Here is a 72,089-nt window from a genome sequence, read left to right on the forward strand (position 1 = left end):
CTTTCAGATGTGCAGGGTTCTCAAACTGTCACTTGCAGAAGAAGCAACGGGATGCCTATTAAACTTGCTGATTCCTGGGTCTAACCCGAGAGATTCTGATTGAGTAGAATGATGTGGGGATGTGGGCCTGGGAACTTAACAAGCATCCTCAGTGATGAGGAACACTGTTGTGAGGCCACACAGCTTTCCAGGACAGCCTCGGGCTAAGATTTCCACTACCTCTAGCCCTGGCCTCTCCTCATCTGAACTTCTCGCTGCTCCCTCACAAGAGAAAACCCTACTCACCCCGCATGGTCCATGTGGCCACAGCCTGATTTCCTTCCCTCTCAGGGAGAACAAACTTTTCTCAGTGGCAGCTGCTCTTACTGCCCGTGTACAGTTGTCTGGTGCACAGACATTTCAACTCACTTTCCCTACTATCGTCTCTCAAGACATGGCGGCCCGTCCTCTTCCTTAACACGTGGAGATATGATTGGAATTCACTGTTCAGAACACTCAGCACTTTGGTACATGATAGAAGGTTGTTGGTTTACCCGCAATAGGGTGGACACAGAGAATACACCCGCCCCACTCCCGTTCAAGGACGGGCCTGCTGCCCAGCTGGGGAGAAGGTGTGCAGACACCAGCTGTCAGCCACTTCAGGGTCCGCCTCCACGTCAGGTCACAGGTCATGCTCCTGCTGGGGCAGTCTGCTTCCAGTGATTGAGAGAGAGGGGTACCTGGGCCTCGTCAGTCCCTTGTGGGACTCTGATGGGCAACACTGGCTCCAGCCCTCCCTGTGGGGTTGGCCAAGGCTTTGTTAGGCTGGCATCACCGTCCAATTGTCCCTGTGCCCAATCCTGCCTCCCACTGCTGCCTTTCACAGGTATTGATCTCAAAACAGCTTGCATCCCCAGTTCCACCTCACCACCTGCTTCAGGTAAACCCAAGTCGTGACAGCCCACTTTGTGCCCTCACCGTGACTACACTGAAGTACACAAAGCCCAGGGCAGCACGTCAGTGCCAGGTGACATGGTCCAGGTCTCCCACAAGACACTTCCTTGTATCCTGGCCCAGAGCCACAGGAAGGGCCACAGGTGTTGAGTCTGGCGACAGGAAGCGGGAAAAGCTTCATGGAGTGGGCTGAATTTGAGGCTGAACATGTCAAAGTGAGGAGAGAGAAGGGGGAAGAAAACCAATACCCACTGAGTGCCTCTGACAGCTCTGGCTCTCTGCTAGGAACTTTCCTTGCTTTATTTCATTAACGCTCTGCTCACAATACTACGGGGTAGGTTGTTCCACCAGCAATAATTACAAAATAAAAATCAAGATACCATGGACTGAGTGCAGTCCTCACGATGTATCAGGGACTGTTCTGAGCCTTCATATTCATTATTAACTCATTTATTCCTGAAAGGTCTTCAAGACCTGGGACGCTTTCAGATTTTGAAGACATTGATCAGACTCCCACCCTCTGGTGCCAGGGTTCCATGGATTTCACTTAGGATCAACTTTTGTGATAGTCATTCTCCCAGCAATTTGGCCTGAATTTACTCTGAGCCAGCGGTCCAGATTCGAGGCCCCCTAGAGTCAGGGCTCCAGCCGAACAATCCCTCTTTCTGTTCCTCCTCTGCTGACCCTGAGTCCCTCAGGACTCTGCAAGGAACCAGAGGCTCAGAGAAACTAAGGGACTCACTTCTGCTCCCACAGCTGGTGAGTCGCAGAGTTTGATTCAGACCCAAGTCAGCCTGACTCCCTAGCCTGTTCTTGACTCGGGTACTGTTACCTCCTACTGGTCTGGGATGTTTTCTGTTCTTTTTTTTTTCTTTGTTTTTGAGGCAGGATGGCTTTGTGTTTTCTTAGGTGTCACAGCCATTGTAAGCAAAACATTAATGAAATACCCTCATCTAGGAAAACCTTTGCAAATAAAACCACGTGTCTATCTTTACACAAATCTAAGGCTTAACTCACCAAAAAGGGGCAATCCATATTAATCTTTTTCACCACTCAATGACATAGATAAAAGAAATACATTTTTGCCTTTTATCAGTTATAGGCAGACCTCATTTTATTGTGCTTTGAAGATACTGCGTTTTTTATAAATTGAAGATTTGTGGCCACCCTAGGTCAAGGAAGTCTGTCAGGCTCACTTCGTGTTGTTGCCACATTTTGGTAATTCTCACAATAATTTTTTTTTCATTGTTATTATATTCATTACAGTGACCTGTGATCTTTGAACACTTTTTTTATTCTTTATACAATTTTTAAATGTTATTTTCCATTTATGGTTATTATAAAATATTGGCTCCATTCCCCATTTTGTACAATACACCTTTGAGCTTGTCTTACATGCAATAGTTTGTATCTCCCACACCCCAATCCCTATCTTGCCCCTCCCCTACCACTGGTAACCACTGATTTGTTTTCTAGATCTGTGAGTCTTCTTTTCTGTTATATTCACTAGTTTGTAGTATTACTCAGACTCCACATATAAGTGATATCATACAGTATTTGTCTTTCTCTGTCTGACTTATTTCACTTAGCATAATGCCCCCCACATCCATCTATGTTGATGCAAATGACAAAATTTCATTCTTCTTTATGGCTAAGTAGTATTCCATTATATATACACCACATCTTCTTTATCCTTTCATCTGTTGATGGACACTTAAATTGTCTCCATTTCTTGGCAATTATAAATAATGCTACTATGAACATTGGGGTGCATGTATCGTTTCAAATTAGTGTTGTTTTTTTTTTTTTTCAGATATATACCCAGGAGTGGAAGTGCTGGGTCATATGGTAGTTCTATTTTTAGTTTTTTGAGAAACCTCCATACTGTTTTCCACAGTGGCTACACCAATTTACATTCCCACCAACAGTGTACGAGGGTTCCCTTTTCTCCACATCCTCATCAACATTTGTTATTTGTAGACTTTTTGATAATAGCCATTCTGACAGGTGTGAGGTGATAGCTCATTGTGATCAGTGATCTTTAATGTTTCTACTGTAATTGTTTTAAGGCTCCACAAACAGCACCCATATAAGTCAGATAACTTAATGGATTGTTGAAATGAAAACAAAGGATTAAAATATTACATAAACTTATTTGATAAAGCAGCAGAGTTTTAAGAGGATTGACTCTGTGGACAAAGAATGTCCCCTGCCATATCAGTAAACAAAAGATGTTGAGGTCATAAAGCCATCAGCCACTGCAGCCACCCCCAACAGTGCACCATGAGGAGATTCATGATGGAGAAAAACAGGACACTGGCCCTAGAGAGTTAAGATGCATATGAAAGGAATAATTTCAATTGAGACAGGAGGGAAGGGGGCAGGGCACAACCACTGAAAGAATGACACAGCAATTAGCACCAAGATGGTGGAAGATTCAACTCCCAGTAGACCTTGAACTTCAATATACAGTCATTGAAATACAATAGCATGCTAAATGGTACTCCCACAGGTGCCAGCACAGTTTCAAGGCTGACCATAAAATGTCAAAAAGTGGGTGATGGTCCAGTTCCTGGGATCCCAGCCCCTTCCCCAAAGTAGTTGGAATAATCCTCCCACTTGTTAGCATATGAGGTTACTGAGCCCATAAAAACTAACAGCCCCGCACCTCATGGCCAATCTCATTTTTCCTAGGCGACTCCATGCTCTGAGGCCATCACTCTCCCTTCTGAATAAGATGGTCTGCATTCTGCCTATGGAACATGTACCTCCTTGGCCTTGTGGCCTCTCTGACCTTTTGAGACAGCCCACACTCTGTCTATGGAGTGTGCATCCCTGAATAAATCTACCTTTGCTTAAATATGGCTCACTCTTGAATTCTTTCCTGTGTGAAGCCAGGACCTTGACTTGATGGGACATGTCCCAAGGACTCTTGCATCCTCCCATACATAGAAAAGCACTAAAATCATTAACTTGAGATGCCTGTTTTTTGTGATCTTTTACTGTTTGACTACATGGGTTTGTTTTTTTTTCCAGCAAAAACTCATATATGTCCATATCTATCTCTCTCTATCTCCTCCATATCCTCCATTACCTCATTGGAACAGTTCCTCAGAGCTATCTGAAAGGCTGTATCCTGGGCTATAGTTCTCAGTAAGCCTGCCAAATAAAACATAATTCTCAACTTTGAGGTGGTGCATTTTCTTCAGTCAACAACTCCAATTTTGAAAGCAGTTCTACTGTGGGTAAAATGCTATCAAACAGCATTGCATGCTACAGAGAAATCGTTCATGAAAGGAAGAGTCAGTCAATTTAGCAAACTTCATTTCTGTCTTATTTTAAGAAATTGCCTTAGCCACTCCAAACTTCAGCAACCCTAATCAGTCAGCAGCCATCAACATCAAGGCAAGATCCTCCAGCAGCAAAAAGATCATCATTCACTGAAGGCTCAGATGATGGTCAGCATTTTTCAGCAATATTTTAAATTAAGACATGTACATTATTTTTCAGATGTAATGCTGTTGTACTGTTATGGAAATGACAGGCCAGCCAAGAAACAAGCACCACTCGGAGGGTTGGAGTACTCAAATGTATTACGCCGGCGGGCTCAGAGGGGCTTCTGCTCCGAAGCTCTGAGCACCTCCAAGACGTGCGCATGAGGTTTTATAGGGTAAAGTACAAGCTTGAGGTATTTGGCCAATAGGCATGGAGCAGCTTTAGCAGCATCATTATCACAAAAGTGGAGGCAGGGAGGCAGCAAACCAACATTCCAAAGTCAGATATATATCTGAAAATCCAGCTGGCTAACAAAAAAACATGAACAGCAAACCAACACTAATTAACTTAGATTTACAAGTTAGTTCAACAGAACTCAGATCAGTATTCCGATACTTAGATTTGTGAGTTATCTTGTTAGACCAGCCCGGCTTTTCCTTCACAGTACAATTAATAGACTACAATATAGTGTAAACATAACTTTCATATGCACTAGGAAACCAAAAAGTTCACGTGACTTGCTTTATTATGGTGTTCTAGAACTAAACCCACAATATCGCTGAGGTATGCCCATACTTAATCTTGATTACTATTTCTGTTAATCCTCTGAGTGTGTTCCTTTGAAACAGCTTTATTGAGGCATAATTAACATTCAATAAACTACATATATTTATACTGTACAGTTTGATGGACTTTGACACATGCGCAAAACAGTTGTGGTGTCTCTTTGTGTCCAAGTCATCTATAGCCAACCCAGCAGAGGCACCAGGCTTTGGTGCAGGGTTCTTGCGGCTGTAAAGGATACCATGTGACTAAGAACCTGGCGAAAGACTTTAAAGCAACTACGGTCAGTGAACTCAGAAGCACCAACTTTAAACATAAAGGACCATACTTTATTTGTTCTTTTCTCCGAGAGGCCATAATTAACTGGTAAGAATTGCAGGCTACTCTTGGCGCCAAAGCCAAGAATAAAGCAACATCACACCGCAAAAAACAAACTGCGTTTAAAGGCTAAGCCTCCAGGGGGAGAAAGCTCCTGGAGGAATGCCTGGAAAGCGGCAAAGCCTCCGGAGTCACTAGCTCAAAGTACAATAGTGGCTTTGCTGAGCAAGGTCGCCTTGACCGCTGGCAGCTAGCACAGTCGCCCACAGCTGCAGCCTGCCCTCCAAAGGTACCAAACGCAGGAGACACAAAAAGCCAATGTTTCCACCCGATCGATGTGTTCCTGTTCCCAAAACGCTGACCCACAAGTCCAAAGGCGCGCCGGTCGGGCCCAGATCCTCCTCCTTCCGTCCCGCTTTGGCTCTGGCCCGCCCGGTCCTCCTGGCCGAGGATCCTAAGGATAGAAACCGCCAGTCCCCGCGCCTTTAACAATACCCAGGGCGGGTGGAGAGGGGAGGGAGAGCTAACCACGTCTAGTTAAGTTTCGTTTTTATTAAAAACTTCACGTGACTGCCCGACTCTTGACTCAGCGATTTCTCTAAACAGCCTCCTTTAATTTGTTGGTTTGTCATCACCGCCTTCACCTTTTTTTGTATAGTCCTCCCTACCAGTTTTGAACTTTAATACGTTCTCCGCATTCGATAAAAGGAACAAACGAATCGCTTGTCAAATTCATCTAACCAATTCATTTCAAGCTTGCAAAATGGTAAGATCGGGGTTTTAGATAATCACTTGACACAGTTTCCTCCCTCATTCCCCGCGGAAGCAACTGCCACACATTTTTTCAAAAGGATCTTAAAAGGGCCCTCCCACCCCACTCTTTTCCCTGAGTTCTGGATTATTAAAGACATATTATTAAGCAAATAGAAGAATTAGACAAAGAGTTGATAAACAGAGGTCCCCCCCACAGGCCCACCCCAGTAGTGACAATTCTGAAACGTTTTGTGCGAATTGAATTTTTAGAACTCAAAACTTGACTTTTGTTTTTAAAAGTTTAATATTTATGATAAAATAATACACCTTTATTAGAGAAAATGTGGACGGTCAGACAATTCAAAAGACAAAAAGGAAACTATTTACAATCTCAACACTCAGAAACAATTCCTGTTAATAATTTGGTGTCTTACCATCCAGTCTTTTTATTATGTATTTTAAAAAACCATTGTCATAATACAATTTTGTTTTCAACTTCTTTTCCCGTTTCAGTGTTAGCACTTTCCCATTTGTATTAAGAACAAAACTTTTAATGACCGTTTGATAGTCCATTGTATGAATGTAACCTGGTTCACTTAATCCTCCATTTTGAGACATTCAGGTTCAACATTTTCTATTGAGCAAACTATTTGAAATAGCCCTCTGGTAAATTCTTTCTGTGAAGTGAGGCATCCTTTGAAATGCAAATAGCCACTCCCAGATCAAATCTACTTTTATAAGCGTACGGGTGGAAAACTTTCCCCTTCTAGGTTCTTTGGCTGATCTAATAATTAAATTGGCATAAGGCAGATTAACAGGAGAAAAACAAATTTAATTACATTTAATTACCTATGTATAGAAGCCCCACAAAGACATGAAGAGTCCCCCACAGTCAGGTCCTTGAGGCTTGTGTACCTTCCTGAGCTCAGGAAAAGGTGGCAGGGGTTTTGGGCTTCAAAAGGGAGGAAGACAATTCACAGGAAGATGAGAAGAGCAGATGTTTAGTAAACAAATGTCTGCCATGCCATGCACATAAGTCTTTCTGATAGAAAACATTCTCTCTGGTAATAGCTCTCTTCCTGGTACAGGCCGCCTGTCTCAATTCTTCTAGAGAGTTAAGGGGGAGGAAAAAAAGCTCTTTCTGAGACTGCTGGGTTTGAATTGCCTTCAGCTCCAAACAATCCACACGCCAAAGTGGCACATTTTGGGGTGATGTGTTCTGCTTCCTCTCAGAAGTTTTTGAACTCTCATTCTTTGGGTTTGCTTAAGGGAAAGCACACCTGCACTATTTTTTTTTTTTTTTTTTTTTTTTTTTTTTTTTTTAGTTTGGGAGTTGTTTGAGGTTTTTCTACAAATGTATGTTTGAAAAACCCCCAAAACTATTTTCTAAGCATCTTTGGTGTTTTTTCCAAAGTGCTTTTCGACACCATATATCCATAAGTACCTGATGGGAGAAGAGTGATTTAACTCTCTTTTCACTCATTCCTTTCCACCCAGTAGAGAAGAGAAGCTTGGAGAGAATGGGCAAGCCCCAGCACAGCAATCTGGGCTGGGGAGGAGGGGCCGCTGGGCTGAGCAGAGGGCACTAGAGGGAAGGAAAAGAGGGTACTTGCCCCCAAGTGTTTATAGGCTGCCTGGTCAAAACAAAATCAAACCTGTGTGCGATATTGGGCAGGCCGATTCTAAGTCACATGGTGTCTTGTTCTTTCATAGCCCTACCCCAGCATCTGGCCTAGCGATTAGCACAGGGAAGAGTATAAATCATTCCTTCAACAACAGTTACTGAGGATCTCTGAATATCAACTATGTACCAGGCACTATTCTTGGTGCTTAGGACATATCAGTGAGCAGGAAAGACACAAATCCTGCACTTCGTGTCTTAGTATTTTGAAGGCAGAAGACAGACCCTCAATAATAAACATAATAATAAATTATATTTTATGTTAGGAGGAGATAAGTGCTGTGAAAAAGTGGACAGGAAAAGGGAGCTTGAAAGTGTGTGTGTGTGTGTGTGTGTAGGGGGGTGTTTCAGTATTAAATAGAGTAGTCTGGTTAGGCTTTGTTAAGAAAGTGACATGTAAGCAAAAACCTGAAAGAAGTGACAGAGTTGGCCAAAAGGACAGCTGAGGGAAGAATGTTCCAGGCAGACGAAACAGCCCGTGTTAAGGCCCTGGGGTGGGACTGGACCTGAAAAACAGCAAAGCAGCTAACACGGTGGAGCGGAGAATTTGAATATTGCTGGAATGATATTTCATAAACAGCCAGACACTCCATTACAAAGCAAGAAGTTAGCAAGTTTGCAAAGATCCCTACCCATATGGCAAATTGAAGGTATGAATGCCTGAGCAGATGCTGAGCTGGAAAGAAGTTATCAGATAAAGATGGTTCTAGGTAAATTTCCTGGAACTTGACTGTGGAAGGGAGGGGCGGCGGAGAGGGCGTGTAAAATAGAACGGGGAAGCCTCCAACTGCCCACAAACCCTGCAACTGCCCGCAAACCGTTGTCCAGACTTGCAGCTTTCTAGAGAGCTGGACAAGAAACTGGCATGTAGTCGTATTCTGGGACTTTTAACTGGGAAAGGAAGCAAACAAACCAACCAAAAACCAAAAACAACATTTTTCCATCAGAATCTTATAAATGCCAACTTTAGGGGCTCTTTTTCCCTGAAACTGGCCAGTCTTTCATACAGGGGCTATTGTATTAGTTTTCTGTTGCTGCTTTAACAGATCACTACAAACTTGGTGGCTTAAAACAACACAAATTTATTATCTTAGAGTTCTGAAAGTCAGAAGTCTGAAAATCAAAGTGTCAGCAGGGCTGTGTTCCTTCCAGAGGCTCTAGGGGAGATTAGTTTCCTTGCCTTTCCTAATTTATATAAGCTGCCTACATCCCTTATCGCGTGGTTCCTTTCCTTTGATAATGTCACTGTCCTTCGTATTTTCTTTCCCTGCAAATTCCCTCCTCTAATCACTACTGAGGCACAAGGGATTTCTGAAAGCTGTGGGGTCCAAGTTGATAGAGCGCCTAGAAGTCACCGTATCTAACTTTTCTTCCAGTGCTGAAACGCGTTCAGCTTCTTTATAAACACTTCCAGTGACTTGAAACAAGTCACTATGGGTTATTACTTTTTAAGGTCTTAGAAATGCTTCCTTTCTACTGAACTGAATCCTGGCTCTGAGGGACTTCAACCTAATCTTCCTCTTTTCTCTCCAGAGCTCCACAAGGTGCTGTCCCCGCCGCTCTTCCCCGTTTCAGGACTTCCATTCTCCAGCCTGAGCTGTCCCCGGAGGGGAGATTTTACAGTTCCTCTCCATCCTGGTCTCCCTTTCCTGGAGGAGCTCTAGTTTAATGTCTCGAAACTGTGGTACCCAGAACTGGAACTGTGATTCCAGTCACCTCCTTTGACTCAAGTTTTCTACCGAAGTGGCCCAAGCTTGAACTTCACACCTTTTTTCTTTTAAGAGTCACACTGTTGACTCATATTGAGTTTGTCAGTAATAAGAAACTGCAGATCTTTTTCATATAAGTTTTCGCCAAGTATGATCTCTTCCATCCTGTTCTTGTGAAATAGACTGAAAAACAAAACTAAATGAAAAGCCGGCTCTATGTTTACCTCTGTTTAGTTTATATCTTACTGGTTGGGGCCCACTATTCCAGTCTGTTGCACATAGTTAGCAGTCTTGATGCACTTCAGTCTGAATCATCAGAACAGTTCAGTCTCCTAGATTTGGATCATTTAAAAAGTTTATGTTCACTTTGTTTTCAGGAAAATCTTCCTATCGTTTAAAACAATTTTCTTTTTTTTCCCCATACTTATACTCACATCTATTGCATCGGAAATTAGCATTGTCCTTTGGTGTGAATCATTAGTTTAACACTAAACAAGTCTTGGGTTTCTTTTTTTTTCTTTCTTTAGAGCAGAGGACCATAATTGCTTTTCCTATGTCTGACTTATAACAACTACAGATTAATTTTCTGCCAAAAGTATATTTTAAGCAAGTAAAAAGTGGACCACAGACTTTTCTAGACATAATTTCATTTACAACAGAGTTTCGCAAAATGTAGCCCACAGACCTCATACATCTGACTCATCTGCCTATTTTCTAAAAATGCAGATCCTTGGACCCCAATCAGACTCTCAGATTTTCTGGTAGTGAGGCTCAGAAATGGTGATTTGACATAAACCACAGGTTATTGCTATGTACATCAGTGTTTAAGAATCCTGCTTTAGGACTTCAACACAGTGATGCAGTGGGTCTCAACCCTAGCTGTACATTAGAACCACTCACAGACCTCTTAAAACCTCTGACGCCCAGACCACACCTCTTATTAAGTCAGAATCTCTGCGGGTGGGATCCTGGCATCTGTACGTTTAAAAAAGTTCCCAGGTGATGCTAATGTGCAGTCGTTATTGAGAAACACTGATTTGTATGTTCCACAGTATAGATTTGAGGGTTAAATAATATTTAACAACTGGTCAATTCTCAAAAAATCCTTTGAGCCCATAAAATGTCACCTGTTTACTTTGGACTTTGAATTACTTGTGCTGGAGTGAAAAACGAACTTGTCATTGTGAGGAGACACGAGGTGCCTCTTACTCAGCACTAAGAATTCCAATAGTTTTCAGACATCATTAGTATTCAGATGAGGAAGGCTGATGAGCACACTCTGGGCAGCCCCAGGTTGGGCACTGTGGCAGCCCTGGAGAAAAATACACTAGTAGGGGGCACCCTCCTCAAGGAACTTAGCCTAGTTGGAGAGTTGAAATGAGCCTGGGAAAAGCTAGAGTGAAAAGCCATACAAAACCTCATGATAATGAAGCACTGAATTGTAGGACACAGGTTAAATGTTAGTTTAGAAGCTCAGCAGAGAAGGAGGTTGATGAGGTCTGCAGGTATGGTTTGAGCTGCATCTTGAAAATATTTCAGGATTTGAACTGGTGGTAGAACAAATGGATAGCTTCTTGGATGAAGGATATTAGTTCAGATGACGTCAAGCGCAAGCAACAAATTTCCCCAACTACCAGTGACTTCAATTTCCAAGGACATTAATTATCCCACTTAACAAGAAGTTCAGAGGTGGGCAGTCCCAGGGTCTCTGTAGCAACTCAGTGATATCATCAATATTTTGGTCTTTTTGCTCTGACATCCTCAGTGCAACAGTGCTCTCTTCCCTCATGGTTTCAAGATGGCTGCCACAGCACCAGACATCACATCCTAACTCCAGTACCTCAAGCAAGAGGTTTATGGAGCCTTTTCCCACGTTCAGCTCATTTCGTGAGAGGAATAATCTCTCCCAAAAGCTCCCACAGAGTAGTCCTCCTCATGTGTCATTAGCCAAAACTAGGTCACTTGGTCATCCCTATATCCATCACTAGTAAAGGCTTGCATGAGTGGCTTAGAGCAATTGTGACTCATCTCTTGGGGCTGAGCACATTGTCACCTGTAAGGTAATCAAGGTTCTGCCACTAAGGAAGTAGGGGTACTCTGTTAGACAACAAACTGTGTCTGCCACAGATGTAATGTAAATGAAAACTTATGCAGCAATAAGTAGACTGCCCATGTTAGAGCAGAGAATGTTAATGTGAAGGTAAAATTGGCTTGATAGAGAGGAACTAGACTGTGGAGGCCTTAAAGGCCAAGCAGAAACATCTAGTTAATAGAGTCAGAAAGAGAGAGCTAGTGAAGGGTTTCGAGAAGGAGAAGGATGTGGTAAAAGCAATATGTGAGGAAGATCACTGTGACATTGGTGTGTAGAATGGATTGGAGTCAAGGAGGCCAGCTAGACAATGAGGGCCTGGTCTAGGAGGGAGTTGAGTGCTGTGGATGGATCCCAGAGAAATAGTCAAAGAAATGTCAGCAGAACTTGGTGAGTGGCTAGTTTGGGGTATGGAGGAGTTGGATTAAATATAATGTTAAGACATTAAAGATAATGTCTAGAAATCTTTGGGGGGACAAAGGAAATGGGGAGGGACACCTGACTTGGAGAACAAGAGAAATGATGAGTTTGGTTTAGGAGAAATGAAGTTTGAGGTGACAGCGAACTCTTTGAGTGGATATGTCCAATGGGCAGATGGATTTTCAGAGATCACAACAGCACCAAGTGCTAGACACTTTGCACAACAGTGTAAAGGTTGGGAACGTGGACACTGGAACTGGATTGCCAGGGCTGGAACTTGACTCTACCACTTACCAGACATGTGACCATGGGCAATGCTATGATTGAATGTTTGTGTCCCCACCCCACCCCCAGTTCATATGTTGAAGCTCCAATGCCCTAAGCAGTGATGTTTGGAGCTGGGGCCTATGGGAGGTGAACAGGTCACAAGGGTGGAGCTCTCATGAATGGGTTTAGTGAGAAGAAACACGAGAGAGATGCTCTCTCTGCCACGTGAGGGCACAGAGCAACAGTCCCTGGCAAATAGGACATGCTAGCTATTACTATTTGGGGGGGGGTGTCACCTGTTAGAGGTGACCCTAGAGGTGCCATGGACATGCTTGTCAAGTGTTCTCATTTCAGCTGCTCTTTTTAGAGCAAAATACATCAGAATCCTTCATTATCAGACAGGCTTATCTTGGAAACCCAGAAAGAACCTAAGATTTTAGACTGTTACGGCTGAAACTGACCATGCAATTTTCTAGCCCAAAGTTTCTTGTCATTTTTTAGCCACAGAGCTCCTTATTCAAACAAAATGTCACACAAAACCCCACAATCTAAAACAGAGAAAACTAGAGCCATTCTGGTTGGTGTGGCATGAAAGGCAGGATGTCCTACCCACGGAATCTCTTCCTCACGTGCTCTGAGAACCCTCCCCTGGGCCCAGGGACCCTACGGGACACACTTTGAGAAAGACTGATGTAGTTCAAAGCCTTCGACAGTAGAGGAAAGTGTGATTAAGTGGCTAAAGAGAGTCTGTGGCCTGAACAGGCCACAGAGTGAGGAGTGGCCAAACTGGGATCAGAAACCAGCTTTCCTGGGTTTTATGCTGAGGAGAGTGAGTGACTGTTAGGTGTGCACCCGGTGCTGGATGCGGCCAAATGCGAGACCCTCAGTGGGCCCCTGGGACATCCATCACCTAGGTTTTATCTGGATGGTTGGTGTCTTCATCCTGGTTCACGGGTCTCCACGTGGGTGTGTCTACCCCTGGAAGCCACCCTGGCTCTCAGAAATCACTGTGTCTGGGGAGCAAGGGTGGGGAAATATGGATGGAAAGGAAGAGGTGGAATCAAGTGAAGTGGGTTTTTTTTTACCTCTATTAAATCCCTCATGGAGGGGTTGGCCAGATAGATGCACTGTCTTCCTTAAAGCCTGCTATAAAGCCAGCAAGGACTTTTGTGAGGAGTCAGCTGGAAAAGGGAATAAACAACATCTGGAAGAGTGACGTTGCTAGGAAACTTACACATTTCAGTTCATAAGAGTGCTAAGGTCTCCATGTAATCAGTTCTGTACCAGAACTGGACCCTGAGTGTTTCCCTGGCTTTTCTCACTGACATGAAGCTTTAATGAACGGGGCCTTTTAGAACACAGGGTTTGAGTCAACTGAGAATAGAGCACCAGGACAGAAATATAGAGGTAAGAGTTCTAGTCCCAGCTCTGATGCCTACTTGGCCAAGTAACTTGGCCTCCCTGGGCAAAATGAAAGGGTTGAATCAGACAAGAGCTCTTTGGATTTTCAGTGTCCCTCACGTCACATCAGGAGTCTGAGGTAGGTGGCTGCCATCTTAAGCCAAAGAGCAGGCTGCAGCCTTCTCAGTGACACTTGAAGCACCAGGTTATTGTTCTCATCAATAGAGTCATTAAGAGGAGGTAAGAATTTCTGAATTTGAACCTGGCCCTCCGAACTCTTACTGCAAATGGAGGGAAGGATGGGACATTTCCTCAGTGACAATCATCTCATGGCTTCATGGGTCCTAATGTCCTGGGATCACTCTCCTTCATAATCTATTGAGTTGAAAGAGGATATGGAGATTCCAGTGAAAAGGTGAGTAAGGCTGGCATGCAAGACTGTGTGTGTGTGTGTGTGTGTGTGTGTGTGTGTGTGAGAGAGAGAGAGAGAGAGAGAGAGAGAGAGAGAGAGAGAGAGAGAGAGAGATTGAGACTCAGAAAGAAAGAGAGTGAAAGAGGGACATGTAGACCGGGAGAAAGTGAGGAAGCCGCAGAAGCGGAAGTTAGACGTTAGGCAGTGGTCAGCTGACTAGTGTCGTGGAGAGAGGCATACATCCTACCACTTTTCCTGATGTGACACAGATGGAAAACACCTGGGGAATAGGCTGCCGGGGAGACCATTCCGCCAGCTCAGCAGTTAGGTCATATGATCTCCAAAAACCAAGAACCTATTCTTAGATCTGCCATTCATTTGTGGATTCAATAAACATTTACTGAGCACTTAACTATGAGTGTAGATTAGTGAAAAAAATGGCCATGTTCTCTGCCCTAAAGAAGCTCACGGGCTACTCTGGGATCTGGGCTGCTGCACAGACAATTACAGAGTGATGAACACCATGAGGAGGAGAGTCCGGGGTACCAGGGGCGCACACTGGTGAAACCCCACTAATTCAGCCTAATTCAGTTAAAGGAGATTTCTTGAGAGGAAGTCATGTCACCTGAAAGAGAATCAGGAGCCAGCCTATTGGAGGAGGTGGGAGGAGAAGGAATGTTCTGGGCAGAAGTAGGACCACAGGTTATTTTATTGTTTTTAATTTTTATTATGTTTAAAAATGCTTTATTTAGTATATTATTTAATTATTTTATTTTGGTGGAGGGGGAGGTAATTAGGCTTATCTATTTTTAGAGGAGGTGCTGGGGATGGAACCCAGGACCTCATGCATGCTAAGCATGCACTCTACCCCTTGAGCTATGCCCTTCCCTTAGACTATAGGTTATTTTAATTTTCCTCTCTGTGTTTAGCCATGTTTTACAATTGTTCTTCATCGGATATATACACATTTATATAGAAAGAATTTTAAAATCTGAAGGTTCTCCGTGGCCCTCCCTTAATCAGTGAGCACCAGTGAAAACCTCTGAGGTCTCTGATGCACTGGCGGGGAGAAGGGAACGCTACAATCACTACTACTACTAACAGTAACGGGAGTGCTTGTCGAGCGCTCACGACACATCAGCGCTTTCCCCATACCTCATTTAATCCTTACAATAATCCTAAGTGATGGGTACTATTCTCATCTCCATCTTATGGATGAGGGGGCTGAGGTCCAGCGGTCACGCAAATGACCAGTAGTGAGCAGCAGGGGCCAGAATCATCTTCATCTGTGTGTGGAGAGGACGCACACAGAGCATGAAATGACTTTCCCCAGGCTGCATGACAATCTGATGGCTGAGTGGGTTCCAGAAATCCACTTCAGCATCACAGCGGCCAGACTCCACTCTGCTCCAGCCACACCAGTGATGCTTTTCTTGTGGCACCGTTCCACTTTTCAAAAGGGCCACATAAATCTAAATGATTTATTAAAATTTGTTTACATAAATGGTGTTGTTTTGTGATGCAGTTCCTGTGTTAACCACAGGGCGATGCTGCAGACAGAGCTAGGGATTTGTTTTGGGCGGAGGGGGTTTAGATCACTGGTATTTTTATAAATTATGCTACATCTACACAATTAAAGGTTATGCAGCTATTCAGAAGGATGAGGTAAAGCTATATGACTTTTAAGGACCATCTTCAAGATACATATCCCGAACAGCAAACCACTAAACCATCTGTAGAGCATGCTTGTATTTCTCTAATTAAAACCAGAATATAAATGTGTCTGCAGGTACATGCATAATTTTTTCATGAGAGTTTAAAAAAAGAGACCTTTACCAGTTATTACTTTGAGGAGTGGGACTGTGGTCCAGGGTAGGGGAAAGTGTATTTCCTTTAGATTTTATACTTTTAAAAATTATTTGATTTTTAAAAACTTGATTTGCATTCATTCATTTAAAAACATTATTACACAAACAATTCACTTGCCGTAAAAGTTGAAATACTGCGGAAGTTAATGAAAGTCCCCTCTCCCCCACCTCTTAGTCCCGTTCTGCAGAGGACGGGTCACCCGGTTTGGGGCCTCTTTACTCAAAACAGCAAAGATCAGGATCATCTGGGAAGTTGCCAGAAATGCAGTGCTCACACCCCACCCCAGACTTGCGCAAACTCCATAGTGGGGCCCAGTCATCTGTGTTTTCAAAAGCCTTTTTGGTGGTTTTCACGCAGGCCCCAAGTTGAGAACTGCTAGCAGGTTCGACCAGGTCCTCTAAGGGGAGGTCCAGAAGACTCCTGCTGGGGAAAACAAGTAACTCCCAAGGGCATGTTTCCATCCACCCAGTGTGCTCTAGCTCAGCCTTTGGGCCCACTGTGACTTCTCTGCTGGGGCTGAGTGATGACCACACTGTCACAGGTTGGAGGCTTACCCGGAAAAGGGGGCCATGCTAGAGGGAGAACGCAAAAAGGAGTGTAGGCAACACTTTTTGCACAACTGTATGATGTGCAGACAAAAAAATGCTGCCTGCCATTTCAGTAAACAAAGGATGTTGCCCACCCCCAACATCAAGCCTTCAGCCACTGCCGCTGCCCCGACAGTGAGCCTGAGGGGACTCAGGATGGAGAAAAACAGGACACTGGCCCTAGGTGGTTAAGATGCATATCTGACGGTAATTTCAACTAGTAGAGCTTCTTGCATCTTTCCATACACAGAAAAACACTAAAATCTTTAACCTGAGATGTCTTTTTTTTTTTTGATTAGCAATTATCTTTTGATGTTCGACTATGTGATTTTTTTTCCAGTGAAAACTCCCATTTATCCTGGCTCGTCCCTGACCTCTTTGGAGGAGTTCCTCAGTAAGGTCCCTGAAAAAAACAGAACTCACAACTTTGAGGTTGTGAGTTTTTCTTCAGTTGAGAGATGGCCGGTAGGTGACACTAATACTTCATTCGCTTATTTGATGTGCATTTATCCTTTTTCCATTCTAAATCTGTATTTTTATTTCCATTTCCTTTCTCTGACCCATATATTTTATTGTCTATCATTTACCAACTCCGAGAGGGTCATTATTTCTCATACCACTCAGCGTATTCACATTTAAGGACGTGTTTGCCAGTGACTCCCGGCTCCCTGGCCAAAAAGTCCTGAGCTCTCCAAGCTCCTCAGAAGGGTCATAACCTACCTAGGGCGGTAGGAGGCTGGGGCGGGGGCTGAGGGGTCTTGCACAGAGGGGAGGTAGGAGGTACTGAAGGACAGGAAGCAGTAAAAGCACTCGGTTTACAGCAAGATCAACAACCCAGTCCACAGATGTGAAGCTCAGATCCCAGGGGATCTTACAGAGTTCCTCACATACGGCACCCAGTCCCACAGCCCCATCTGTGTCTCCTGAAGAAGAGCCTGGGGCAAGTTCCTTGGACTGGGCAGGACGGATGGAGACGGTGCCGACGAAAGGGAGTAGTTCTCGCAGTGTTTGTGGGGGTGGAACATAAAACAATTTTGAATTTGGAAGCTCAGAACAAACTAAGATTTGAAAATTTTTTGCCTATTACTTCTGACAAAATAACCCATTTACTTACCTTGACTGGGACACAGTCCTTTAGAAGACAGAATGAGGTTTTGGAGGTTAAACCAGCCTTTGTTTTTGTCAGAGAAAAAGGCAGTGACAGTGTGGGGGGGTGGCATTTAGCTTATAAGGCTGCTGTTACCTCACTGTGTTCTGTTTTTTCATTTGATGACCTCTGCAAGAACTTAAGGACAACAATTTGTTAAATGGGGTATTTGACTAATTGGAACCACTTTGTTTCCTTCTATTTTAAGCAAATATGCATTTACTTTTATAGAATCCTAGAACTGTAAAGCTGGGGCCACCTTCGAGATCACCTCTGGCCCATTAATATTGCCCTGGGGAGTGCTGAGAAAACTCCAATGCCCAGGCCCCACTCCATCCAACTGAATCAGACTCTCAAGGGGTGGCACCAAGGGGCATCTCTAGTTTCAGTGCCCTACAAGTGATCCCAATGTGCAGCCAGAATTAAGAAACAGCTCTAGTCATACTAGGTGATTTTATAGATAAAGAAACAGAAGCTCAAAGTGACTTGCCCAAGGTCACGCTGCCAGTAAGCAGTATTTTCTGCCCAACTCTTGTGACGGCCCATCTTTCCACTATGCATTTTTGTCTCTTCTTCTAGAACTTAGGGTTTCACTGAACATTAAAGTTATGCAGTTTACAACTGAGGGAGAAGGGACAGAGTCCTTTCAGTAAGAAACGGGGGCGGGGGGGGGCAACTCCTGAGTGCTGAACTCAATCATGGGTTCTCCAGGACATAGCTCCTGTCAAGCCTTATGGATAGTGAGGCAGTCAAATGACCTTGTTTCCTTGTTTTGCTAAAGGCCATGCCTAATCCTGTAGTGTATGTTAGTCCCTCATAGAGCAAGTCACTTGCTCATGACTCAGTTTCACCCGTGACAGAACACATTCATTGCTAAGTGTTCTCACTTTCAGGAATTAATCACACTAAAGCAGATGATAGTGGGGGTAGATCAGTGGGTCTTAATATTTGAGCCAGGGAGGGTGTTAGGGTGAGGAGTCACAGGTCCCATTTAAGAGCTAGTAAAAGCTATATAAATTTCCCCAGAAAAATACAAATACATAAATTTTGCATGTAATTTCTTGGGATTCACAAACTGTACCCCCTCCCCCATCCCAGGCCCCCAGTTCATCTACTGACACCAGGTTAAGATCTCCTGGACTAGATGATTTAGAAGCTCTATTTTAGTGTTTCTCAAAGTGTAGTCCAGGGATCATAAAAATCAGAATCACTTGTGGTGCTTGTTTAAAAAAAACAGATTCCAAGGACTGCCATAGACCTATTGTTTCAGAATCTCTGGGGAATGAGGTTGAGGATTCTATATGTTATTAAAAATCCCCGGATGATTCTATTGGAAACATTTGAGAATCAGTGCTTTATCCCAATTTGAGATTTTTCATTTTTGAATGCTTTCATTTGTTGAGTATTTTAGGTTTCATCTGTTCAACCGTCAACGATACCAAATAGCATATTTAGTATGAACTCTAATTAAAGAATATTTACAAGTGTATAGGGAAAGGAAAAACAACTGAAATGGATACATAGATAACAGTGTTCTCTCTCTCTGGGTAGCAGGAAAAGGGATGATCTTTTGTTTTTTTTTTTCCCCCCCCTCTGTCCTATTTTATTTCTCTCTTCCTCATTTTGTTTCTTTCTGTATTTAAAGAAGACTCTTCCTCTTTCTGAGTTCAATTTCCCCATCTGAAAAATAGGGTGTTGTAACTAGTGAATTTCAAGGCCAAGCCCTGCTCTGGCGTTCAGTAACTCCATATTACCCTCTAGCTCCCTTGTCCATTTAATGGCATGAACTGCACGGCCAACTACAGTGTTTGGAGAATCGAATCATGTTTTATTTCTGTAGGTATTACGTGGTGATGCCTAGCAACCGTTTTTACTCCGGCCAAAGTATTTTCTTCCTCGAGGAGTCGGAACTGAAATGATCTCCACTACCTACCCACCTTCAAAAGTTCATCCTCTCTCTTTTGCTTCAGAAAAGGCCGTCCGCGTACATCTCTTAGGAGCGTAGGAATGATTGTGAACCAAAAAGCCAGGGCGTGGTCGCCCCGCCCACCGGGCCCTGCATCACCACCCCTCTGGCCGCTTTCAAACGCGGAGATTGGCTGAAGGTAAGAAAGAGCCCCGCCCCTGGTCTTATGACCCGTGCTGAAGCGCCGAGTCCTGGCTTTCGCAGCGTTGTGGTTGGTGGTCAGCGGCGTTCTGACTCCGGTTCCCGCGAGCCATTTCCCCGGTGTCGCTGCTCTCGTCGCGGCCGCCGCCTGCTCTGCGGAATCATGGTGTGCTTCCGCCTCTCCCCGGCTCCGGGCTCCGGGCTTTTTCTGCTCTGCCTCGTCCTGGGTGAGTTGTCGGGCCCTCCTGCTTAGTCCCTCCGTTTGGGCCCGGGGCGCACAGTTCAGAGGCCACAACCTGAAAGACTGGTCCAGGGGGAGGGGGTTGAGAGGCTGAACGACTGACACTGGGCGTTGGCGCTTGGCCCGAGGGACGAGCAGTGACCTAGAGAAGGCCTGACCGAGGGATGGCGGGGGGAGAAGGGCCCATGAGAGTAAGAAGGGGCAAGTAAGGGGGGTGGACGCCCAGGGAGTAGGTAAGGAAGAGCGAGGAGTGGAGCAGATCGGGGTAGAAAGTAACTGGGGGGAGATGCTTAGGAGTGATGAGAGTAGAAGGACGGTACGTGCAGATTCCAGGGTGGCACATACAATTAGGAGGGTCCTAGTCCTAGGATCAGGGAAGAGTTTTGAAGATGGTGGAAAACTACGGGGCGGGAGAGAAAACTGGGGAGGGAAGAGACTGCCTGCGTGGAGAAGCTTGGGGGAGGGGATCAGCAGATAGGAGTACAGTCTGAGGGGCAGTGAGAGGGTTGGGTGGGGGTGGTGTGCAGATTTGTGGCTGTGGAGGAAGGGTGAGGAACGATGCTGGATTTGAGCTTGGTACTTGGAATTTTGAGGGGGAAGGGATCTAAGGTGGCTGGGGCAGTTTCCAGGCGAAAGAACTTGGACCCAACCTCTGGAGACTAAAGGGATGAGTAGGAACTTTGGTGGGGTGTGAATATCTGGCTTGGAGGTGCTGAGGACGTCGGTTTTCTATCAGTTTTGTTACTTCCTCCCAGCTCGACACTGACGAAAAAGTCCCCAGAGGTTGAGGTTTCAGGGGTGGTGTATCTGAGACTCGTATACTGCCTCTTGGCTTTTCTTCAGAAGCTCCTTTTCTTCTTTCCTCTCACACGACTAGCCTGTTACCTCCATTACCTCGTTTTCAGGGGAGGAGGGTAGGTAACTTCCTAAGGATTGGGTTGTTACCAGATCCTAAGAATGGCTGGATGAAGGTTGGCTGGTGGTGCTACGTGTGCCCTACCCCCCATCCCCAAGCATTGGATCCCTGAGGCCTTTTATGCCTGAAAGGTGAACTTTGGCCAGAATGTCTCTTCCTGACCTGATAAATCCTGTGCTTGTTGCTACCAGACTCTTTTGTTTGTGACCTAGTAAGAGCACAGGAGGAGGAGACCTAGATGGGAGTGGAGAGGAAATAGATACGTTAGGGGCCTGATGAGAAGGCAATGAGAGGTACACATTGTGTAATTCACATTTCAGTCGAATCAAATCAACACCCTGGAATGGGGGATTCTCAATATTTGGCACTATTTGGACAGAATTTGGGTTGTCACAGTTGGGGATTGCTTTTGGCATCTAGTGGGAAGAGGCCAGGTGTGCCTCTGTAAATGCCCTACTGTTCACAGGACAGCACCCCGCCCCAAATAAAGAATTATCCACCTCAAAATGTCAGTAAGTGCCAAAGTTGAGAAAACCTGCCCCAGAGCCGTAGCATTGGAAGGGATCTTGATGATCTAGTGATTCTTAAGGATCATTTCTGGGCGGGGGTGGGGGGGTGTCTGTCAGATCAAAACTATTTTTGGAATAATATTAAGACATTGTCTTTTTCACTCTCATCCTCTTATCAGTACAGTGGAGTTTTCCAGAGGCTGCAGAAGTGTGTGATGACATCACCACTCTGATGGCTCTGATGTGTTTTATTCATTTCTCAGCTTTAATTTCTGGTACTGCAAATACCAATAGATGTAAATCACATAAACCACAGTTCTTTGAGGTCCTCAGTGGATAAGAGAGTAAATAGGTCCTAACGCCAAAACATTGCGAGTCTCGTTGTGCACACGGTGCAGGGTGCAGGAAACTCTTCCGAAGCCCTTCTGAAAGGGGGCCACGGAGGCTTTGCTTGAACAATTCGAAGCCTTCACTCCCCTGTGAAGCACTCGCTGAGGGCCAAACGACCCTAAGAGAGGATTGTTTACAACGAAAAGCACCTTATCAGTGACTAGAACAGATCTGACCAAGGCATCTGTTAATCAGTAGTTCAGTGCCAATTGGATCTGTACAAACACAACACTTACTGTTTAGAGAAAGTGAAAAAAAATCATTGTCCTACTTGTTGCCTTTCATGTCAATTTTTTTTTGTTTTTTAATGAAAGCTTTGTTTTGTTTTGTTTTGTTTTTACAAAAGCATTGCTTGCTCATTGCAGAAAATAAACAGGCAAAAAGAAGCACATAAAAGAACCCATCATCAGCTCATCTGCTAGTTTGCCATTTATTGATTGGGACTAACTAGATTCATCCTCTTGAAAGAATTCCAAGATTGATTCCCTCCATTTTCAAGTCCAGAACAGGATTTGGAGAAGTAGAAGTTAAAAATGTACCTAGGTCAGCTTTTTCAAAGGTACCAGGATGAAAATGAAACCCCCTTTCCTCTACAGCTGCTTTTTCTGCCAGCTGTTGGTTCAGTGTGGAGCTCAAACTCCTGTGTTTTTTTGTTTCTTAAGATTTTAGCAGTTCTTTGGGGGAGGATATAGCACAGTGGTAGAGTGCCTTAGCATGCAGGAGGTCCTGGGTTCAATCCCCAGTACCTTGATTAAAAAAGAAATGTAGCAATTCTTAAGTTGCTTGCTGGGTTTTGCAGGTTACTTTTATTAAAATGGATACCAAGTGTAGTTTTTTGAAAACAAATATTTGTAAAGTACCTGCTATGAATTTCATGCAAAGGGAACGGGGGAAGGAGGCTCTGTTCCTGAATTTATAGTCTCATTAGGGTTAGTGCTCCAGCTGAGCCAATTTCACTTTGTAGCTTTTTAACTGTCTCAGCTCCAACAGGTAACTTTTAAAGAAGAGCTGCTTTAGAGTAAGTATAGGAAAGAATTCTGAGAGTCTCTGTCTTTTTCACAGAGATTAAATTTTGCTGGTATTTATTTGAATGAATTATAACTGAATAGAGAGCTTTCTGAAGAAACACTATAGGGAGGCAGTGTAAAGAGAGCAGTGGATGAGAAGCATCCTTGCTTATGTTCCCTTTGGGACATCACAGATTTCAGAATTCTGTGGTTGTTGATTCCTGTAACTAGTCTGACTTCTGGTTTTTATAAGGTTGAGGCTTTTCTGGGTGGGAAAAAGGTAAGTGTCCTGAGTGTGTACTTCACTAGTAGGAGTCCCTCCTTCCCACAGTGTTTATGGAAAGACTGTTGTATACCAGCCTCTAGGTGAAAGGAATGGATGGAGCACTAGATGAGACAGATAAGGTCCCTGCTCTCAGGGTGCTTACATTTTAGTGGAGGAAGACTGCCCAGCAGGTAAATGATACAGTTTCAGATAGTGATAAGCACTGGGGAGAGAATGAAGCAGGTAATGAGAAAGAAGCAAAGGGAGATGATAGGAGTGGGAGGGGGCCCTCCTTTACATTTTGTGGTCAGAAGGCCTTCATTGTAGGGTGTTTGAGCAGAGACCTAAGTGTTGGAAGGAGGCCAGCCAGATGACTTATCCGGAGGAATAGGAGTAAATCTTGTCTTTCCCAAACTCAGGTTATTAGGCTAGTGTATATTTCACTCTTTTTTTTTTCCCCAGTACTGGTCAAGTCTCCCCTCTGGTGTTAGTCTCTGGGAGTGAAGACTGTCTTATGTATTATTGTTTCCCATTACCTGCCTAGTCCAGGCCCTGGTAGTACATGGTTAACTCTTAGTAAAAATTTTGAGGGTGGTCATTGGTGGGCGCTGCGGATTTGACAGTGAACCAGACCAACTTGGTCTTTTTATTCTCTGAACCTTAAATTACATTTTACAAGGTTTTTTTTTTTTGTGTGTGTGTGTGTGTTTTTGGATTGAGAACTTCAAGATCAGTGCTACGCAGCACACATAAGTATAAACCAATTTATTAAAGTATAATCCCATATGATAATGCTAGTATCTTACCTGTACCCCTTCACATATACCTACATAGTAGTGAAAGTTCACATGGAGAACTGTGAAGGAGCTCAGAAGGAGAATAAGGTTTTCATTCACAAAGAGCCAGTCTCTCTTCTTTTGGAGGTGATCGAAAAGTAAAAAAGTAATCATTAAGATTTTTCTGTAGCCTTACCACTAATAACTTTGATTTCAAGGTTCTGCTGAAATTATTCTAGTTTTAATAGAGATTCTTGAAAGGACAGGCTTATTTATTATTCATCCATTGGTCGCTGGTAATCATATCTGATAGGATTTATAGATATTCAGATATTTCTCATGAGTGCAGCTTTCTCTCCCTATATCCTTGGGTGGAATTTGTGATCAAGGATTGTTTTACAGCATTATAGCCGACTTCAGTGGTAACTTGGTACAGGAAGACTGCCCTTCTTCCTGGAGTGACTAAAGCATTCCGATCATAATTTCAGATTAAAGTGATCAGAGATCTCCTCAGATCCAAAAATGTACTTTATAAGTACTTGTTGGTATCCTGCTGTGCATTGCAAAAGAATTCTGGAGGTCTGCCAAACTCCACTCAGCAATAAGCACTTTCCATTAGTTGAATGGTGTTGAATCTTCCTTACCCACTCTCTGACCTTAAAAAATTATTTCTAGCTTAAACTCATATTATTTCTTTTTAAAGAGATTTGCCAGAAATTAAGAGTATCAGCAACTGAATGGAGTAATTGTACTTATATTAGGAGTTGTAAATGGGGAACAATTTGACATAACCTATGAATTGAGAAGAAAGTGAATAGGTAATTGTAAGCCTATGTTTTTTTTTTTTTAAGACCCATTCTGAATTGATGAGTTTGAGGACAGGAGTCCATAACTCACTGTGATGAAAGTAGGCATACCTAAAATTTGGGAAGCATCCCTTTAAATGCTATGTTTACTAGAAGGGAAATTTTTAAGCTGGAATCTCTAATTTGTCTGGCAAAGTTCTCTTAGCTCTGAAGGGCTTACATGCTTTTGAAGGATGTATTAGAGAGAAACACTACAGTTCTTAGCAAGGTTAACTTGCCCAGGGTCTCACAGCTGGTAAATTGGACTGCCCAATTTGAATTCTGGTTCTTTAACTCCAGTGATGGGGTTCTTAATCGCCTCATTATATTGCCTCTTAGATCATTGTCTGTTTTTCACTGGTTTTGTTTTACCACTAGTATTATGTTCCCACTCCACCCCCATCTTGTTTACAAATGTATATTTTTCAACTATACTTTGGGTCAAGTAGACTTGTAAAAACCTAGCCACTTTTTTTTTTAAACCTAGTCACTTTTCGTAGTGTCTCATGCTTGGAGTCCTGAGTTCTAAAAGAACCTGTGAATGATCTCTTTGGAAACACTATTAAGAGGATATTTGAATTTGAGAAAGTTGATGTTACCTATTTTCTTTTCTTTGGAGAATAAACCCTCAGCTCAGTAATTACACATTCTAAGATATACTCAGCTGTGGTTTTTTAATGTCATAAAGCCTTTTAAACAAAAATGGTTTGGCTATTCTAAAATCAAACACAGCAATAAGGATGGAAATGATTTGCTGAAGATTTTTTACCAAAGTGTTAATGTTTCAACTATAAACTTACCTTATGTGAGAAGCATTATTCCTAGCTTGAAATCCATGTCAAAATTTACTGAGGAGAAAAACTGACATGGGGATTGAGGGAGTATCCAGAAGACTGATAGGTTAGGTTCATGATTTGGAAGAGCTAAAGGCTGGACTTCCTGTAATTAGATTAAGCTGTGTTCCAGGTCCTTGCATGGTATTTCCACCTTGATATAATCAGTCAGCATTTATTGAGAATCTAATATGTATTCAGCGCTACTAGGAACGATAGGAGATAGATGAAAGTAACAGACCTGGTCTCCCCCCACCATGACATCTGTGATAGATGACATTCATATAAAAGACACACTCCTAGGGCCTGTGGCATAGATAAGATCAGCTGTCTAACAGCATATTGGAATTCAAATGAGTGGCAGAGACCTTATCAAAATGGAATCTTGAATCTATCCATGTATATCATTCATTCACAGGCTTTGGCACTGTTTTTTATTAGTTAACAGATTACTTGCTGTATGCTGTAATTTACCATGGCACATCAGTTTGTTGCGAAGTGACAGTTGAAAACTTGTCTTGGAGCTTCTGATAATAGGGGAGACAGGATTTACAGGCATAAAATAACTGAATAATTCAGGATAGTGGAAAATATGTGGGGATATGCATTATGACTGCTCCTTGAGGGCTTTTATAGTCAAGGAGATCTTTATAGAGAAAATGGCTGCTGAAAAATGGACGACATCTCATTAACTGTAAGCAACAGAAATAAAATCTCATTGATTTTAAGCAGAAAAGAAATTTATTAAAAAGATGCTGGGACATGTGCATACCTGCTCTTCCCCAGTCCTATTCCCAGGAAACAGATGACCCTGTATCTCAAGGCAGCCAGTATTCCCAGTGGCTTCAAATTTGGTGCCAAGAAACCCAGGCATCTGTGTTGACCTATGAGCACATGTAAAGAGACCTTCCCCACTTTTTAATTTTTTTAATAGACATACTAGCTTTCAACAACTCTGCACAGGTGGTCACTTCCACGTTGGCCCATCTTGTGACCTCCTCGTCTTGAGCCTACAATTTCACTCCTAGATACATATCAAACCAGCACACATACACGTGTTCACCAATGAGTCCATCTGTAATAGAACCAAACTGGAAACTATCCAAATGTCCATCAGCAGTAGCATAGACAAGTGGTGCAGTATTTACCCACTGACAGAAGGCTATACAGACAGTGAGAAATGACAAACTGCAACCACACACAGCAACATGGGTGAATCTCACAGATGTAATATTGAGTGAAAGAAGCCAGCTACAAAAGAGCATAGTGAATGATTTCATTTACATCAAGTTGAAAACCAGGCAAAACTGATCTATACTGTTAGAAGTCAGGATGGTGGCTGCCCTTGAAAGGGAATTAGTAACTGGAGGAGGGAACAAGGGGACTTTGGGGAGTTCTTGGAGTGTTCTGTTTCCTGACATAAGTCGGTTCATTTTGTGAAAATTCTTTGATTTGTATACTTTGTGCATTTTCCCTTTTACGTGTATGCTGTGTACTTTTCTGTGTGTATGTTACACATCAATAAAGTTTTACTTTACTAAAGAATGTACGTTAGGTACCTCAGAATTACCGGGGCTCTTAACTATATATTGCAAAGCCTAGTTTGATACCCCAAATCTCACTACTGAACTGCACTACCACTGCCAAGCAGTAAACTGTATCCTGCACCCCTGGCCACTGCTGCTAGCTTGCTGCCCTTGTTGCCTGGGAGCCTGATCCTGCTGTAGCTGCTTCCACCTGAGGGTGATAACTCATCCCTGCCTCCATTTCGCTGCCCTGTTCCAAATCTGGAGTGGATGCCTTTATTAGATGGAGCCTAACACAAGTGCCCATCCTTGCCTCAAGGGAGGCTGGGAAAGCAAATATCCAACATTTTCAACTGTTCTAGCAGGTGCTGATATCTGCCAGAAATTTAAAAAAAAAAAAGGCAGAGTAGGGGGTTCTGTTTTAGATTTGGGGGCAGCCAAAAAGAGTGAAATCCCTCCTGAGGCAAACATTTAGGTCATAGAAGAAAGTCAGTTTCAAGCGTAGGAACAAGAGAAGCCTGGGGTAGAGGTTGATGAGAGCTTGGGAATGGGTCCAGTGGAACAAGTTTAACCAGATTAAAGGGTGTGTTCTGGGAGTGTGGCTTGAGAGAAGTTGAAGGAATAGGGCGGGACAAGATTAAGGATTACTTTGAAAGTCAGGCACAGGAATTTAAATTTAATGTGGGAATTTGGGAGCCAGGAAAAGGTTTTGAACAAGCAAGTGTCCTGAGAGGAAGAGGTATTTGAGGACCATTAACCCCACAGCACCTCTAGGGGCGGCTGGAGGCCTCTGTAGTAAGTTAAGGGTGAGGTGGTGGATTGGGAGTAGAAATAAAAGGCAAAGACTGGGTTTAAGAGGGAATTTGAAGGAACAAAGTCAATAGGACTTCACGAGGAGGATGAAGTAGAAGCTAATTCCCAAAACCTTGTGAGCCTGAGTGGCTGTTCGAGGCCTGCCTGTCCTTCAGAGCTACTGAGGCTGCGGAGGGGACCAGTTTGGAGGAAGTCAAAGAATGAATTTTAGTTTTGGGATTGTCGAGTTTGAGGTGATAGGCATTGAGTAAAAGTGGTCTCTGTGCAATCGCAGATGGAGATGGAGGAGTGGAGGAAGCTCCAAAAGGCCTAACTCTCACAGGGAGAAGGGCTGGGAAGGCTCTAGAACAGAAGGTGCTGGGCCCTCAGGGCATTTCTCAGGCCTCATTTATAGGCTGGCAGGTAGGCTGTGCTGACTTAATGTCCTGGTGACCTTGAACCACAGCCTGTGCCTTCTGCTCTGTGAAGCTGCCCCCCCCCCCACTGATACTCTCCCTGTTTTCCACTGTTTTCTTCCTGTTACTCAGGTATCTTTGGAAGGGAAATGATTAATGCCTGCCAGGCTTCTCTCTGTGTTTTCTAATAGTTTTGAATGCAAGGAGGATATGTTAAAGCCAGGGCCCTTCGACCAGACCAAGAGAGATGGCATACAGAAAGCAGGCCTCCGGTTGATTAGAAAAAATACAAGCTGCAGATCTCAGCACCGCTCCAGGGTAGCCTGGGACCAGTGATGACAGCTCCATTCCACATGGTACTTAGATGTGGGGTAAAATGGCTGGAAAGCCTTCCGAGGCTTCCCAAGGCCCTTTCAAGCCTCGGCCGATACATCCAGGCACTGTCAGTCACCACGAACTCCGTCTAGCATATGAGACTCAGGCCTGGCGAGGCAGCCTGGTCTCCGGAGCATGACAGCGGCTTTTGTGTACGGCTTGAAAGCTGTTGCTGAGGCATGCCTTCTTGGTATTCCTCTTAGGACTTGATTCTCTGTAGTCTGTAGCATGTCCCTGCTTGTAGGTGACGCTGGAGTGCTCAGATATCATTCAGGGACACACAGCTCTCTTAACAGGATACAGCTCACCCCTTGGGTGGGGTGTGAGACGGTGAAGAAAATCCTCAGATGGCTGCTCGTCATTTATGCTGCTGTTGTGTTTGCTGCTGTATCGTATTTTGAGTCCTGGGGCTCTTCCGTGTAATAGGTTATGTCCCTGTGCTTAACCTAGTGTAGAAGATCAGAGTCAAGTTAGCTGAAAAGTCCCAAGACTTTTCTGTCCCTGAAAAGTTTGTCTGCTAAGAGAGAGGGAGCAGGTTGAGAATGTAGGAAGTGACTTTCAGCCCATCTCAAAAGATTAATTAGCCATTCTATCAGTTGGATTTTTAAATGAAACAAAAATGATGAACGTGACATTTATAAAAATCAACCTTTTGCTTATGGCTCTAATAGCCTTCACAACACTTCCTTTGGTCACATGGTACACATGCTTAGAAAGATTTATCTCACATCTAATTCACGTCAGAATAAAATTGTTTGTCAAGACATCTGAGTGTCATAGGTCATGTAGCTTGTGACAGGATTTAAAGCAACAAGACCGCAGAAATAGATTTATCATAATTTTTGCAGAGAAAATGCCACCAGCTGACTTCAGAGAAGCAGGAGTTTAACACCCCTCCCACAACTTCCCCTTAACCTCATTTACCTTAAAAAATGAAAGTCCTAACAAGTAAACTATAATTGCCTAAAACAAAACTAGCAAGGCACAGATGAGTGTGGAAATGATTACTAGGAGGTAGAAGGCAAATGGCACCAGTCCGTGCCCTTACCTAAACATCCTAGGTTGAGTAACCCTTCCTTTGGGGTGGGGTAGGTGACTTTTATCAACAGGATTCTGATAAAAGATCAAACAAATCACCAAGGTAGATACCATATGTGTTAAAAATACTTTTGTTTCATTTGAGAGCCGGTTGAACTTCAGTAGTAGACAGAGCTTGTTTTTATTTTATATTGTAGTCCAATTTAAAAATCTTAATCTTTTCATCTTTTTTTACTGAGTTATAGTCGGTTTACAATGCTTTGTCAATTTCTGGCATATAGCACAATTAAAAACCTTAATCTTTTTACTAAATCTAGGAGCTGTCTCATCTTATGCATTGGAACTTAATTTGACCAATTCGGAAAAAGCCACTTGCCTTTATGCAAAATGGCAGATGAATTTCACAATACGCTATGAGACCACAAACAAAACTTTTGTAAGTATTTTTTTTCTCTGAGTTTTATATAGTAGGAATTGAATTCTACTCTTTTTCATCCTTTTCCATGCATTTATACAAATAAGATTTCATATGTTAACTGACTTAACATGTAAATTCTGTGAAGCTATTTTAACATGTACACCTAAAAGTATTCTATTTAGTGTTGGAATGAGTATTTTAATTCATCAGTTCCTTGGAGTTTATTTGTAGTTGGTTAAGGGCATATGATCTGAAGACTGGTGTTTCAGGTCTAACTACTTCTATAATGTTTTAAACATGTACTAACATCAAAGCTTGCCCTTGTTAAAAATAGCTTACCATTAAAAAATCTCCTTTGAGGGGGCGTGCATAGCTCAGTGGTTGAGCGCATGCTTAGCATGCACGAGGTCCTGGGTTCAATCCTCAGTACCTCCATTAAAAAAAAAATCTCCTTTTTGGGGGGAGTATCTTTCAATCCTTTCACCTTATTTTCTTTTGGTTGAAGTCCTGCCTGCTTAAAGCCTGATTGAAAAGAAATCAGCTTAACAGAAGTTCAGGCCAGTTTTCCTTTTCCTTTTAGATGTGCATAAATTTGTTCAGAGGGACTGGTGTGTGGTTGAAGAATCTGAGACTGGTCAGCGCAGACAGAGGGCAGCCTGGCAGCGTGTGTGTGCGTGTGTGAGTGAAATAGACTTGAAGTGGCGTCCCCTGTGGAAATGCTTGTGCACATTGCTGCCTGTTTGTGCCTGACCCCCGAACTTCTTTTTCTTTTAGAAAACTGTAACCATTTCAGACCATGGTACTGCCACATATAACGGAAGCTTCTGTGGGGATGACCACAACGGTCCCAAAATCGCTGTGCAGTTTGGATCCGGTTTTTCCTGGACTGTGAATTTTACAAAGGAGCTGTCTGCTTATTCAATTGACAGCATCTTCTTTTCCTACAACACTAATGATAGCACAACATTTCCTGATGCTAAAGAAAAAGGTAACTTTAAGAATTGGATTGTGTTGTGTTCTCTTATTCTTTATTAATAATAAAAATGTAAATCATTTAAAGACCATCTTTTTTGCACATCCATCTTCCTAACTAGAATAGAGATGTCATATCTTTGTATCGTCTTGCACAGCACAGTGTTTGACACAGTGATGATATTGGCTGTCACTGCCAGGTGCTTTACTCTGTACCAGATGGTACCCTAAGTATGTTGCCAGCAGAATCTCAATCCTTAACAGCAAGTAGATATTATCTCAACTTTATAGGTAAAGGGAATGAGGCTTGATGAGATTTGATATCTTTCCCAAAAGTCACACAAGCGAGTAAGCGTGTGAGCTGGTGTTTGAACCAGTCTGTTGAGCTTGTAGGGTCCATGCACTTAACGATTATTTATTATCATTTATTTCATCCAGTAGTGGGCAATCAACAAGTGTTGAATGAATGAGAAAATCCTTTACTAATAACTATTTTAAATGTGTACAAGTTTAGTAGCCTGAGACCAGCAGAAATGCTTCATCTTCATATCTTTTTTACCATTTAGATAGGATTTTGACTGAAAAGTTAAAAAAGGTAAGATGGCTAAAGTAGACATTTGCTGCTATTTTGAAACAGTTTTACGTCACAGTGAACTTGGGAAGGCATTGGCAATTATTCCATTCTTTTAACTACTGGAACTGAAATGTGTATTAAAATATTTTGAGATATGGATAATGGAGGTTTCAGTTTTGTTAGGGATGTAATTCTCTCCTTTCTCCCTGCCCCACTGAGATTGGGTTATGAACATGGTGTTTGTAGTAGCTTAGCATTTCTCACAGTTACTATTTCATTCTGACTCCAGACGCACAGGTAGATGGCCTTTAGTTTCCTGAACTGGGGGATGAGTGACTCATTTGGATTTATGGATATCAAAAGATCATATTTTAAGGACCCAGTAGTGAATGAGCTCATGTAAAATTTGGCAGGTGTCACTGAGACTTGAAAAATCAAATCCTAGATCCTCTTACAAATCCTAGTTTTCCTTTTACTGATCTCTTAGTTTGAGAGGATAGCTAAAACAAGTGTGTTATTGGCTATCTTGTATATTTAGCTTTCTGCCCTATATTTTCTTTCAGAACTAGTGTTAAGATTTGCCCCTGGAGGGGGAGGGTATAGCTCTGTGGTAGAGCGCACGCTTAGCATGCACAAGTCCTAGGTTCCATCCCCAGTACCTCCATTAAAAATAAATTAATTAATTAAACCTAATTACCTCCCCCTTGCTGCCCCCAAAAAAGAAAAAAAATGCCCTTTTAACTTTTAAGGAGCTTAAAAACTAGTTGGAGAGACAAAGTGAAGATGTTTCCCCGAGTTATATGGAAAAATTGGAAAGCATTAAGATCAATGTGAAGTTGTTGTTTGTGTTTTGGGGGTGGAGGGTTCATAAGTCTTTTCTGACAATGTGAGGAAAGCTCTAGACCCCCTCTCTCAAAATACAGAGTAAACTTTGCATATGGTACATAGCCCCTGAGCCCGTCTGTGGATGCCTGTAGACAGGTGGTCCTGATGAGGAACAGAGGTCAGCGTGCATCAGAGGAGTGAGAAAGCTTGGTGTGAGGAGGATCTGAGCTGAAAGTAGACCCAATGGTAGAATTTGAGTAAGCGGAGAATTTTGGGCAGAATATTTCCAGCAGGGGGAAGCATAGTATGTGCAGCAGTAATTGGAGAGCTGCCCAATTAAAATAGAGGCTGTGTGCGTAGTAGAAGGAAGATCAAGCTGGCTAGGTGCAGTGGGTCTAAATTATAGGGGGCCTTGGAAGCCAAGGAAAGGCATTTAGCTTGATGGGATAGGCACTGGGGAACCATTTTAGGTTTTAAAGCAGGAGAATGATATCTCAGGAGCAGAGAGTAGTTTATAAAGAATGTTCTGCAGGATTAATTAGTAAGTGAGGAGACTTCAGGCAGAGATGCCAGCGTTAAGAGGCTGTTATAGGAATCCGGGGATGATGAAATGAGTACCTGGACCAAGGGGGGTGGCAGTAAAAGCAGATGAGGTTTAATCTGAATGGTTTGATTGAAAAACTGTGGGCTCTGAAATGGTAACACCTGTATCTCCCTCCTTTTTAACAGGGGAAGATGCAATTTTATTACTAACTTATCTGTAATATTTGAGATTTAAAATGGTTTCCTTAAATGGACTGTTGACAGGTTTTGAAATAATTCAGTGTTTTATTTTTAAGCATCTGATAATTGAAGTGACTTTGAAGCTGCTGTTTTCTATAAAAAACTTTTTTCATGATTAAATTACAGAAAAGGACAGAATAATATAATAGATCCACACATGTACCCATTACCCACAACTAATTAATGCCATTTTTCCCATATTTGCCTCATCTTTTTTTGATATCTGTATATATATATATATTTTTATTGAATGCCTCATCTTTTTATTTAAAGAAATAGAACCTTACAGATGCCCTCAGTTTCCTTTGTACCCACTCCCCAGAGCCATTTTCCTCCCTGCCTCCTGAGAGGAAATCACTCTTGGGAATTTGGGGCATAGCCTTGTATTTGACTATGTATATGTTCATAAATAACACATTGTTTGAAAAATGACATAGCTTTATGTGTAACTCCAGTATGTCTACAACTTGTTTTTGCACTCACTTTAAAAAAATTAATTAATTAATTTTATTTTGTAGGGAGGTAGTTAGGTTTTTTTTTTTTTAATGGAGGTACTGGGGATTAAACCCAGGACCTTGTGCATGCTAGGCACACACTCTACCCCCTGAGCTATACGCGTCCCTTGCAGTCATTTGTTTTTGAGATCTGTCTATATTCAGCCAGTTCCTGTATCTATTTACTTATGTTGACAGTGAGAGACAGTATTGGAGAAAAATATTCCAGTTCACTGGTTAGGAAAAAAATTGTTTTCCCCTTTGGCCAGTAGGGGGTGCCAAGGCAGCAGAAGTTAGCTGCCTTGCTACATGATGGAAAGGCACAGAAGGCAGCTTATATTAAGGACCTTGAATACCTTCCTTCCTTGCTGTTTCTCCAAAAGGAACTAAGCCATTTGGGTGGAAAAGTGTGATCTTACCCTTTTGAAGTTTCACTACATGGATTATTATAATAACTCTGTACAGAATGGCGGCAACTTACTGCTTTCACATTCTGACGATTTCCTGAATTGGAATAGTCTTTAAATTCTATCCAGGAAGAGGTTCCAAAAAGTCATTTTAGTTACTGTAAGTTACATTGGGATAGTAGCACAAAAATAAGGATTTACTATAAAATCCTTGAATGTTCCATCTCTCTTCCTTGCTTCATCAGTATTGATTCTACCTCAGCTATGTGCTTTCACATTTGGCCTCTTTGCTGTCTTTCTGCTGCCCCTCACTGTCTTGATTTAGGCAACCCCTACTCACTTTTCACCTTAACCAAGCCCCTCAGCCTTCTAACTAGTTTTCCTCTTAAGTAACTTTACTTAAAAGTTTTCTACTCTGCCTGTCCTCTACAATTTTGCCATCTTCCTTAAAATAAATGATGTGTTATTTCCAGCTTTAAAAACTGAAGCTAACCTTCCATTGCTAAGAAAATCAAGCCCAGACTGTCCTTAGATCATAGAAGATGCATCAGTGTGTGACCACCTGCGACTCACCTTTCCTTCCTAATCCCCATTACGTCTTTCTTCTTACTATCTATGTTTCAGCCATAGTGAATTTGTCAGTCCCTGAACAGGTCTTGTCCTTTGTCACTTCAGGGATGGGATGGGGTCAGGCAGCAGAAGAAATGAAAGTCCAATGTGTATTTTTATACGATCACATCCCTCCTACCTTCTTGGAAACAGCTATTGTTAATCTTGTTTTACAGAAGTTTTTACTGTTTATGACCGTGTGATGTTCACAATTCCATTGAATGACATCTTTAGATGCAATAGTTTATCAACTATAGAACAGAATAGTGTTGTCCAGCGCTACTGGGATGTTCATGTACAAGCTTTTGTCCAAAATGGCACAGTGAGCACAAAAGGTGAGTACTTAAAGTGGATATTTCGATGCATGGGTCCTAAGTTAAGATTACAGTATACCGGGTAGCTTTAGTTGAAATTGTTATTTCAGAGCATTTGTATGTTAAGATTTACACTGGACTATAAAGTTTTTATAAATAACAGCAATTCTTATTCTTGGAACTTGCAGTTTTAAGTTTCTCATGTACATGTGTTGGGAGAGTCTTTTAAAATGCTCTACCTGTTGAGTTTTCAGCTGATAAAACTTAATCATTGTTTGAGCAAATCCTCAAATAACATTTGATCCTTTTTAGCTTTTGAAGATCCAAGACAAAAGCTTAGAAATTGGATTTCTGTGTTCTAATCTTGACTTTTATAAATTGATTTTATAACTTTTATATGACTTCATGAAAATAAACAATAATTTCTCATTGAGTTCTGAAAAGCTACCAGCACTTCCTAAGAAGAGGTTGAAATGCCTGTGATTTGCTGTAAGGGTAACACAGGTAAAAGGTTTATTTGTGTTTACATCCCTCAATGATTTCTAAACTATTTTCAGGGAAACACTCTCCCTCCTTAGAGTGCTTGTATGTGGGAAAGGAGAGGGCAGGCCTAGGTAGGAGTGAAATGTTTTCAAACTTTAATCTGATTTTCACCTCAAGAGGCGGGTGATTTTTTGAGGAACAAAAGGACTCAAGGGTCTGAAAAGATGCGTGTGTGGCCGTGTGTGAGTAGGTGCAGCATTTGTATGTGTTGGGAGCCTATCGGCCATGTCATAACTCTTCACATTATCTACATATGAAGCAGCGGTTTGAGAACCTCTTCCCTGAATACAACCCTTTTGGTCTTCAATTGTGAGAAATATTTCGCTCTTCCCTGGCTTTATGAATTAAGAAAAAGTTTACTGTAGCTTATTTTGTTCTTTGTCTCAGAGTTTCTGTGTGATAAAGATAAAAGTGCAACCACAGTGGTACCCGTCATTCCCACCACTGCGCCAGCTCCTACCACAACACCCACTCCAAAGGAAAAACCCGAGGTTGGATCCTATGCAGTGAAGAATAGCAATGGTACCTGTCTTCTGGCTACCATGGGGCTGCAACTGAACGTTACTCAAGATAAGGTATAGTTGCCTATTTTTATTGATACATTCTTTTTAATTATGTATTTATTACTTCTTTTATTGAAGTATAGTTGATTTGCAATGTTGTGTTAGCTTCTCGTGTACAGCATAGTGATTCAGTCATACATATGTATATATACATATTCTTTTTCATTGTAGGTTATTACAAGATATTGTATATAGTTCCCTGTGGAATCAGAGATTTTAAAGAATAGATTTGATCTAAGGCTAAGAGGTAGAGTTGGAGCCCAGATATAAAATAAAGGCTTATTTATTGATACATTCTTTTTATATCTCCTTTCAAATGTAGTGGGTCCAACCTTCAGCCCAAGAGTAGTGTTATTAGAATGATGCAGAATTAAATAGAGATTTGATGTTGACTTGTAGAGTTTTGATTAGTTAGGAGTTACTATAACCATGAAGAGTTAATGTTGCTATCAAGGCATTGTCTTGGCCAGCAGGAAACCTAGCAGTTTAAAGGGCTCTTGGGGGCTTAGATTCTGTCTGCCATCAGTAGATCAGAATCTAAGTGGTTGATCTTTATTTCAGTTAGTTTAAAATATAAACTTTTATCTAAACCACACTGTAGGTTGTATGGAACAGCGCCACTGTTTCTCTAGCTATTTGCTGGCTTGAATGGTATGGCTGGATAGATAGGTAATAGATGTGAGTACACGATGGCACTTCTGGTTGCAATGCTTCACTGAGACCACAGAGGTCGTGCTGACCAACCAACCCCATTTCCAGAGTCCTGCGACTTAAGCCAGACAGATGGCTTTTGTGCTCCATTAAAAATGTGTTCTTTTTTGGCTCATTATTTGAGGAAGCTTCCCTCTTGTCTTCTTTTTTTTAAAAAAAAAAAAAGTCTTCTGAGTCATAGCTTGGGGGCCTGTGCCAACTTTGAAAGTAAGACATCATACACTTATATCCGTGTCCAGACACAAGGTGTTTTGTTCACTGTGAAGTTGGTGTTATTAGAATATAAGCTTTTGCTGTAGATTTTTATAGTTCATCCGTATCTTTCTCACCTCTTCTCCTAAAGGTTGCTTCAGTTTTTAACATCAATCCCAATACAACAGACGTGACTGGCAGCTGCCACCCTCAAACTGCTCTACTTAGGCTGAATGGCAGCAACATCAAGTATCTTGACTTTGTCTTTGCTGTGGTGAGTAACATATTTATCTAAAATTTAGGTTCATTCTCTTAGAAACACATCTGAAAGTCTAAAAGGGTGTGTTTATTGATGGGGACATTCACCATTTTCACCATATTTTCCATTTCAACACTACTTAAAAGTGTAGTCCATTGATCCCTGTTAATCCCTCAGGGTCACCTTGATTTCTGTGGGCTGGACTTTTACATTAATGTTCACCAAAAACAGCTATTCTGCTGTTAATATAGACCTTAGGGTAGGAGCAAGAATTAACCTATATCAAAAAATTGTCTAGTCTATCCATGTAGATATATGTGATAAGAAAATATATATATAAAAGATACAAAGTAATTTCCATAATATTTTCTCTATTATTGGTTAGAAAATTCTCATGTTTGTCTATTATAATATTTGAGGCTTTTGGGGAAGCTACACTGCTTGTAATAGTATCAGTCATCATGATAGCTAGCTTTCGTTGAGTACTTGCTATATGTACAGGGCTCTGGGTAAGTAAGGACTTCACAGGCTTTAAGTCAAGGCGGTATATAATGGCAGCATTCAGGTTTTTGTTGCTCATGCTTCTATTAGGGGCTGAACCCTAAATAGAAGTTTCTAGGTTAAGCACGTGTGTTCTACTTCTTACTAGCATAAATTAATCATCAGGGGCCTTTAATTCTACCTTCTCAGAAACAATTGTTATTCCTATAATTTTTGAAGGGTGTGTGTGTGTGTACACGTTATAGCAAATGGGAATGGGAAAGAGGGGCTAGCCATCAATGAGGGAAACGGGTCAACCACCAGTAGTTCTCAAACTAAGAGCTATTGTATATGTGGATAAAACAACTGTTCTGCTTTTAAATCAGATTACTCCATCTAGGGATGGGGAAACATTCTCAACATGTGATACATAAAAAGTTAGGTATGTATTTGTTTCATGTCAAAACTTGGTAAACTTGGTATCATGTTGAAACTTGGAGTCTAAAGCCTTTTTTATTTTGGAATATATGCTGACTAATTGAGGATTATATTTTAGAAAGGTTTACAAAAAACTTCCCTTTTCCAGCACTCAAATAACTCTTCTGTTATAGTATATATATGATCAGTGAATTACTATTTTTTAAATGACCACTGAATTACTATTAAAAAAATGGTTAAGCTTGTCATCTTGAGTGTGGTAAGAGGAGGCTTCCCGTGTTATCACACACAGATTATATTATAGTCAATAAGAATGAAGAAAGTAACATTTTAGATTCATTCCCTTTTGAGTGGTTGAGTTTGATCTTTCTAGCTGAAATAGGATCCTAAAATGAACATGGTTTCTTCTGGCTCTAATGGGGAAATATGTAATATTTAATAATTATGTCACTTAATTGCCCAGCAGACAATTCTAAAATGTAATCCAGAGTAGTGACATTTTAACCATGCTACAGGCACTGTGAAAAATCAAGAAACACCTGCAATGTTACCAGAGATAAGTGGGCCCCATCTCACCTTCATCCCTATCATGAGAGATGTGTCTAAGGATAATTTATTGAATTCGGTGTACAAATATAGGATGCTATGGTGGGATACAAAGAAGAAGGCCTGTATTCTTAAGATGCCCATAGTTTATTTAGTGGTAAAGATAGCAGTATAGAAAAGATCACTGGTTCTGTGGAAGGCATTGAATGCCATGCTGGCTTTTGGATTTGATTCTGTGGGCAGTTAGAGGACTGTGGAAGGTCCATGCAAAGTGGGATGAGTGCCAGACCAGAGAATACAAAGCACTATGGGAGTGTAGAGGAAGGAGCAGTTAATTCTGGCTGGAGGAGAGGCAGGAGGGTTTAACAGAAGAGATGGCATTTGAACTGGACCTTCAAGGATGGGTCAGATTTGTACACATGGGGGATAAGGAGAGTAAGTGAAAAAGTACAAGCTATCCCTGGACACACAATCAAGACCAGGTGGGAGAATGAGGCGTGTGGCACGTGTAGTGAAAGGTAAGTGTGAAAGAGTAGTTGGGACAAATTGTGGAGACCGTTGAATGTCGAGCTGAGGAGAGACGTGTTGAGGTTGTTGAGTCCTCCTCAATGCTTCCTCCTGAAATTGTTTTCAGTCTGCCCCCTCGTTTTTATTCTCTACTGATTCCAGCCTGCATTCCCTCTTACCTGGAGGGTTCAAATAGCCTCCTAACTAGTCCCACCTCTTCCTCCCTCCCCCCATGTGCTTCTGCATTGGCTTACCTTCCTGCAACACAGCTCTTCCTCAGAAACCTTCAGTGATTCTGTTTTGCCCTCAAGAAAACCTACATTCCATGGCAGGATAGATCAAGCCTCTCCCTACCTCACCCCACCCCCCATGCAATGTAACCTGCATATCCAGCTTTTTTGACTCTGTTCCCTTCTCAAGAATCTCATGCTTCCCTCACCCCATCCCCTGTGCACATCAGCGAGGTAGGAGAGCCTCGTGGTAGCCAGTGCCTGCGCTCTGCAGCCAGACTCCTGGGTTCGGATCCCAGCTCACTGACTGCTACTAACTAGATAGCCTTGGCGAGGTTGCTTAACACCACCTCCATACTTTGATTACTGCATCTCAAAATAGGTATTGTAATTATTCAGTGAAGCCTCATAGGTCAAGTCTTAAGGTCAGCGCTTGGCACTTGGTGAGTTCTAAAATGCTAGAGTACTTGTGCTGAGGCTTATTTTTGACTACCTTCACTCGTGCTGTTGCCTTCTCAAACACTCCTTCCTGCTTGTCTCTTAATTGAATCCTACTCAGTGCAAATGGTCCATCCCTAAGCTTGTATTATTACTTTTGCTCCTCCCCTAGTAGGAAGTAATTTCTCTCCTTTTAATTTTCATAACTTATCCCTTTCTTTTTTGAATATAGTTCATTATGTATGTATTTATCTTTTATCTGGCAGATGGCAAACACGGGGGCAGGATCCAGGCTCATTTGGCTAGCTCCCTGGAACACTTAGATATGTTACCTTGTTCATACTGAATTCTGAAATAATTAGAACGACTGGCTGATCAGATGAGTGCTTCAGAAAGATAAGAGCAGTGAAGGAAAGATCCGAGTTGGAGAGGCTGAAAGACAGGGGGCCCCGGGAAGAGGCTGTTGTAATCCAGGCTGGAAGTTATGAAGAGGTCTCAGAAAGTGACAGGGAGAACAGAATGGAGGGAGTGAATTACTGAGGTCCTAAGGACCACATGAGTACACCTGCTCCAAAAGTTGGAAACAAAATGCAGAGCAAAAGGGTTTCTGTCGCATTTTGAGTCCCTTTCCATTGGCTGCAGTTATTCTGCTGGCCCAGGTCTAATGCATGGTTTTGCTTCTGCGTGATAGGATTTGCCTGCTTTTCCTCTATAGATACTAACTGTACCTGTAGACAGTTGTGCTGTGTCGATTAACTGGAGCTCTTTTTCACACAGAAAAATGAAAACCGATTCTATCTGAAGGAAGTGAGTGTCAGCATGTACTTGGTTAATGGCTCTGGTAAGCAAAACCTTCGGCTCAGGAAGAAGGGTATGGGTTACACTGAAGGAATGGCAACTGTTACTGTCTTATTACCAAGTAGTACCTTATTTAATGGAACAGAAGCTTCTGTGTGAGAACTGGACTTTGACCATAACTTAAAACCAGTAACTTAGAACTATAGCATTCTATCTTTTGCAGTATCTCATATTTTCAAAGCAGGATAGATAAGAGTTAAGGATGTGACTGGGTTTTAGACTACAGAAACACCTATAGAAAGATAGGGAACCCAGTGATCTTAAGGATTGCTTTTTGGGTAGGGTAGGCCCTGTACCCCAGGTTCCCATACTTCGCTGAAAAATCCTGAGGACTGTCCCGCTTTTATGTCGACAGGATAAGCAGTTACTAACATGTGTTTTTTTTTCTTTAAAGTTTTCAGCATTGCAAATAACAACCTCAGCTACTGGGATGCCCCCCTGGGAAGCTCTTATATGTGCAACAAAGAGCAGACTGTTTCAGTGTCTGGAACATTTCAGATAAATACCTTTGATCTAAGGGTTCAACCTTTCAGTGTGATGGAAGGAAAGTATTCTACAGGTAAGAAACAAGCAAGGTTTATTAATAATTTATGTTCTTATCGTAACTGCTAGGTGGCTTTTCCTTTGAGTCATGGAAATTTAATCATCAAATTGGAGAAATATGAATTCACCTCTCGACACTGTTGTAGAGTTCTCATAGCCTTGAGCAAGTTTGTGTAACTCTATATTTGGCTCATCATTTTGCTCAGATTAGGGTTTTTTTCTTTCTTTTTTTTCTTTCTTTTTTTTTTTTTTTTGGTGATCTGAAAACCTTTGCAACAAAGTTCTTAAAGCTAAAAACTGGTAAGAGCTTTAAGTGATCTTGACTGAATGTACAGACGCTCCTCTGTGGGTTTTAGTTTGTGGGAAGGATGGCACTTTGGGGCAGCAGTTTTTGAGCATCTTGCATCTGCCTTCTTGGGGCCATCTTCTGTCTGGGAACATTTTCATACCCAAATTAAAGCAGTTTGGTTGTATTTTAAGACAAAAGATTGCGGTAGGTAAGCCTCAGATATATTGACCTATGTTTTGGCCAGCCGGCATCATCTGGAGAGTTTGAAAAGCATGTGCCAGTGTGAATGAGGCGTTTTGAAGGTCTACTCAGAGTTAATGGTGGTATTTATCAGATTTTTAGTGAAACTTTTGGAAAGGGCTCATTACAGTGTATTTATATGAATATGAAAGATGCATTTGGCATTACAAGATTAAAATTTGCACAAAGAAGAAAAAGTACATAAAATTCCCTAATTGACTTTCCTTTTAAACCAATTACTTAAAATTGAGGGTTTATGGAACACAGCTTGGCTGAGCAGAGCCGCTCCAGTTGTCCACATCCTTTTTAACAATTAATTCTATGGTTTAGAAGGCATTGTGGAAGCTGAGTTTAAAAGTGAATATGCTGTGACCTGTTGAACTGTTTTGTGGTGGTACTGAATACCTAGCCTGACTTGGTTTGGCGCAAGTAAATCCGGCTCTTCACCTTACCATTCTTGTGACTAGAGAGGTTAATCACAGTTTAAAAATACTTTCAAGAATTCACTCTCCCCTTTGTCAGTTTTGCTTATGGACTTCAATTATTTTGATTCTTTAGTAGTTTTATTTTTGAGTCTTTATCTAGCTCCCTTACATCATTACCCTAATTTTAGGTCCAGATTTGTGTTTAGAATTTAAAATCATTTGCAGTATAAAATGAGCTCAAGCCTGTTTATCTAGTCAGCTGTGATAGAGATGACCTGTGTTTCTCCTCTAATTTGAAACTTTGGTGTTTATGTTCATAGTATTAAAAATGTCACCCAGAGGAGTAGACAACATTTAATACTGATAACAAATGCGTAATCTATTTGTGGAGCTAGGTTCCTGACTGTGGGTACCTATAAATACAACACACTGGTTAAACTTGACTATACAGGAAGAGGAAAGAGATTTTCAGTAAGGTCAAAGAGTGTTGATTGGATTTTACTGGATCAGACTACTCTGGAAATAGAAAAAAAAAAGTCCCCTGTGGGTTGCCAGCCCTGAGCAGATTGACAAATGTAGTAAACACACTCAAAATTAGTAAGGACTCCCAGTTTCTTGACTTTTGCAGCCACTAAAAGCATATATATATTGGAAGTCAGGAGTCTGCAAATTGTTTTTGTAAAGGCCCAGACAGCCAGTTAAGTGTTTTGAGTTTGGAGGCCATATTGTCTGTCACAGCTATTCAGCTCTGCTGTGAAAACAGCCATAGGCAATAAATATGAGTGTGGCCATGTTCCAATAAAGCCTGATTTATGGATATTGAAACTGGAATTTCATGTAATTCTTATGAGTCACAAAATCTTGTTTTTTTCTGATCATTTAAAAATGTTCAAAAGGCATTTTTTAGCCCTTGGGCCAGATTTGGCTCATGGGCTATATTATAGTTTGCCAACTCTGCTCTGAAGGATTCCAGAGCCAGCCTGGTTGTTTAATCCCATGATTAAACCTTCCTAATCTTCTCTCAGTTTCCCAAAAGACATTTACTCTACCATAAAGAGTCAAGTCTGCCTATGTAGAAATCTAGCTAGATTAGCTCTCTTCATTTCTGTTTAACACTCCTGTTTTGGAAAGCACTCGGATATAAACAAAGAAACAGACACACGTGTATGCGTTTTACTCGTAGATGTGAGTATGTATTCATAGATATGAATGTCCCTATACACACATACATGAATGAAAGGACCTAAGTTTAGGATTTTAATTCTAGAATAATCCATAACTTGATGTAGCTTTATCATTGAAGTATACCTGTCTTAATTACTTAAAGTTGATCTTATAAGAGCATTTCTGACTTTTTAAATCAACATTTTTTACTTGTGGACATCATTTTTTATTATACTCATTATTTGTTACACACTTTTTCTCACTTACAGCCCAAGAGTGTTCGCTGGATGATGACACCATTCTAATACCAATTATAGTTGGTGCTGGCCTTTCAGGCTTGATTATTGTTATAGTGATTGCTTACCTAATTGGCAGAAGAAAAAGTTATGCTGGATATCAGACTCTGTAACACTAATCCACACGTGACTCTGTTATAAAACAATGAAGCAAGTACAAGTTCCAACATGCAATACTGTTCAATCTAAGGTGTATTTAGTTGCAGTTCTGATCTTAGAACAGATAGTATGGAGGATTTCAAGCTTAAATAGATAGAAATACCCCCAAACTGATAAAATCCATATTAGTCACATGATCTTGGTTTTCCCAACGAAGGAATTTAAAACTTATTTCTGTAGCAAAAAATATGTGCAAAAATCACGTGGCTTATAAATTCTATTTTATTCTGAATTAGTATTTCAGTCTTTTCATTTTAGATATTCTAACTAGAAAGACACAGTTTAGGAAAAAGTTTTTAAAAAGAGATCCCTGTCCTCCCTTCATGTAGTTGAATTGAGACAACACATTCTGCAGTGGATTTGTACTTGCTCCTTTTGCATTTTTTGGTGATTTTGTTTGCAGGTTAACTTAGCTGCTTTGGCTTTGCTGCATATTTGACTATGAGAGATTATACCAGTAGATTTGAACAGGGTCTAGTATTTTTCTGTTCTTAGCAATGAATGCTTTCCTACTGCCTTTTGAATAGATTTGTATTTAATGTGGCTATAGTGACAAAAGATACAAGAGCTTTTTAAATTTTAGAATAGATGCTAATCTTACTGTTTAATCCTTTTCATAAAAAAACTGGATATTTCAATCTTTCAAATTGTAAGACACAAGACTATTCCAACTGGGCATTTCAATGCATTTTCTCTAGATGCTTTAGAGATAATTGCTAGGCAGTGCCAATTTAGGGCATTAGTCTTTTGTACCCATAAATTGGCCTCTACATGCAGTGCTAAAACTAATGTAGATTTCTCTTTAGCCCTTCTAGTATCCTTGTTGGTGGTAGATTGTTTTATTCTTTTCTTTTTGTTTCCTTAAAGAAGAAATGCCAGTATGTCCTAGAACCTAAATACGGAAGTGCACTTACACTTAGAAAGTAACTTGCACCTAACCCGAAAGTCTTGGTCTTCTCTTAGTTCATTAGGAACCTGTTCTGTGTTTCTAGCTTGCATTGATTGCTACAACATTTACTAATTTGGCGTTTACATCTACATAGTTCTATACTAATCAAAGCTTACATTATTATTGTTCATTATGGTAGAATCATTAATTCATGTACTTTGTGTTCACTTTTATGCTCTGGGGAGATGCGCCAATTGTCCATTTACTCTGCACCACCTGATGTTTATATGAGAAAGCAAAACATTTCAGCTTGATGGCTAACACATCAAGTATTTCTTGCTGCTTCTAGGAGGTTTGTTTTTTGCGGCTTTTTGGTATTAGGATGGCTGAGCAAATATTAAAACATCGTTAATATGCAGCCATATATGGAAGGTTCCATGTTTTGGAGGGTGGGAGATTATGTCTCCCCCCCCCCCCCATTTACTAGAAAATGAGATATCTGGATTCCAAAATGTTATTTATGTTGAATTAATTTGCTAATCTAGCAATACAGACACACACAGAGGCAACTGCATGTTAGCATGTGTACGTCTATAACTATCTTTCGAGTTATATTGGCATGATAAATGTTTTCTTTCACTTAAATTTGCTCTCTGTTTAGAGTAGCCTGAAAATAGTCCTGGCTCAGAATCGGACTTCTGACTAGCCCCTCTCTTAAAGCTACATTTAGCTGCACTGCCAGCTTAAGGCACTTTTTAAAGGCTAAGTAGAAATCTGATTTTTAAAAATTATTTTTTATTTAAATAGTATTTTAGTGTAAGATTGTTAACCTTATAAGAAAGGATAATGCTTACAAGAATGTGAGCCCTAGATATTTCTCATGAGTCAAAACAAAGCAGCAGCTTTTTTAAAAAAATAAAAATTGGAAGCACGAGTGGGTGGCACTGGCTTAACGCTGTTAATGTTTCTAAAAGTTTCTACATTTAGATTATATATCTGATTCAAATTAAAATACCTCTAATTAGCACTGTTTTATAGAAAATCTGACTTCATTGAATATTTTTGTATTTTACATGGGCCAGTTTACATACTGTTATTTACACTGTTATTTCCCATAGCCATGTGTTCTTTGTACCTTTTGTAGTTTTATTTGTTTTATTGGGTTTACACCTCAATGGTCTAACACTCTATTTGGTTCTGGGTGTTTTTCATGTGTTAGCATTTGTATAAAGAAACTGGTCCATGTAAATACTTCTCATGTTTTTTTCTGCAAATGTTTAAACCACTAGTTGATGTATGGTGTTTCTCTTTAGATATTTGCCTGTCCATTTGCTCAAAATATTGCTTCTAAAACAATAAAGTTTCTTTTATTTCTTAAGAAAACTTGCTCACATTTTTTTCCAGTTGGTTAAAGTCTAGATTTTATATACTATATAATGGCAATTTCTTCCAAAAGGAAAAACTTAAGAAATGCTTAGAAGTAGAACTAAATTATTTCCAGAATGATCCGTGTATTACTATGTGGAAGAGTGGTCCCATAGATCGGTCCCTTTTGATGCTGGGGTGGCTATAGAGTAAGAAACACAGGAAGCTAGTTACAAAAATTCAAATTTCAAGCTCCACTCCTAGAGGATTTAGCTTAGCAGGTCTGGAATGAGATTGTGTGTGTGTGTGTGTGAGTGAGTGTGTAAGCTTCCCAGGTGAATCTGATGTGTAGCTAATTAGGAAACCAGTGGTCTAGAATATTTACTTCATAGTAAAAGCGGCAGAGTATCTCTGTACACTTTTCTCAACTCCTAAGCTGAGGCTGATACTGAATATCTGTATGTAGCAGCTATACATTGCAGCCACACAAACCGAGCTATTGATCTGAACCAAAATAGGATTGTGTGTAATCTTTCTCTCAGATCACCCTAAAATGCTTTTGAACCTTCCAATTTCCAGATAGCTTCCCAACCCACTTTCATATATCACACACAAAAAAACTTGGCAGCCTGGCTAGTAACTTTCCTCTGGATGACCCAGTTAAGCCATGTGACTGCCAGTTAATCATCATAGCTCCCAACTCTACCGGCTGAGTTGCCATGTGACCTTGGTCAAGCCACTCAACTTCAGAGGTCTCAGTTTTTTCATCTGGGGACTGAGGGCTTTAAAGTCCTGTTACTCTTACTTCTTTGAGTGATAGGTTTTTTTGTTTTGTTTTGTTTTTGAAGTATAGTCAGTTTACAATGTTGTGTCGATTTCTGGTGTACAGCACAATTCTTCAGCCATATACGAATATACATATATTCATTTTCATAATCTTTTTCACCGTGAGCTACTACAAGATATTGAGTATGTTTCCCTGTGCTATACAGTATAAACTTGTTTATTTTATATATACCAGTCAGCATTGAGTGATAGTTTTCATTTCAATGATGATAAATAAACATTTGAGTATTTTTAGAAAGAATCTGGTAAGAAGCCACTTGTTAGGTATCAAGAACATATTTACATACAGTGTAAAGCACACCATCTGAAGTTTCTTGCAGTTTTTAGGAGGAATTCTTGTAAGACTCAGCTATTTTTAAGATTATAGCATTTTATCTGTTCAGTTGGGTAGACAGTGTTACATTGTCTTGGGCTCATTTCTCTCACTACATGTCTCCTGAGCTTTTATCATGGTAGCTAACTTTCTGCATCATTAATTGCCATATCTTGTTTTTGAAACTAGTGTAGACATGTTTGAAGCTAGTACAGAATAGCTTCAAGTATCTTTTAAGAGTCATGTAATGTACTTCAGTTTGACTATAGATAAAAGGTATTTAATAAAATGCCACATAAGAATGTGCTTCTTAATACTGATTCTTCCAAAGAGAAATTTAGATACACTGGTTTTAAAGAAGGGTTTCCTTTATATTTTATAAATGTGTATCTTAGCTTTCCAACTCTCACACTGAAAATCGTATTTGAAAAGTTTCTGAACTAACAGAAAATTGAAGATTAACAGAATTTTAAAAATCTACATGAACCTTTTCATTGAAATTTCAGTGGCTGTGAAACTTTATCTTTTAAAAATGTCACTGTTTCTGTGACTATTAAACTCTTCTACAAATAGACTTTTCATTATGGTCTCAAGTGTACATTAGGCAAATAGGTCAAGATGACTTACAGAATGAGGTTTTCTTTCAGGATGTGATCCTATTCAAATTATTGTTTTACCCAAATTTCTTTCCATTACCTAAAGAATTTTTAAAGGTTAATAAATTCATAAAATCAATAGTTATTATAAATTAATACTTCACATGCTAATTGAGAGCATTTTAAGTAAGTGACAGAATCTAGAAAGATCTTTGTATTAGCAGAATTGCCTCTTTGATCTACTCTGGTAATATTTGTCTTGCACGAAAGCCTTATTGGCAGTATTTATGAGAGTCATTTCAGTACTAGGTCAAAAACCCAATTTGAGAAAGAGAGGACTTTGAATTCATTGCCAGAATAAGAAATTAATCTACTAATGAATTTTTAAGAAACCAAGCTATATTAAATCCAAGGCATAATCCTTTATGGTTCATGTCACCTGATAGTTTATATGCTGGGTGGTAATTTGGGAAATTGAAGGGGAGAAGCTACCTGGGAGCTCTTAACACCGTATGTTCACAAGTCACATCTGGCAACCTCAGATATCTGGATTTTTAACAGAACCAAGAAGCAAGTAAAAAAGACCACTGAGCTGGCAGCCAGAGTCAATGTCTCATAAAATACATAAACTCCAGGGTTGCATCTTGTTCCCCGTTATTGCCTGAGAGGCTAGCAAAAGACTGGCACGTTTCTTAGATGCAAGCACAATCAGATTTGCCTTGCAGCTATTCATTTTAATTTTCGGCAAATTCTGATAAGCTTAATTATCTGATTTATCAGTCCCTGGTAAATTGAAAGCCAGGAGAATCAATAAGAGGCAAGGAAATGGAAAATAGTGAGAAGTGATGGTTCAACACCCTAGCTGCCTTCTTCCCCCTCTGCAAACGTATCTCCATCTGCACTATTCCTTTCTTCTCCAGTCTCAGTAGGTTTTCTTTTCCTGGCCAGTGCTTCTGGAATCCCATTTCTCCTACCTCCTAGGAGACTGTACCATTCAGCATCTTCAGCCTATAAAATGCTCCTGCTCTTTTCCCTCATCCTTTTCCACCTGAAGATAGTCTTTCTTGACAGTACATCCCACTTCTAACTATCTACCGTTTGTCCTTCTAAACTGTTCCCCATTCCAGGTTCTTGAGCTCCTAACCAGTCACTTCCCATTCACTCCTAAACCTGTAGCAATTTGACTCCCAGCTCCCCACCCTCCATATTGCTAGATTCAATGGACATTTCTCTGGCGTCTCTAATGTTTTACACTGTTCTCCCACGCTAATTGAAACTGTTTCCTTCCTTGGCTTGTGTGGCACTATTTTCCACCTGCCTTTCCTAATTTTTTTCCTTCCTTTATTCTTCAAATATTGGTATTCCCAAGGGTTTTGTCTCTGGGCCTCTTACTATTCCATCTGCCCTTGCTGAGAAATATCTTTGTTCTGGTTTGAAATATCACTTATGTACATCAACTACTTGGTTGGGACAGAGGTATCTTAAACTCAGCAGATCTAAAACTGAATGTCTTCCTCTTCCACATATCCCTCTCCACCCTCCCCCGACACAAAAAATTTTTAAATTAAATTGAAAAGAACTAACCCATACAAACAAAAGTAACTACAAACCTGAAATGTGTGCATTCCTCCTGTGTTCCCTATCACGAATGGCACCAGCATCTATATGATCACTCAAGCATGGGATTGGAGGCCATTCTATTATCTCCTCCTACCACACCCCCTACATCCATTTGGTCAATTCTGTCTTCTAATTGGATCTCTAGTCAGTCCCTTCTGCGTCTGCACTTCATTAATCGAGTTCAGGACCATATTACTGGTCATCTGGCTTCTAGCAATAGAGGCGCTTCCTAACTTAATACCTCCAATCTTCCATCTGCCATAACTTCTGACAAAAATACCCTGCTTAAAATTCTGTCGCTTTTTTTTTTTTTGCCATCAGTATAACACCAAACTACCTCGAGCATACAATGCCTTTGTGAGCTGATCCTAGTACCCTTTTCCTACCTCTTTTCCAATAGTACCTTTTGATCCATTGTTTTAGCTACGACAACCTGCTTGCGTTTCCCCTGAAGTGGTATGTTTTCTGACCCTCCATATTTTTGTCTGTGCTGTTTTCTATACCTGGAAGCCCATTTCCTGCATGGTTAATTTGGTTAATTCCTATTCATTCTTAAAAACTCAGCTCCAGTGGCACCTCTTTCAAACTACGTCTTGTGTAACAAGGCTGAGTTGTGTGCCTCTGAAATACTACCATGACACTGTGTGTTGCCTTCCCCCGTTATAGCACATTTTGAAATTAAAACCGCTGGTTTCCTGTCTGATTCTTACACTAGACTGAACATCTTGAGGCAAACAGTTATGCAATCAGGGCCAGTTTGTATCTTTTCCTACTATTAAATGACCCCCATATTGCTGTGCATTGAGTTCTTATATCTGCTTTGTATGGTTGTTCATTAATGCTTCACAGTCTGCAGTGTTCCAGGCACTGTGCTGCTTCCACATCTTTACCCTTTGCCTCTGAAAGCTCACAGCTTGATCATCAAGGAAAGTCTAATTGTATTTCTCCATTATCTTCTGTTTAAGAAATCCGAGAAGTATGCAATCACTTTATATATCTTTCATCCAAAACGACTGCATTTGGTGGGGGTACTTTAAAGTGCATGATTTGGTTGTTTGGAAAGTCACTTCTGTGGACCATCTCATTTGCTGGTATCAGTGCCAGTGATTTGTTGCCTTGGTATAAAAAAACAAACTATATGTGTTGGGAAGTACTATCATTTTAACTTAAAATGTGCAGATTTGACATTTTGTCACTGTTTCTGTTCTCAATTGTCCTTTCTCCACATCTAGCTCAAGACTGCAGTGCAGATGACGACAACTTCCTTGTGCCCATAGCGGTGGGAGCAGCCTTGGCAGGAGTGCTTATTCTAGTGTTGCTGGCTTACTTTATTGGTCTCAAGCGCCATCATGCTGGATATGAGCAGTTTTAGAACCTGCAATCTGATTGATTATATAAAAATACATGCACATAACAAGATTTTCTTGCCTTTCAGTTTTGAAACACTTTGTTCTTTAAGATGGATATATTGAAACATTAATTCAAATCAGTCCCAGCATTTTGGGATAATTCTTCATTAATAAGAACTGTCAATAGAACAGCTTAAAATTTTAAAAAATGTTGTGTTTACTGGTCCTGAAGACAAACTTGTTAAAAAGAACATCGGTGTGCAATGTTTTAAGATCTGTCTTAAGAAGCCTTGGCCAAATTTTGATTCTAACCTAAGATACCTTAAACTTATTAACATGGCCATTATGAGGATAAAATATGTAGTTGTCTCTTAATGGAATTAATAAATACTGTTTCACTACCGGTGTTCTGTTTCAATGTATAAGAACTATCCTGATTTAAACTCATCACAGTGCCTTTGCATCTAGTTCATTAAATAAATATTGATGTGGTCTAAATGCCCATCAGCTATGCTTAAACTTGGTTTTTAGTTGAATGTCCTCAGGACCATCAGCATTTTTTAGCTTACGTGACTTTGGCTGATTTCTCAAGTTACAAATAAATTCAGTATCTTAGGCTTGTGATTTTTCCCTAGGTAAAAAACAGACCCAAGAGGCCACAACAGAACTTAAACTGGCTTCAGTTTTAAAAAGTATTTCTTTTTCAGCAAAAGACTGAAAAGATTCAAGCATGTTTAACCATTTGCCTTTTCTTTTCCCTTATGTTTTTCTCTTCCTTGGATGCCTGATTGGCATTGAAAGATAGAAATATTCTATGAACTAATTAGGAGAGATTGTGTTGTGTTTCTCTACCTCATATTGTTGATCTCTAGAGCATTAAAATCTATTTAGTGTTGTCATCAGACTAGTACTTATGAAATGTAAGCTAACAGCAATCTCAGAAGGGAGGCAGTGAAGCGTAGCAACTAGGCTCTTGCTTTTGCCAGGATGGCCCCTGTGGGGCAGAGCATAGATGGGGGTGTAGAGAGAAGCTGTTGGCATTAAAATGAACTTGATAATCAGCCCCTATTGAAGCATGCTCCGTGTTAAAAGTGCAGCACAGATGTTGAATATAGAGATAAATAAGAAGGAAGCTTAATCAATAGACTTAAGGAGACTTTCACATTGAAGTGATTATTTTATTAATTCATTCTATGTATATATTGGCTTGTTCAGAGTTTCTGTAACTCACTGATTACAGTATTTTGGTACCCAGATGTCAGTCTCTGAAAGCTTTCAGTAAAACAGTAAAACTTTCAATAAAAGCTAATGTCATTACTGAAATTCATGATGTATACTCAGAACCTTAGCAACTGTTTTTTTTTTAATGAATGACAAAATTGCAAGAGGAGGAAAAGATAAAATTAGAGGAAAAAATGCAAGTTATTATTCAATCATAAATAACACCAAACATCACATTTTGTTAATTGCATTAGACTTATGCTGGAAAGGAGCTTAAAGATTATTTACTCTAACCCCATAATTTTTACAGAAAGAAGAGTGACTTCACTGTGGTTACATATCTAGTGGGCAACAAAACCATTAGTAGCATTTTGATAAAAATTGTCCCAATGAAACCTAGTCACTCAATAGTAAAACTAGTTTAAGCTTGAAACTGTGAGGTCAGAATTGGGCACTTTGAGTTCCTGCACTAAGTACTACTTCAGTAAATGACACATGATACCAACTTTGTTTGCTTAAGTATTTTTAAAAGTACTGAATATTGGCTTTTTCAGTGGCTCCTATTTTGATCTCTGTTTGCTACTTCAAAACCTGAACCTTGGATGGGATCAAAAACATGGGAGATATGCATCACATACGTTAGAAATAAAGTTGTTTTGAATCCTCAGATATCTTATAATATAGGTATTATTATCCCCCTTTTACAGATGGGGAAAATGAAACCCAGTTAATTCCTTGACCAAGGCCCATTAGCTAGTAATTGAAAGAGTCAAGATTCAAATTCAGTTCTGTCTGAATCCGGAGCTCAAAATCGACATTGCACGTGCACACCGCCTTCCTGGTGGTCCAGTGGAGTGGACTGCAATGTCCACTGGATTTTGCTATTATCTGCCCAGGCCACTATTCAGCTGAAAAGAATTACATATAACCTGATAGCTACCTAATACTTGTGTGAAAAAATTATACTGCATTTTCTTGATCCTAAATCCTTTTTAACTTAAATTTTATTTTTATTACCCATACAGAATTATTTATATTTTCATGATAGTTGTGGCAGGGGAGAAAGGGAATGGGGAAATATGCAGGCAGTGGTTTTTAAGTGAAGATGTTAGCCTTTTCCCCCTGGTGCCATTAGACAATTCACCATAAAATCTTCCCATATTAGGCAAGCACAATTCTGTTTGGGACCCTTTCCCATTCTTCCCTTACCTTCTGCTTTTTATACTAAGGAATTAGGTGTGATTTGAGATGAAGTGACAGATACAGGCAGATCAGTTGCTTGGAAATATTTGGGTGGATATAGTGAAAATAAGAAAATAGGGGGTAATGCTCTGAAAGACTAACCTATGTACACTTTGAAAATGCTTGTTTCTTGTTTGTTTGTTTCTGCTTAATTGCATTCCTTACTAATTTCCTTTCCTTGCTTTCTGTCTCTTTTCTAACAGCTGAAGAATGTTCTGCTGACTCTGACCTCAACTTTCTTATTCCTGTTGCAGTGGGTGTAGCCTTGGGCTTCCTTATAATTGTTGTCTTTATCTCTTATATGATTGGAAGAAGGAAAAGTCGTACTGGTTATCAGTCTGTGTAATTAATTAAATCTAGTGCTTTTTTTTTTTTGGCCATCAAGTTACGTTTCAATTGGCTAAAAGCCAGGAAATGCTGTGCAATCGATTGTTTAAGATACACAGATTAACCTAAGTGAGTTGCTAGCTAACTTGAGCATGAGTAGCACTCTTTAAGAAAAAAAAATGTATTAGGACCAATTTCTTCCTTTTTTTTTTCCTATTTTCTCTTCCTTTGTAAAAGTGTAATTGAAAGAAAAATTGTGGCTTAGAATATGGTTTTTTAGTAAATGATTTTAAGCCTCTGGATGCAATTATGAAAGCATTTCTACTGAAGTATGATTTTATATGTTGCAGTTTCTTGTATTTTGCTTCTTTGACATTATTTGCAAAATCAAAGCTGTTAGAGAATTTACCTTGCTTCAGGAAATAAGTTCAGGAACACAGTGAATTCATTTTCATTGGTGGTAAACATAAAATTTGGTTTGTGATAATATGACTCAGTTTCTCCATCGCCTAATCAAGGTGATTTAAATCTGTTTTTCTGCTAGTTAAAAAAAAGAAAAGAAAGGGCTTCATAGTACTGTGTTTAATAGCAAAAGTCTGGTTATTTTCATTACGGTTAGTAGCTACTACATTTTAACAATGATGCTTTTTGTGGGGGGACCTACTGGAGTTTGGAATATATCGATTATCACAGATTTGCCATTTATGCTAAGATCTTCAGCTTTTTTTTAAGGTGTTGACATAGAATGGGTTATGGTTTTTTAGAGTTATGATTTAGAGTTTTTTTTTTCTTAGAGCCTTAACTTGTTCAGAAAGTTAATTCATCCTCCAGTAAAACAAAACGAAGTGTCTCTGTTTTGTGTGCCTCTTGCACTCTCTCATCCCCTATATGAATAAGTTCTGACTGATATTTTTAATGTATTGGTTTCTTTTTTTTTTTTTTCTTGCAGCAGCCAAGTGCTAACTCTAGAGGCTAGTGGGCCCTGAAGTGTCATCATGAGATGACTGCCTGGCCAAAGCTGGACCAGGATTATTCTGTAATTTGTTGGTCTTGATACAGCCTTCTATCCCTAAAGGGACCTCTAATGGCTCTGGCTGCTGGAGTAAGGTACTAGAGACCACTCATCCCAGTGTCTGCTTGATTGGCTAGGCTAGTGAATTGTCTTTTGATTTGGAAGCACAGCGTTGTATTTCTGTAGTGTCCAAATGGTTGCTTTGCACACTTGTTATTAGCATAAGGCAGATGTTTGTTTTATCGAGCTGTTTTATCTCTATATAACTAAAAAACAACAGTTTCCAAAGACCTGCCTTCACTTTTAAAATGTTCCTTGGATTAAAAAATTAAGCTTAAATCTTAAGTTAGTTATTAAATCCAAGGATTTGGTTCCCATCTACCTCTCAGCAAAATTCAGATGCTCACCACTGTATTGCTGCCATTAACTGATGCCAAAATTCTTTGGCAATAATTGGAATTGGAAAATTTTGTTTAAAAAAAAAAAGAAAATTCATCAACATCTTTCTTTACTGTCTTCATATGTGCATCTCAAAAGCATATATTCCAAACTGGAGTAGGAAGTCAGATTGCTCAATGATGTTTCCCTTAGAACTCTGACTTGCAGACTCAAGCTCTTCTCTATTTGCTAAGTATATAAAGAATATTTTCTTTTAAAATGTTCTCCTTTGAAAACAATTGCTTATTTGTTATTTCGTCAAAAGATGGCACCATAAAGAACAGTGGCTTCGTTTCAATAAATATTTTTGAGATGATTGTCTAAAAGCCCGATTATTTAAATCAGCTTGTGACCTTGCCAGGTATGTGGATTGGAAAGATCATATACATTCAGAATTACGGTTTCATTTAAAAGTTTTTTTCTACCTTTTGGGTAGGAGACTAGTATGACTAATTCTTCATTAGGTATCATGATTTTATCTTAGATAATTAGCAAATGTGTGTTTAACTCTTCTTTGAGAATTAAGATGAAAAACACAAAATTTTAACAGAAGGTTAAAACAAAAGTTGCTTCAACTCCAATAAAATAGGAAGCCCAAAATCTACGAACTGAGTGTTCAGTTAGCTTTGCTCACTGAGTTCATTTTTATGTCAGTACAACAATGGATCAGATAGTAGGACTTTGAACTCATGAATATAAAGAATTGTTTTTCACCCAAGCTTCTTTGGAAGGACTGATGCTTGCTGCTACCTAAAGTTTTGGATGTATCAATATAGTGAACTAATTAATACCTGCTAAATAAAGCATACTGTGGTACTCCTGTTTGATCTGATATGTGTGATTTTTAGATTGATGGATTAAAATATAATAAAGATATAATCTATATCACTATGGATAACTTTATTTTTATTCCATGTTCTTAGTATTAAGAGCTTGGATTAATTTGTATCATCTAAGTTCCTCAAGTTCTTGTTTCTTGAATTGTCAGTAGGACTCATGTGATCTCTTAGGTCTGCAAATTACCAAGTGCCATCATTAAGAAGACATTAGAACCTTTAGTGCAGACACTTCAAATGTGGGGGCCTATGTGGTCATGAAAATTCCAAGAAAATATTGGAAGTAAAATATGGAAATCTAACAAATGTAAGAGTTTCATAATAAATGTACTTTTAGCGTATGTCTGCATTGATAAACCACTCACTGTTGAAATTCATTCCATTTGGAGCAAGATAGACCTCAGGGATGTGGGAGGGGCACAGGAGGAGCTATCCATTTTCTGAAAATTCCTTTAAATTCCTTATAATCCAGTCTAATGCTCAAATGTTATATGCTTGGATTAAATGACGACATTCTTTTTTACATGAGGCATTTTTGGTGGGAGAAGGAAGTAAACTTTGGATCTCTCCATAGTTCCTGAGTAACAGGGTTTCATTTTCTGATTGTTAAATGTTTAATGGCTTTTAATTCAGTCAAAAAATGGCCTTACCTTGCATTTGTGGGACTAGGGAGGGAATTCTCAATAGAACCTGTCTTTCTTGTCTCAGCTTCTTCGCTGAATATATTTCACAACTGCACCTCACAGGGCCTCTGAAAGAAGCACTGTAAGACTTAAGCAAGAAGAATGGTTCTACGCATGTTGCCATGTATCTAAAAAGTCAACTTGGACATCCATCTTTAACAGTTCAGTGTGTACACTGTGAATGCTACAACTGCTTTTAGCATTCTAAGGAAACTTGCTTTCTCTTTGCTCTTGATGTCTGTATGTATTTTGATGGCAGGGTAAATTTGAGTCCCTTTATTTCAAGAGATAATAAACAGGAGAAATCCTGGTACACAACACATTTTTAGTAGGAAAATGCAGCGGTAGTTTTATTGAGCAGTTACAGTGCTGTGCACTTAACACACATTTAACCCTCACAGCAACTCAGGTTGGGTGGTATCATTTGCAATTTACAGAGGAGGTAACAGGCTTGAGTTGGTTACTTAACCAAAGTCCCACAAAGAGTAAGTGACAAGACTGACATTTGAGCCCAGCTCTGTCTACCTTCAAAGAACATTGCTCTCAGCCACTGTGTGTCCTGGCTTCTCGGAAACCATAGATTTTTTTAATTTTATTTTTTATTGATTTACAATGTTAGTTTCAGGTATGTAGCAAAGCAATTCAGTTATACATACACATACATATATATACATATATTTTCAGATTCTTTTCCATTATAGCTTATTATAAGAAATTGAATATAGTTCCCTGTGCTATAGAGTAGGTCCTTGCACCATGGATGGACTTAGAGATTATCATATTAAGTGAAGTAAGTCAGACAAAGAGAAATATATGATATCACATGTGGAATCTGAAAAAAGATTTTTTAAAAACCTTATGGCTTGCATTAAATGATGACAGAAGCCTGACTTCTGTACTCTTCTGTCCTGCATGTAGTCTCCCTATGCATGTTCTTCAGTATTCTTAAAATAACCTGAATTTTGTCCAGCCTGCTTGAGGGGAAGACGGAGGTTGTGCCTTCTGAAAGATCAAACCAAGGCTGGTTTGTGCTACACGCCATCAGTAATGTTAAGCCCTGAATGTCACTTTTTTGCGGAGTAGGCTCATCCAGTTATTCTGATCACGTATCATTATCATTCTGCCCTCAAACTGTTCTGCACCATGAATCATTTGGACTGTGCATTAGTGTGTTTAAGAGACTAAATGGAACTGCCTCTCTCCTTACTTTGCCTAAATTAATGCCATGCCAACCCCCTCGCCGTGTCCCAGCTTTAAGTGCAGTGTACCCGTGACACTCAGCAGTCCTTGCTAGATGCCTCTGAGCCCCAATGCACAGTTCCTACTCTTACATCTAGAGCCTTTTTGACAGGGTTTCAAGAAACCCTTATCTACATACTTAGAAGTTTCCAGCCATAATCTGCGACATCCTCTCTCCCACCTCCTCTGTGCTGTACTCACTCCACTGCTGCCATACTGGCCCTCTTGCTACTCCTCAAAGACCCTAAGGGTGCCTTCACTTCAAGGTCCTTACACTTGCTCTGCCTTCTCCCTGGAAAGATCTTCCCCCAGCTGTCCTCATGGCTCACTCTCTCGTCCCATTCAGGTCTCTTCACATCACCTGGTCCGTGAAGCGTTGCCTGACCATTCAATCTAATATAGCCCTCCCTGCCCCCACCACGTCCCACTCCCCTTGCTCTGTTTCACTTATTACTTACTACCTACTGCCATCTGACAAATGATATATTTTATGTGTTAATCTGTATTTCATGCGTGTCTCCCACTAGGAGGTAAACTTCATGAGAGCAGGAATTTGTGCTGTGTTTACTACTCTCTCCCAGTCCCTAGAACAGTGCCTGACACAGTTCACACTGAATAAGCATTTACTGATGGATGAGTGGTCATCTTGTGTAATAGCTAAACACTTATTAGGCACTTAATATCTTATTTCATCAAATCTAAGATGTCATCAGTTGTAAGACAAATACTGCCAATTAAACTGTGAGAGGCCAACTGGTTTCAAAAATGTGAAAAAAAATGTACATCTTAGAGTCACTACGTACCAGGCACTATGGAGAGTTGTGCATGAACTATAACACCTACCATTAATCCACTGAATGCATCTGGGATTCAGACCCAAGCAGTCCGAGTCAATGCCTTTAAGCACTCTGCCATTAGTGTGACATACTGCTTCTTGTGTCATCTTCAGTTCCAAAAACAGAAGTATCTGTGGTTGCTATGATTTTCAATTTTAAAGGAGACAGAATATTTAATATTCATGTTTCCTTCTTTTAAATGCTACACAGTATAGCATGGCAAGTATATCAGAGCAGAATTTGAATCCTGACTCTTACCACACAGTAGCAGTGTGACCTTGGACAAGTTACTTAGCCTCTCTAAGCCTTCTCTGTAAGATGTAGATGGTACTACTACCTATCTTGTAGGGTTTTAAATGGAGTTAAATAAGAATGCCACCAGATATGCGTAGTAAGCAATAAACATGAGCTTTTTAAAAAATGATAGATTGGGACCTTCTTGCTAAAGATGATAGATGTCAAATGTTTAGACACGATCACAGAAGGAGCAAGTGAAGCTGGAGAATAGGGCTGAGATAAAGCCTTAAGGAACAGAAATCCACTCAAACTAGGTTTAAAAAGAGGAAAGAATTATGAAGTGATTGGGTAAGTCTCACAGAATCCAATTGAAGGGAGTACATCTGGTACTCAAAGGAATAGAGTTAAATTATAAAGCTTCAACTGAGAATAATGGTGATGACCATCAAGAAAGTTTAGAAAAAAGTGAATAATGAGTGTACTGCATTTATTAAAATGTGTTATAAAGCTAGGATCAAATGTTTGATGGGTATAATAATAGAGCAACAATTTAATGGACAATACACACACAGACACACACACTGTGTATTTAGTATTTGATAAAGATGCTCTTTTCAGATCAACGGGGAAAGAATGGAGCGTTGAAAAATGGTGCTGAGTTACTAGATTATTTTGGGAAAAAATACATTGAGACCTACCTCACAAAAAGTACCAAAATAAATTCAAGGATGATTAAAGAGTTAAATTTTAAAAAACTGTAAAAATACAGAATCAAATATAGATTGGTTGTATTTTACCTCAAAATAAAGGCCTTCCTAAGAAGAAAAGAAAAAAAAGTGACTGGAAAAGATTTCAATGTATAAAAATTTAATCTGACCATCAAAAGGCCACCAGACACAAATTTAAATATAAATACAAACAAGGGAAAATACTTACAATCGTTAAGTATGACAAAGGGTTAGGTTAATATCCTTACTATCAAATAAATACAGAACAAGATAAGATGAATAGTCCATGAGTATACTCGAATAGGGACATGAATGACTAAATCATGACAGAAGAAATACAAATGGATAAGTAATTTGAAAAAATATTCCATCTTGCTAATAAGCAAAGAAATGTAAGTCAAAACAAGATATCTTTCAAACTGGTTAAGATGTTTTTAATGATGTTATTTACTCTTGGGCATGGTAGAGAAAAGTGCACACTAACATGGTGTTGGAAGTGAAAATGAAAATTTGGAAACTGAATGCCAAATAAGATGGAACTGGTTAAGTAAATTGAAACACTGACATGAGAGCATGTTCCATGACTATTTAAAATCACATTCTCAAATAATACAAATATGAGACAACATTCATGTCTTACTGTTAAGTGGAAAACAAATGTTGGAAAGAAATATGCACCATTACTCTGTTTTGGTAAATAAATCTATATACATCTGTAACTGCTCTGCCACCCAAGAGGTGCTTCTCCCGATCCCTACATTTCTCCGATGCTGGGTGCAGAGCCCACCACAGATGGGATCCAGATTGGAGCCACGACTTCTACAGTTCAAGAGGCTACAAAAAAGTATGTACCATATCGTGTCTTCATATGTATGTATGTGTGTATACATATACATAGATGTGTGTATAAAGTAAATAAAATCTAAACAGCAGTCACCTCCAGGTTTTGGGATTGTGCTTGGCTTTAATTGCCTTTCCTACTTCTGTTTTGGTGAATCCAGTTTACTTTGATCATCAGAAAGGGCCTCAGGAAAATTATTTCTCAAGGGAGTGGGTTTTGAGTCTCCTTGGTTCTCTCTTGCATTCTACTCATAAATAAAAGTTGGCTCTGTGAGCCAGCAAAGCATCCACTCCTACCAGGTATCAGGGCTCTCCCCTCATTTGAAACTTGTTTTTATCAAAGAAAACTTTGTTTTATTTGACATTGCTCATTAGTCCAGAGAGCTTGCCTTTACCACGCATCATGCACATCTCACCCACCAAGGATGCAGAGGCACATCAGTCATCGGTCTTTTGTTGCCTCCTGTGACACCTGAGAGGTGCTTCTTCTCATCCCTGTGCTTTCCACATGCTGCCTGCAGAGGCCCCGGCAGGAAGGCTGGGATTGGAGCCACTGCCTCTGCAGCTGAGTGAGACAAATGGGAGTGGAACTGTTGATGGCAAGGGGCTCTGTGGAGGTGGGCGGGGAACATATCAGCCACTGCATGCTGCTCCGCTTCCTGCATTTCTGTCTCTGCCGCTTTTACCAGGCTGACACCCCTGGAGCCATGTCAATGCTCCTCTTCTTCCAGCACCTTCTTTTCTAGCACCAACACTCCGCGGCAACCAAGCCTGACTCTCTTGCCATCTCCACTTCCCTCTCCACCAGACTGCCTATGTGACTCAGAGTCCTTCCATTATAGTCAATTACATCCATCAAGGTACTGACAGACCGTGATAACTGCTGTTAATTGGTAAGGGTAAAAGGTTGAAGCTCTGTGATATAGTAGAAAGGGCAGGGAGCTTGGTGCCAGGCAGATTGGGGTTAGAACCCAGGCTTCACCAACTCCCAACTGAATGGCTCTGGGTAACTTAGTGAGCTGCCACCTTTGTGAAAATGGGAGTAAAATATCATCCTTGAGCTATTAATAGAAGTATCTATTATACCTCTACAGAGCTGTGATGGTCACCAATGAGATAATGGCCACAGAGCGTCACTCAGTGGTATAAGGCACACACTGGGTATCCTTTAGCCCATTACCCCATCATCACAAAGCAGAACCCTAAGCGCAGGGGAAGGGAGCCAACACTTTTTGGGGATCAGAGAAATTCAGTAGCTTGTTCAAGGTCACACAGTTAGTGAATGGCCAAGCAGGTGTATGAACCTAGGTATCTCTGGCTCCAAAGCCCAGGCTCTTCCTTTAAACAACTTACTGCCTTTACCTGCATGTATCCTGCCTAGAATGAAGGGATAATTGACAGCCTCAATGATTCTGGCCAAAGATTCAATGCAGGTTGCTATGAAAAAAGTCAGCCCTGAAATATTAGGTGATCACATTGAGCTATGGAAGAGTTATGCCCAGAGAGTCTTATTTCATATAGAGCTACAGACATTCCAATGGACATCAGAGTGTGTTGTGAAGCCCTAAATGAACCAACCAACACGAGATCCAGGGTGATTTCTTCACTTTACACTATGGATTAGAAACAGGTTCCAGAACTTTAATAAGCACTGGAAACACCTGTTAGCCCCCACCCTGCAGAACTTCTGGAGTCAGGAGGTCTGAGGTGGAGCTTGAGAATTTGCATTTGTAATAAGTTCCCAGGTGATCCTGAAGCTGCTGATTCAGAAACCATGCATTGAGACCTGACAGATTAAAATGTACTATAACATTCCCAAGTCTCATCTGTGTCCCATCCTCCCAGACTTCCAGGGAGCTAACAGCGCACACAAGAGTATTGCAAAACCAGCCTCCAACCCAGAACACCCAGCTTTGGGTTGATGTCCCCGAAGGTCCCCTTCCTCCCCAGTGCCCTCCCAAGTAGCCAAGGCTTCCCCGTAACTAGGACTCTGAGGGAAGAGGGAATGCTGGTGGGGCAGGATAGCTTCTGTTCTCTGCCCCATCTCGGTCTCTATACCAGGCAGGTAGCCAGAATCCTGAGCACCTTGATGGAATTCTACATAGGAGGGAGGGGACAGTGACTTGCAGGGCAGAAAGGCAGGGGAGGAATTTCTGTCTGACCTCTGGGAGGCAGGGCCTCAGGGAAATGGCTTCTTGGTGCACGTAGGGAGGCTGGACACCAGGCAGGAGGGCTCCCAGCCTAGGCAGAAGCCCCCTCCTCACCTCACCTCTAGTGCCCCACGGGCCCAGGAGTAGCCGAGATGCCCGCCTTCAAGGGACCATGTGGACTTGGACAGTGAGGGGAGCGGGGACAATCGCTTTGGAGTGAAGACCCTGTAGAATATCCTCCGCCCTCCCGTTCTTGGGTAACTTGCAGGACGAGGTGGGGCCCTTCAGTACTGAATGAGGTTGGCCTTTCCTTCACCTCAGAGGGATGGAGGGAAGAGGCAGATTTAAACTGCCGCTTCTGAGCAAACCTGCCCCCAGACATACACTACACAGGAGACACAGCAGGAAAGTGCACACATTTTTAAAAAAAATTTTTAATTTTAAAAATTTTTTATAACTTTTTATTGAGTTATAGTTGCACACTTTTTTTTTTTGCGAGTGTGTTTATTTATTTATTTAAACATTTTTTTACTGATTTATAATCATTTTACAATGGTGTATCAAATTCCAGTGTAGAGCACAATTTTTCAGTTATACATGAACATATATATATTCATTGTCACATTTTTTTCTCTGTGAGCTACCATAAGATCTTGTATATATTTCCCTATGCTATACAGTATAATCTTGTTTATCTATTCTACAATTTTGAAATCCCAGTCTATCCCTTTCCACCCCCACCCCTTGGCAACCACAAGTTTGTATTCTATGTCTATGAGTCTGTTTCTGTTTTGTATTTATGTTTTGTTTGTGTGGTTTTTTTTTTTTTTTAGATTCCACATATGAGCGATCTCATATGGTATTTTTCTTTCTCTTTCTGGCTTACTTCCCTTAGAATGACATTCTCCAGGAGCATCCATGTTGCTGCAAATGGCGTTATGTTGTCGGTTTTTATGGCTGAGTAGTATTCCATTGTATAAATATACCACCACTTCTTTATCCAGTCATCTGTTGATGGATATTTAGGCTGTCTCCATGTCTTGGCTATTGTAAATAGTGCTGCTATGAACATTGGGGTGCAGGTGTCATCCTGAAGTAGGGTTCCATCTAGATATATGCCCAGGAGCTGGATTCCTGGGTCATACAGTTAAGTCTATTCCTAGTCTTTTGAGGAATCTCCATACTGTTTTCCACAGTGGCTACACCAAACTGCATTCCCACCAGCAGTGAAGGAGGGTTCCCCTTTCTCCATAGCCTCTCCAGCACTTGTCATTTGTGGATTTTTGAATGATGGCCATTCTGACTGGTGTGAGGTGACACCTTATGGTAATTTTGATTTGCATTTCTCTGATAATTAATGATATGGAGCATTTTTTCATGTGCCTATTGATCATTTGTATGTCTTCCTTGGAGAATTGCTTGTTTAGGTCTTTTGCCCATTTTTGGATTGGATTGTTTGGTTATTTCTTATTAAGTCGTATGAGCTGCTTATATATTCTGGAGATCAAGCCTTTGTCGGTTTCATTTGCAAAAATTTTCTCCCATTCCGTAGGTTGTCTTTTTGTTTTACTTATGGTTTCCTTTGCTGTGCAGAAGCTTGTAAGTTTCATTAGGTCCCATTTGTTTATTCTTGCTTTTATTTCTATTGCTTGAGTAGACTGTTCTAGGAGAACACTTTTGAGATGTATGTCAGATAATGTTTTGCCTATATTTTCTTCTAGGAGGTTTATTGTATCTTGTCTTATGTTTAAGTCTTTGATCCATTTTGAATTTATTTTTGTGTATGGTGTAAGGGAGTGTTCTAGCTTCATTGATTTACATGCTGCTGTCCAGTTTTCCAACACCATTTGCTGAAGAGACTGTCTTTATTCCATTGTATATTCTTGCCTCCTTTGTTGAAGATTAGTTGACCAAAAGTTTGTGGGTTCATTTATGGGCTCTCTATTCTTTTCCATTGGTGTATATGTCTGATTTTGTACCAATACCATGCTGTCTTGATGACTGTGGCTCTATAGTATTGTCTGAAGTCTGGGACAGTTATTCCTCTAGCCTCTTTCTTTCTCTTCAGTAATGCTTTGGCAATTCTAGGTCTTTGATGGTTCCATATAAATTTTATTATGATTTGTTCTAGTTCTGTGAAATATGTCCTGGGTAATTGGATAGGGATTGCATTAAATCTGTAGATTGCCTTGGGCAGTGTGACCATTTTAACAGTATTGATTCTTCCAATCCAAGAGCATGCGATATCTTTCCATTTTTTAAAGTCTTCTTTAATTTCTTTCATCAATGGTTTATAGTTTCCTGTGTATAATTCTTTCACCTAGTTGGTTAGATTTATTCCTAGATATTTTATTACTTTGGGTGCTATTTTAAAGGGGATTGTTTCTTTACTTTCTTTTTCTGTTGATTCATCGTTAGTGTAAAGAAATGCAAGTGATTTTTTTAATGTTAATCTTGTAACCTGCTACCTTGTTGAATTCTTTGATTAGCTTAGTAGTTTTTGTGTGGACCTTTTAGGGTTTTCTATATATAGTAACATGTCATCTGCATATAGTGACAGTTTTACCTCTTCTTTTCCAATTTGGATCCCTTTTATTTCTCTCTCTTGCCTGATTGCTGTGGCTAGGACTTCCAAGACGATGTTGAATAGGAGTGGTGATAGTGGGCATCCTTGTCTTGTCCCAGATTTTAGTGGGAAGCCTTTGAGTTTTTCACCGTTGAGTACTATGCTGGCTGTAGGTCTGTCATATATAGCTTTTATTATGTTGAGATATGTTCCCTCTATACCCACTTTGGTGAGAGTTTTTATCATAAATGGGTGTTGAATTTTATCAAATGCTTTTTATGCATCTATTGAGATGATCATGTGGTTTTTGTCCTTTCTCTTGTTGATGTGATGTATTACATTGATTGATTTGCATATGTTGAACCACCCTTATGTCCCTGGGATGAACCCCTCTTGGTCATGATGTGTTGTGTAATCTTTTTTATGTGTTGTTGATTCTATGTGCTAATATTTTGGTGAGGATTTTGGCATCTATGTTCATCAGTGATATTGGCCTATAATTCTCCTTTTTGGTAGTGTCTTTGCCTGGTTTTGGTATCAGGATGATGGTGACTTCATAGAATGAGTTTGGGAGTATTCCCTCCTTTTCAATCTTCTGGAAGAGTTTGAGAAGGACTGGTATGAGTTCTTCTTTGTAAGTTTGGTAGAATTCCCCAGTGAAGCCTTCCGGTCCTGGACTTTTATTTGTAGGGAGGTTTATTATTGCTGTTTTGATTTCATTTCTAGTGATTGGTTTGTTCAAGTGGTCAGTTTCTTCTTGATTCAGTCTTGGTGGACAGTGTTTCCAGAAACTTGCCCATCTCCTCTAGGTTATCCAGTTTGGTTCCATATAGTTTTTCATAATATTCTCGTATGATATTCTGTATTTCTATTTTATTTGTTGCAATTTCTCCATTTTCCTTTCTTATTTTGCTAATTTGTGCTCTCTCTTTTTTCTTCTTTGTGACTTTGGCCAGAGGTTTGTCGATTTTATTTACTTTTTTAGAAAACCAGCTTTTGGTTTGATTGATTTTTTCTATTTTTTTAAATCTCTATTTTATTTATTTCCTCCCTAATCATTATAATTTCCTTCCTTCTGCTGCCTTTTGGGGTTTTTTGTTCTTCTTTTTCTAGTTCTTTCAGCTGGTGGGTTAAATTGTTTATTTGAGATTGTTCTTTTTTGAAGAAGGCCTGTATCATTATAAACTTCCCTCTTAGCACTGCCTTTGCTGTGTCCCATAAATTTTGTGTCGTTGTGCTTTCATTTTCATTTGTCTCAAGGTATTTTTTAATTTCAGCTTTGATTTCCTCATTGACCCATTGGTTTTCTAATAGTATACTGTTTAATCTCCATGCTTTCCTTTTTTTCTCCTTTGTTTCTCTGTTGTTGATTTCTAGTTTCATGGCATTGTGGTCAGTAAAGATGCTGGAGATAATTTCTATCTTCTTAAAATTGTTGAGGTTTCTTTCGTGCCCAAGTACATGATCAATCCTAGAAAATGTCCCATGTGCACTTGAAAAGAATGTACATCCTATTTTGGGGGGGGTGTAATGCTCTGAAAATATCCACCAAATCTAATTTTTCTATTGTATTATTTAATTTCTCTGTTGCCTGATTTATTTTGTGTCTGAAAGATCTGTCTAGTGATGTTAATACGGTGTTAAAATCTCCAACTATGATTGTATTCCCATCAATATCCCCCTTTATCTTTGTTAGTAATTGTTTTATGTACTTAGGTGCTCCTATATTGGTGCATATATATTAGCGAGTGTAATATCCTCATCTTGTATCACTCCTTCTTTATCTTTCTTTATGGCCTTTGTTTTAAAGTTTATTTTGTCTGAAATCAGTACTGCAACACCTGCTTTTTTGGCTTTTCCATTTGCATGGAATATCCTCTTCCATCCTTTCACTCTCAATCTATATGTGTCCTTCTCCCTAAAGTGGGTCTCTTGTATGCAGCATATTGAAGGTTCTTGGTTTTATTATCCAGTCTGTCACTCTATGTCTTTTGACTGGAGCATTTAGTCCATTAACATTTACAGTAATTAATGATAGATTTGTGTTTATTGCCATTTTGAACTTAAATTGCAGTTGATTTGGTATTTCCTCTTTGTTCCTTTCTTCTTCCTTTTGTGGTTTGGTAATTTTCCTTTGTATTATCATGGATTTTATTTAGTTTTTGTGACTCCCTTGTAAGTTTTTGGCTTGTGGTTACCCTTCTTTGTAAGTCTATTAGCCCATTACTATAACTATTTTTATTAAACTGATAGTAACATGATCTCAAACCCATCCTACCGAAAACAAAAAACTTGGGAATGGTTTCTCTGCTTCTTCATCTTGCTATACCTCTCTGGCACTGTGGTTTATGGAGTATCAGTTATCTATTGTGGTCCTTATGGAGTTTATTTATTTATCTATCTAATTAATGCCTATGTAGGAATAACACTTTAAAAAAAGAGAGAGAGAATTTTAAAAGAAGGGAAAAAAGGGTTTGAAAACAGTGTATAATGAATAATAGAAGAGCAAGTTGAAGCAGAATAGCAATCTGGTTGAGACGTCTTTTAAAAACCTTTTAAATAGGAGAAAAGAGGGAAAAAATGTATTTGAAACCTGTGTATAATCAATAACAGGACATCAAAACCAAGAGAAATAAAAATGAAATGACATGGATTAAAAAAAAAATAATAAAAATATTTTTAAAAAATTTAAAAGGGATTAAAACTGGGAGTATATATAATTGTTTAAGAAGTAAAAATTAAAAGGGTAATAGAAAATAGAACAGGTAAAAACAGATTTAAAAAAAAAGGGGGGGTGTTCTCCTGGAGACTGTGTGCTCTTAATGTGAAGTCTTTCTGTCTTCGCCCTGTTTTGGAAGCTCAGCTTACTGTTTCCAGAGGCCCTCCCTTGGCACCTTCGTCTGTGCTGCTCCCAGTGCCCGTCAGCATGCAGCTCGTGCCCCCTCCCAACACTGGGTCAGGTGCAGCTCTCCTTTGCTGTGGGCGAGCGGGTCACTGCCCCTCCTGACGCTGCAGTCAGATGTTGCAGACTGGCCAGGTAGGAGGGCAGGTCGCGCCCCCTCCTAGCACCACGATCAGGGGCTGCGTTCCTGCCAGAAAGGCGGGGAGCCGCCCACCCTCTCCCCGCGCCGGTAGGTCGGGTCGCTCCGCAGCTCTGTGCTGCTGCGTGCTCCGTAGGTGGGCTCGGGGAAGACCGAGGAACAGCCCCATCCCTGCTCCGGGCCAAAACCTAGCTCCTTGTTTGTCTTGGCAGAGCAAGTTCTCTGAGGGACCAGGACGGAAGGATCCTATCTGCCTCCGGCTGTAGACAAGTCTCCGTCTGGCCCTTGAGGCTGCTAAGCCCTTAGGTGCAGATGCAGGTTTCGCCCCCGCCCCCGCCTGGGTGCTCAGTGCTGCAGGATATGGCGGCTGTGCCTGAGCCCTGCCTCTCTTCCCCCGAAAACTTTCCGCGGGTTTTCAGAGATGGGGGTATGCACCCTTCCCCTCAGGGCACACTAGCCATGTTGTTTTATGGAGGGCCCAGGTTGTTCTGCCCTGTACACCCACAGCCATGGCGCGCAGCCCCCTGCAGCCCCCCGGGGCTGCCTCAGTGCAGCCGTTCCCGTCCTCTGCCCCGCTCGGGCAGCCTGGCCCAGCCCCCAGCTGCCGGCCCGCGTCTCGGGCTGGGTGTCACGGTGACCCTCTTTTTAACTTAGTTCTGTCGGTCAAGGGCTGCTCTGTACAGATCCAAGCCTCGGACACTCCCCCTCCATCCCACTGGCCTCTCGGTTGGAGAGGGGAGAACCAGCGAACAAGCACCAGTCCTCCTTTGCCGTTCCCTCCCCACGGGACCCGTCCTGCACTGTTTTGCGTTTTCTTCTTTCTTTTTTCCTTTTCTCCTACCACACTTTTGGCATCTGTCTTTTGAAGAGGGCGATGTTCTGTTGGAGTTCCACAGGTGCTCTGGTTGGCTGAGTGGGATGTGGATGTGAGTCTTGGTGTATTTGTGGGAGAGGGTGAGCTATGAGCATCCTTCTACTCTGCCATCTTGGCCTCCTCCCTAATTGCACACTTTATTACTAGTAAGAATCAGAAAACCTCTGACAAAGGTGGAACTTGGTAAACTGGGATCTCCTGGGGGAACTGAAGAACACTGTTCAGATTGGAGGCTGATCTAACTTCCCACGCTCTGGGCTCCACCCTGGCTCCCCACTGCTTGCAGCAGCTGCCTCAGTAGAGCAGAGCCTGCAGAGAACACACCGAGTGGTAAGAGAAGGGGCCCAGTGGCATTCCCAAGAGTGCTTGTCCCTATCTAGTTCTAATTTTAATCCGGTACGCCCTCCCAAGGGAAACACCATCCATAGCATGATGCCTGTCCTTGGAAACCATTTTATTTTATTCTTCACCCACTTTTGACTGGAAAGGGGCTGGGGCTAGGGGCAGACTGAGGCTGAGGGCTCGAGTGTGTAGCCAACACTCTCCCAAACGATGTCTTTCTTAAAGACAACCCAGAGGTCTTTCAGACAACCAGGAAAATAGCTGTCCCTCGCAGGGGAGGAAATCAGCAGGAGTATCAGAGAAGTCCTGCCTGTACTTTTGTGAGGCCACTTTGCCAATACTTGCCCCTGCCCATTCATTTCCATTGGGATTAATGTGATGAACAGTTTAGTCATTCAAGTCCTTCCATGACGGTCTCTTTGACATTGCCCCCAGAATCTTAGAAACGGACCTTGACTTTATTTCAATTGGATTTATCCCAAAGCCACACTATGTGCAAGGCAAAGAAGTCACTACTGATATAATCTGTATCCCAAATTAGGCTCTCTCCTGTCATCTAATCAAAGTCACCCACTTGGGTTATAATGTGTGCATCAGATGATAACATATAACAGTAGTTCCTAGCACATACTAGATAATTAATAACCACTTGTTGAATGAATTAATGAATGTAATTTTACAAACTTGGGATAACCCCTAAATTTAATACGACCCTCCCGACCCCCTTTGAAACTCTGCTACATCAATCCTTTTTCCCCAACAGAAGGATTACGTTTAACAAAATCTGTCTGCCCTCCCTTGTTCCAAGATGTGTGCCAGCATGTCTCCTCTTCCCTGATTCCTTTATACGCTTTAGCTCCAGCCAGCTGAGATCTCACTGAGGTGAAGGCTGCTGAAAGCCAGAAGGGTACTTCATGAGGATTCGCACACTGGGAGCTGGACCTTCAGCTTCACATGAAGTTCCTGGAGCTTAGAGACACAAAGAACAGGCCCTCACCAATGAACATTATAAAAACAAATCAAGAAACAAGTATGAACATTGCTGTGGTATACAGCATAACAATAGCATTCTCAAGGAAAAGTGTTTCTAGAATAAAATGTATCTTATGTTCTAAAAGCCTGGGTATTCTCAGTCAAAGACCTGGTATTATGGGAGAGAGGAAGTTAGGAAAATACAGAAAGGAGAAAAAGAGAATGTTTCATTTCAGCCTCTGTAGGGTTTCAACCAATCGGTAGCATCCATCCAGAGTCCACCACCTGTGAACTTAAATGCATTTGGGAGAAGTTTTCCTTTAAAAATTAATTAACATATTCAATAGAATCTTATCTTTCTTTAAAACAATGCATATTATATACACTCATACACATGTATAATATGAAACTGGAGGAAAGATCCATATGTAGAAACAGATATATTAATGTGTTAAAAATGGTTATTGCTCGATGGTAGGATAATGAAAAATTTTGACAGATTTTCAAATTTTCTATGATGTAAATAAAAGAGTTTTTAATCATATGGGGGCATCCAGAAATTGATTTCTCTTTGGAATATGCCTCCATTCTTTTTCTACATCCCTGAATTCAGTGAGGAGCTTGCTTTGGGTTAAGGCTTCCCACCTCATTTAGTATCCAGATTTTCTTATATTTATTACAAGCCAAATGTCAGGAAAAATTAGTCACATTCTATACCATAGGCAGTCCCAATCTCTCCTCCTGAGATCTGGGGCAGGTTTCTCGTCTTGCTAGGGCTTAAAGGCTTTCTTACCTTCGAGTGGCCTCGGCATCTGTTCCTGAGGTTGTCGCTTGGTTGGGTCTTCTTGGCTCCAGCTGTGCCCTGGCGGATTTATGAAGTAGGGCCTCACAGGACCTTCCTGTTGGCCTTGGATCCTCGGGTCCCGCTGCAGGGCTACCTCCTCTTGGGACACAACTGCAGGCCACATGCCAGGTGGGTAGGTGCCCCCAGCAGGCATCTGGGGTGGGAATGCTGCTGCTGTTGCTGCTGCCGCCGCCGCCGCCGCCGCCGCCGCCGCTGTTTCCACTTCTGAGACCACCGTAGGTGGGGGAGGTGGTGGGTATGGGAATGGCATGGGCAGAGGGGGCTGAGCCACCTGGGACCAGGGAGTCGGGGGTCCCGGCATGTAAAGCAAACCGCCCGTCGAGACATTCTGGGCTTCCCTCTGGACCTCCTCCAACTGCCTACGCTGTGATGTCGCCACCAGCAGCTTGTTTCTCTCCTCAGTGGTCAGAGGCCACGCTTCAGCCCCGAGGTGCTGGGCTCGAGATCGGGGTACGACCTCCTGGGGCTGCCTCTCTGCCTGGAGCAGCTGCCCACGCAGCTCCTCGCGCTCGGTCAGCGCCTGCTGCAGGTCGTTGCGTGTGCAATGCAACTGCTTGGCCACCTCCTCGCGCTCCTCGCGCAGCCGCTGCAGCTGGGAGGCCAGAGCCCAGGTGGCCGTCTCGCGCTCCCCAACCTGCTCCTGCAGCCGCCGGACTCGGCGGGCCTGCTGCTCCCGCTGCCTCGTGGCCACACGCACACTCAGG

General features: G+C 40.9%; 2 protein-coding genes across 3 annotated transcripts in view; one reads left to right on the forward strand and one right to left on the reverse strand.

Moving 5' to 3' along the window:
• Positions 1–19,778: 19,778 nt before the first annotated feature.
• On the forward strand, positions 19,779–56,064 carry LAMP2 (lysosomal associated membrane protein 2). Of its 2 annotated transcripts, none has more exons than XM_006191314.2 (9): positions 19,779–19,979; positions 29,999–30,117; positions 30,874–31,087; positions 34,940–35,098; positions 36,008–36,195; positions 37,238–37,360; positions 40,762–40,825; positions 41,237–41,401; positions 50,820–56,064. In XM_006191314.2, the coding sequence occupies exons 1-9, from the start codon at positions 19,916–19,918 to the stop codon at positions 50,957–50,959; spliced, it is 1,236 nt and encodes a 411-aa protein (XP_006191376.1). In that variant the 5' UTR covers positions 19,779–19,915; the 3' UTR covers positions 50,960–56,064. The 2 variants fall into 2 exon arrangements, with proteins under 2 accessions (XP_006191376.1, XP_006191377.1); XM_006191315.3 differs by lacking the exon at positions 50,820–56,064 and adding an exon at positions 43,773–45,409 and having other exon boundaries at positions 19,791–19,979.
• Positions 56,065–69,339: 13,275 nt separating this feature from the next.
• The window catches only part of LOC116662145 (testis-expressed protein 13D-like), a 3,742-nt gene continuing 992 nt past the window's right edge, over positions 69,340–72,089 (reverse strand). The window contains exons 1-2 of the mRNA XM_032475464.1: positions 71,314–72,089; positions 69,340–70,517 (exon numbers count right to left, since the gene is read on the reverse strand). The exon at positions 71,314–72,089 is cut by the window's right edge and continues 992 nt beyond it. Of these exons, the coding sequence (XP_032331355.1) occupies positions 70,423–70,517; positions 71,314–72,089 (871 nt within the window). The 3' untranslated portion in view covers positions 69,340–70,422. The remainder of the gene's footprint in view (positions 70,518–71,313) is intronic.

This window comes from Camelus ferus, chromosome X, assembly GCF_009834535.1.
Source record: "Camelus ferus isolate YT-003-E chromosome X, BCGSAC_Cfer_1.0, whole genome shotgun sequence".
Classification (NCBI taxonomy): domain Eukaryota; kingdom Metazoa; phylum Chordata; class Mammalia; order Artiodactyla; family Camelidae; genus Camelus; species Camelus ferus.

What these genes read in the sequence shown, in the direction of transcription:
- LAMP2 (XM_006191314.2), top strand. Translation starts at nt 19,916, where the DNA reads ATGGTGTGCTTCCGCCTCTCCCCGGCTCCGGGCTCCGGGCTTTTTCTG. An exon ending in AGACCACAAACAAAACTTTT is followed by an intron (nt 30,118 to 30,873) that starts GTAAGTATTTTT and finishes TTTTTCTTTTAG; the next exon opens with AAAACTGTAACCATTTCAGA. An exon ending in GGAAGGAAAGTATTCTACAG is followed by an intron (nt 41,402 to 50,819) that starts GTAAGAAACAAG and finishes CTCCACATCTAG; the next exon opens with CTCAAGACTGCAGTGCAGAT.